This window comes from Brassica napus, chromosome C6, assembly GCF_020379485.1.
Source record: "Brassica napus cultivar Da-Ae chromosome C6, Da-Ae, whole genome shotgun sequence".
NCBI classification, from domain to species: Eukaryota; Viridiplantae; Streptophyta; class Magnoliopsida; order Brassicales; family Brassicaceae; genus Brassica; species Brassica napus.
The window spans coordinates 24817359-24887668 of record NC_063449.1 but is presented as its reverse complement, the minus strand read 5'-3'; the positions used below and the strand labels follow the sequence as shown (position 1 = coordinate 24887668).

At 33.2% G+C, this 70310-nt stretch overlaps 8 protein-coding genes and 1 pseudogene across 15 annotated transcripts; 7 read left to right on the top strand and 2 right to left on the bottom strand.

Moving 5' to 3' along the window:
• Positions 1-4649: 4649 nt before the first annotated feature.
• Positions 4650-6212, top strand: LOC106409213 (uncharacterized acetyltransferase At3g50280-like). Its single transcript, XM_048760641.1, has one exon. It carries the CDS (start codon positions 4777-4779, stop codon positions 6115-6117), a length of 1341 nt encoding a protein of 446 aa, XP_048616598.1. The 5' UTR covers positions 4650-4776; the 3' UTR covers positions 6118-6212.
• Positions 6213-22101: 15889 nt separating this feature from the next.
• LOC106407460 (SAC3 family protein C) lies at positions 22102-24695 on the top strand. 2 transcript variants are annotated; one of them, XM_048760639.1, is made up of 8 exons: positions 22102-22358; positions 22575-22675; positions 23020-23241; positions 23404-23622; positions 23707-23792; positions 23893-23989; positions 24143-24235; positions 24348-24695. In XM_048760639.1, exons 1-8 carry the CDS (start codon positions 22187-22189, stop codon positions 24519-24521), a joined length of 1164 nt encoding a protein of 387 aa, XP_048616596.1. In that variant the 5' UTR covers positions 22102-22186; the 3' UTR covers positions 24522-24695. The 2 variants fall into 2 exon arrangements, with proteins under 2 accessions (XP_048616596.1, XP_048616597.1); XM_048760640.1 differs by having other exon boundaries at positions 24334-24695.
• Positions 24696-25072: 377 nt separating this feature from the next.
• On the top strand, positions 25073-27775 carry LOC106353690 (annotated as a pseudogene).
• A 2167-nt stretch (positions 27776-29942) lies between these two features.
• LOC106410900 lies at positions 29943-34252 on the top strand. 5 transcript variants are annotated; one of them, XM_013851530.3, is made up of 10 exons: positions 29943-30095; positions 30214-30282; positions 30393-30445; positions 30544-30677; positions 31410-32960; positions 33057-33108; positions 33234-33382; positions 33488-33574; positions 33686-33814; positions 33907-34252. In XM_013851530.3, exons 4-10 carry the CDS (start codon positions 30609-30611, stop codon positions 33985-33987), a joined length of 2118 nt encoding a protein of 705 aa, XP_013706984.1. In that variant the 5' UTR covers positions 29943-30095; positions 30214-30282; positions 30393-30445; positions 30544-30608; the 3' UTR covers positions 33988-34252. The 5 variants fall into 5 exon arrangements, with proteins under 5 accessions (XP_013706984.1, XP_022560361.1, XP_048616595.1 ...); XM_022704640.2 differs by having other exon boundaries at positions 29949-30095; positions 30540-30677; XM_048760638.1 differs by having other exon boundaries at positions 29949-30095; positions 30367-30445.
• Positions 34253-37716: 3464 nt separating this feature from the next.
• Positions 37717-41138, top strand: LOC111213349 (glutathione S-transferase T3-like). 2 transcript variants are annotated; one of them, XR_002663324.2, is made up of 3 exons: positions 37717-38268; positions 39814-39888; positions 39970-41138. XR_002663324.2 is itself a non-coding variant. In XM_048760636.1 (2 exons), exon 1 carries the CDS (start codon positions 38649-38651, stop codon positions 39534-39536), a length of 888 nt encoding a protein of 295 aa, XP_048616593.1. In that variant the 5' UTR covers positions 38625-38648; the 3' UTR covers positions 39537-39888; positions 39970-41138. The 2 variants fall into 2 exon arrangements, 1 of the variants encoding a protein (XP_048616593.1); XM_048760636.1 differs by lacking the exon at positions 37717-38268 and having other exon boundaries at positions 38625-39888.
• A 1346-nt stretch (positions 41139-42484) lies between these two features.
• LOC106407626 (ethylene-responsive transcription factor WRI1-like) lies at positions 42485-46600 on the bottom strand. The gene is made up of 7 exons (XM_013848500.2): positions 46310-46600; positions 46142-46224; positions 46005-46013; positions 45820-45908; positions 45620-45744; positions 44959-45035; positions 42485-43267 (listed from the first exon to the last, which is right to left on the bottom strand). The coding sequence occupies exons 1-7, from the start codon at positions 46510-46512 to the stop codon at positions 42624-42626; spliced, it is 1230 nt and encodes a 409-aa protein (XP_013703954.1). The 5' UTR covers positions 46513-46600; the 3' UTR covers positions 42485-42623.
• Positions 46601-51981: 5381 nt separating this feature from the next.
• LOC106353685 (vesicle-associated membrane protein 727-like) lies at positions 51982-54350 on the top strand. 2 transcript variants are annotated; one of them, XM_013793472.3, is made up of 5 exons: positions 51982-52173; positions 52469-52705; positions 52798-52996; positions 53094-53214; positions 53998-54350. In XM_013793472.3, the coding sequence occupies exons 2-5, from the start codon at positions 52516-52518 to the stop codon at positions 54208-54210; spliced, it is 723 nt and encodes a 240-aa protein (XP_013648926.1). In that variant the 5' UTR covers positions 51982-52173; positions 52469-52515; the 3' UTR covers positions 54211-54350. The 2 variants fall into 2 exon arrangements, with proteins under 2 accessions (XP_013648926.1, XP_022570812.1); XM_022715091.2 differs by having other exon boundaries at positions 52133-52379.
• A 5356-nt stretch (positions 54351-59706) lies between these two features.
• On the top strand, positions 59707-60744 carry LOC106353684 (50S ribosomal protein L17, chloroplastic-like). The gene is made up of 2 exons (XM_013793471.3): positions 59707-60160; positions 60237-60744. Exons 1-2 carry the CDS (start codon positions 59941-59943, stop codon positions 60644-60646), a joined length of 630 nt encoding a protein of 209 aa, XP_013648925.2. The 5' UTR covers positions 59707-59940; the 3' UTR covers positions 60647-60744.
• A 1129-nt stretch (positions 60745-61873) lies between these two features.
• Positions 61874-63697, bottom strand: LOC125588806. Its single transcript, XM_048760635.1, has one exon. It carries the CDS (start codon positions 63388-63390, stop codon positions 62710-62712), a length of 681 nt encoding a protein of 226 aa, XP_048616592.1. The 5' UTR covers positions 63391-63697; the 3' UTR covers positions 61874-62709.
• Positions 63698-70310: the final 6613 nt, after the last annotated feature.

Genomic DNA, 70310 nt, shown 5'->3' with positions numbered 1-70310 from the left:
ATCATTACATGGCAATCGTGGCTTTTCAAGCCAGTAAACTTTCCTTCCTTTCTGTCGATACATGCGTAACCGTCTGGAAATTCCACATCGTTTGAAATCCAATCAAAGAACGCATCTTTTCCCTCTGCATCAAGTCGGTATATGGGAAAAGGAGCCCTACCATTCTCATCAACATGAAGTTCTGAACGAGCACATATATCGACTAAATCCAGTCTTGACTTCAAATTATCCTTTGTTTTACCTTGAACATTAAGGATCGTGTTCATGAGATTGTCAAAAAAGTTCTTCTCAATATGCATGACATCTAAATTATGCCTTAGCAGATGATCCTCCCAGTATGGCAGATCCCAGAAAATACTTTTTTGTGCCAGTTATGTAGGTCTCCAACAGCATCTACCGGAAAACGCTTATGTCCATCGACATCTGGTGTCCTTTCTACACCAAAATCTCTTAGTTGTGTCTTCAAATATTTCCCACAAATTTCCGGAGGTGGACTGTCAAACACCCTCTTGTTCTTCGTAAACAAATTCCTACTCCTACGATATGGATGATCAGGTGGTAGGAATCTCCTGTGACAGTCAAACCAACACGTTTTCCTTCCGTGTTTTAGTTGGAAAGCATCAGTGTTATCTTGACAATATGGACATGATAGCCTTCCATGCGCTGTCCATCCAGATAACATACCATATGCTGGAAAATCACTTATTATCCACATTAGTACTGCCCGCATTTGAAAGTTTTCTTTACACGAAACATCGTATGTTTCAGCACCTTGAGCTCATAGTTGTTGCAACTCATATATTAGTGGCTGAAGAAACACATCAAGTGATCTCTTAGGATGCTCTGGTCCGGGAACGAGAATCGAGAGAAACAAAAACTCTCGTCGCAAGCACAAGTTTGGGGGTAGGTTGTATGGTGTAAGAATGACTGGCCATAGAGAATACTGTCTTCCACTCTTGCCAAATGGGCTGAAACCATCAGTACATAATCCAAGGTAGACATTTCTTCTCTCATACGCAAAGTCGGGATACTTTGATTGGAAATGATTCCACGCTTTCGCATCTGAAAGATGTCTGATCTCACCATCTGTTGAGTGCTCCGCATGCCATCTCATTGGTTGCGCTGTGCGTTCAGACAGATACAACCTCTGCAACCTTTCCGTCAAAGGCAAATACCACATCCTTTTATATGGCACTGGAACTCTTCCACTCGTATCTTTATAACGAGGCTTCCCACAAAATTTGCATGTAACCCGCTGTTCATCCGCGCTCCAATAAATCATGCAGTTGTCGCTGCATTCATCTATTACCTGATACGATAAACCAAGACCAGCTACGAGTTTCTGAACCTCGTAGTATGAACCAGGAGCTACATTATCCTCGGGTAGAATACCTTTTACAAAATCAGCAATCGCATCCACACAGTCTTCAGCCAAATTATAATCTGTTTTAATGCCCATCAATCTTGTAGCAGATGATAAAGTTGAATGACCATCTCTGCAACCTTCGTACAATGGTTGCTTTCCAGCATCCAACATATCATAAAATCTCATAGCTTGTGCATTGGGTAAATCTTCCCCTCTAAAATGATCATTTACCATCTGCTCAGTACCTACACCATAATCTACATCCGTTCTAATTGGTTTTTCTAATCTAACCGCTGGTTGAGGTTCGCTAGTACAACCATGTTCATAATCAGTTTCCCCATGATGATACCAAATTTTGTAACTTCGTGTAAACCCACTCAAATATAGATGAGTCCATACATCCCACTCTTTAATAACCTTTCTATTTTTACAATTAGAGCAAGGACATCTTAACATACTTGTTTTTGCTTCCGGTTGTCGGTGAACTAACCCCATGAATTCGGTTATACCTCGTTGGTATTCTTCCGTAAGCAATCTCGTGTTCGGACCCAAATGACGTCGATCGATCCAAGAACGAAAATAATTTGAAGAAGACATGTTTTTTATGAATCAAATTCGTGTGTAAAGAGAGTAAGAGGGAGGATGAAGATATGGAGTGAATGAAGACAAAGAGGGATGCTTGTATTTATAGTTGAAATCTTGCCGACAGACCGAGGAAATTCCGACGGAATTCCGACGCCAACGGCTAGTTTGTCGGAATTTCCTCGGAATTTTTAAAATCCCCCAACGGCTCTCCAACGGCTATAATATATCCTCGGAATTCATCAGTTTTTTTCGAGGAATACATTTCTCCTCGGTATTCCATAAGAATATTCTGACGGATTGATATTTCCTCGGAATTCCGTCGGTATATTCCTAGGAAATTCCGAGGAAGCCAAGTTTTGTGTTTCCTCGGAATATCCTCGGAAATTCCTCGGGATATTCCGAAGATTTTATTTTCCGTCGGAATGTCCGTCAGAATACCGCTGTTTTTTTGTAGTGAGTAGACTTAGGGGGGTGTATTGAACTAATGATTTTAGAATGCTTTGGTGGGTTTTAAAATTATTGGAATTTAAAGTGATTTTAGGTGATAACTCTGTAATTTTGTTTGGATTTTAGAAAGATCGATGTTTAGGTAAAAAAAACTATATTTTAAGTTTCAGAGTGTTTTGGGTGACTTGGGAAAACCACTATATTCTTCTCAAGGTGAAATTCTGGGAGAGCTTCGACCCAAAAAAAAAATTATGGGAAAGCTATTGGAGTTATGCTTCAATGGAAGCTCAATTATACATGAGCTTTAAATGCACGTCTTTCAAATTTTAAACAGATGGTAAAACAAACAAAAAAAGAAAAGAAAAAAGAAATTCGTCAACTAAAAAAATTAGAAACATAGAAAAAGTTCTGGAAATTTGTTTTTCTGGAAAATTAAAAGTGAAATCTTGCAAAATTCCAATACAAATATACAGATTACTCTTACCAACAAAACAAGCATAAATTATCTCTTATAATATAATACACACTTCCTCTACAGATTTATAAACTTAAAACGATAAAAAATCAGATGCAAATGAGAATCATTGGATCCTACCATCGGACGTAAACACGAAACAGACACGAGCATTAATTATTGAACCCCATAGAATATCCGCCAAATTATATCGTAAATTTAAGCAACAATTCGACTGAAGCTCATAGTTTGACCACTTACAGAAGGATTGAAGAAGAATCTGGGAATGAAAACTGCTGATAACGTTAGTCAAAAGAGAAACTATTGATAACAAGAAAAAAGAGAATAATAAAATTTGAATCAAATTTAATCATAAAAAGATCTGGAATATTTTTGTCACCTTTCTGCAACTTTTCTAAACGTACGAGTTTTTATAAAATCTCTTCAAATAACATCTGTGTAGGTGAGATTTCACTATGCATATTTTAATGCAAAAGAATGGTGCAAAATCTTCTGAAATCATTTCTTTTAACAAACTCTTTAAAAGATCATTTGTTTTCAATAACAGTAGATTTGATATAGGTTTTTCGAATTGCTGATTGAATAACAGAAGATTTTAAGTGATTTTAACTACTTTTACATAAATTCTATATTCAATAACAAATGATTTGAACTAATATTATGAAACCATTAGTTGAATAACAGGAGATTTTAAAGAAAAACCAAAATCATTTGAACCTCTTAGTCCAATACATCCCCCTTAATGACTTGTATATAAAGAAGGCCTTTTGGTGAATGAATAACACATAAAATCGATTACATAATTCTCAGAGATTTGAATCAATTAATATTTGCTATTCGCTGCAGTAATGGACTGCACATGATACATCACCTTGAGCCCCATAAAGTTAATTATACTAAAATTGTTGGATCTCTATATAAGGCTTAGGAAAATATTGTTCGGAGATTAACACCTTTACAGTCATACTAACGTATTCAGTATGATTAAATTAAGTCTCAGCTTATCTGGGAAGCGCAAAGCAAGTCCGTGAGAACTTATGAGTATACTCTACTCTACTGTTCGACATAATAAGTACGTTGACAGCGGCATAAAGATGCTGTAATCGTACAAGTTGAGAAGATGTTTATCGGATTTCTCCGGCAGAGTGGTATGACTATTGCTGCCTCTTTTTTTTTTTTTTTTTTTGTATCTGGACAGCCATATTCTCAACTATCCCCCGTAGGGGGTCCAGCGCTTCAACGGAAAGAATGTTAAATCCGTTGTAGCCAAGGCTCGAACCCGGGTGGCGGACAGTACAGCTGTACTTCCTTTACCACCAAGCCACGAGCGCTTGGTTCTATTGCTGCCTCTTTCTCAAGGAACTGAAGATGCATTATATCACAACAACACCATTACGATGATTTAATAAATTAACGAACTGATACTCATGACACTGCAGAAACACATTAAACCATGATTATTGAAAGGTTCGTAAGGTGGGGTTGTTAGCGGAATATAAAAACATGACTCTTAACTTTTAACTAAAAAAAAAGCTAAGAACCGGCTCTTAAATAAGAATTTTATGAGACGGTTCTTAACTTTTTTAGTTAAAAATTAAGAGACTGGTTCTTATATTTCGCTAAAAATCTCACCTTAAGAACATCTCAGTAATCATGTTCTTACGCAACCCTTCATGGACGTTAGTTTTCTCTCTAGGTTGTGGGTTTAGTGGAGTGTGAGCCCTATTCATCTCTAGAAAAAAAAAATGTTTTCTTTTAATGATTGTAACCACTTTTGACACTGTGGAGACGGAGATGACAATAATTACACAAACGGGCCTATATGTGTCACTTAGACCACGTGGTAGTTTTATATCCAAGTGAGACTGAATCATTTTTAATTTAAATGTACATCAAATAACAAATGGCAGATATCGTAATGATCTCTGAGACCATTGTTCGACCCGAGAGCTACGACGAGGATGGATCCAACCGGGTTAAGATCCATCTCACTCCTTGGGATCTCTTTTTCCTTCGAACCGAATACGCTCAAAGAGCTCTAATTTTTCCCCAACCCGACCCGGAAACCCACGTGATCTCTCAACTGAAGTCCTCTCTCTCCGTAGCTTTGAAAATTTTCTATCCACTTGCTGGACGTCTCGTGAAGATCCACAACGAAGATGACGAAACGGGGTCGTTTTTCATAGATTGCGATGGTTCAGGTGTCAAATTCGTGCATGCAACGGCTCCAGCTGTCTCGGTGAGTGATGTTTTAGAACCGGACAATGATCACTGGACTGAGTTTTTCCCGGCAAACGGAGTTAAAAGCTGGCAAGGGGTCTCAGAGTCGTTGCTTGCTTTCCAAATAACGGAGTTAAAAGATGGAGTTTTCATCGGATATGGCGTTAACCATATGGTTGTTGATGGAACTTCCTTCTGGAGTTTTTTCAAAACATGGACAGAGATTTGCTCTGCCCGGAAAATGTTTCCTCCTTTGTCTCTCCGTGGGTGGTTTCTCGATGGGATTATTGATTACCCGATTCGAGTTCCGTTCTCAGAGACGGTATCACCACTTGTTTCTTCATCGTTGCCACCGAATCTTCAAAAGAATATCTTTCACTTCACGAGTAGAAAAATCTCTGAGCTCAAAGCAAAAACTAACGACGAGGTTGGTGGTTCTGATGAGGATCTGAAAATTTCTTCGTTTCAAGTCGTGTTGGCGCATATGTGGCGATCAATAATCAAAAACAGTGGTCTCAGTCCAGAAGAATTGATCCAATGCAAGTTAGCAATGGATTTGAGACGGAGACTAAACCCTCCGCTCGAGAAAGAGTGTTTTGGAAACATGGTTGGACTGGCTACGACCACCACAACCGCCGGAGAAATGCTTAACAATGGATTGGGTTGGGCTGCTTTGCAACTAAACAAAACTGTGAGGTCACAAACGAATGAAGAATTCAAACGTTTTGCTGAAATTTGGGTGAAGAACCCTAAAATACCGAATGGTTTGATGGTGAATAATTCGCTCGTTGTTGCTAGCTCTCCACGGTTCAATGTGTTTGGAAACAATTTTGGTTGGGGTAAACCGATTGCGGTTAGAGCTGGACCGGGAATTGCTGGCCATGGTAAAATCCTTGTTTACCCAGGAACTGATGAAGGAAGCATGGAGATTCATACGTCTTTATGGTCTCACGTTTTGGAGAAATTATTGGCTGATGAAGAGTTTTTACAGCACGTCGTATGTGTTAATCGAAATCAAATGTAATTCGTTTTTCTCTGATTAAACCTCGAATTCAACTCGAAATGCAGTCTCTGTGTGAAAAAGAATAAAGAAAAAATAAACCGTATTTTGTGTGATAATTGTCATGTCTCGAAAGCAACACCACATCAACCCCTAGACAATGATATAACCCTGCTTTTGTTCTAACTTGTATAGTTGATGATATATTAATCGAAAATCCTACCATATATATTAACTGTGAAGTCAATTAAGTGATTTTTGCTTAGGTAAAGTTTCAAAAAATTGTTATAATTTGATTAGTTGATGATTTTGATTAATTACTTATTTTGATCATCAAATCTAAAAATAAAAGGTAATAATACAATTACTATTACAAATAATGATCTATTGTAGCTAATTGTCGAATTATAGAAAGAATATATAATGTTTCATCGATTTGTTTATTTTTATCAATTATTTATTTAAAATTATATAAAATGCTTTAATATACTTTAATTTCAATTATGTATATTCTTATATACAGAATTATATTTCTATGTAAGTCATTATTATAATTTTTTTATGTTTTTAAAGCCCACACATGATTTGTTAATAATTTATAAATATTTTGAAATTATTTAAGAACCTTTTTTTTATTCTAGCTTACAAAATCATTTTATCAGGGTTCATATATCATTTATAAGACTTATATTAAATCATTTATAAAGGTTTATAAATTCATTTGTAAGACTTATAAAATGTTATAAAATCATTTGTAAATACTTCTACATCTATTTTTATTGTATATAAGTATATAGTTATAATGATTTATATAAATAATAAAGAATTATTTCACATTTCTTATTACATATTAAACATAAGTCATTTAAGTGATTTTTGGCTACTATGATTATAGGTGAAATCTTAAACACTGTTATAATTTTGCTGGGATTTTAGATTTGATTTATTTTTATCAAAATTAATTCTACAATTCACTATCTTCAACTTTTGGATTGAAGTACAAAATCTTCTTTAATTATAGATTGTATTACTAAGTCATGTAAGTAAAGAGTTGTAAACAAGGTGAACCACAAAAATTTATAAAATTGATAAATAGTTGTATATAAATAGTTATAAATATATTTATAATTATATAAATGTATATTTATAAGGATATATAAATCATATAAAATTAAATTACATTTTTATTATATATTAAAAATAAGTTATTTAAAGGATTTTTGGTTACATGTACGTTCATAGGTGAAATCTTAAAAATTGTTACAGTTTCAATAGTTAATGATTTTAGATTTTTTTATCAAAACTAAAATGAAAAGTAATTCTAAGATAAATTATCTGCAATTTTTAGATTTGAATACTGTATTCATATATAAAAATAATTTTTTATTATTTTAATCATAACCCAAACTTTTGTTTTTGACCAATATTTTGAAAAACACACATAAAAAAAATTATTTTTTTGATAATTAAAAAATAAATTGAAAATAATCACACGAATAAAAAAACATAACTGAAACAAATCAGTGAATCCAATGTGAGAGCTATATAAGCTTCCGACCAGCATTTTGGAGCTACAAAAAAAAAATTCTTTCTTTTTCTCTCTCAAGCCAGAGTATTTATATTTTCACATATTAGTATAAATAAAAGTTAATTAATAAATTATCTGAAAAAATTATACTATTGCTTTTATGTGAGAGAAATGTTTTTTTTATGACTTAGATTTATTTTCTTGAACTATTTAGTTGGGATATTTTATGGAATTTTTCCATCTATTAATAATATGAATCTCAATTAACGTGAAAGATTGTGTCTTTATATTAAAAACTGAAACTGGTTTTGAAAGGTTGTGAATGATATGTGTATTTATAGTCTTGTGCTTTTTCATTATAATATCAAAAGTTTTGTGTTTTCATTCTTTTCATTTTTTAAAATGTATTAGTTCTTAGAGTTGTGTCTTTTCATAAGAAATAGATACAACTTTTCATCTCAAATATAATAAATGCAACTTTTCATTTAAAAAAACTTAAGAGGTTCAATTTTTTCATATTAATACACTGACTCTTAGATATAAAACAACTGCTAATATTTATGTAAAATATTAGAAATCCCAATTAATATGAAAGATTGTGTCTTTTAATTAAAAACTGAAATTATTTTTGAAAGGTTGTCAAATTATGAAATAATATGGGTATCTATAATTTTGTGTCTTTTCATTATAATATCAAAACCTTTGTGTTTTCATTCTTAAAATGTATTAGTATTTAGAGTTGTATATTTCCATAAGCAATAGATATAAATTTATATCTCAAAAACTAATAAATACAACTTTTCATTTAAAAAATCAAGAGATTTAATTTTGAGGAAATTGCCAAAAATGATTCAAAACTTGATTTTGAATACTAGTGTACCCCAAATTCAATCAAATGCAAAAGTAACCCAAAATGCTAAAGAAATTACAACAACATCCTTATGACCAAACAAAAAACATGTATTGAGTTTTACTATTATAACCCTCCGCGTGAGAAGAGTTACAAAGAAGTTTTCTCAGAGAAGATTTCTTTGTAAGTCTTCTCGTTCAGTAGATTTTTGAAATAATTTAAAATTTTTATAAAAAATATTTTGATGGGAAAAAATGAAATCATGTAATAATAAACATTTCTAAATGATGTCAGTTTATTTTTACTAAAATTAAATTATTTTCAAGTTTCAACATAGATGAGTGAATGTATATTGACTCATTATAGTCATTGGTTTAGGGTATGGTAACATATGTTATAGTATTTTTGGTATTTTTAGGTTTAGATTTTGAAATGTTAGCTTCTTTTATAATTTTGTTTTGACATATCTGTGTTTAATGCCTATCTAATGACTTGATTTAAACACTTTCGAAGTATTTTAAAAGTTTAAGGAAGTGTTTTTGCTTAGTTATTTAATTATAGGGTTTGGAAGACTCACAGAAGACTTCCCAAGAAGTTTACTGACATGTGCCGCCTAAATTTTAATAGAATTTAGGGTTCTCACCTTAATTTTAGAAGAATTTAGGTTTTCCGCCTAAATCGTTGTCTTCCTAGAAGACTTCTAGGAGAAGTCTTTTCATGTAGTAGATCTTAAAAGTAATTAATAAATTTTATAAAAAAATATTTTGAAAGAGAAAAAAATCAAAATCATGTATTAATAAACATTTCTTAATGATAGAAATTTAGTTTTACTATTAAATTATTTTTAACATAGATGAGTGAATGTAGATGAGTCATGATAGCCTTTGGTTTAGGGTTTGGTAACATATGTTATAATATTGTTGGTATTTTAGGGTTAGATTTTGAAATTTTACCTTTTTAATTTTTTTTTAGTTTAACATATGTGTGTTTAGTAACTATCTAATAACTTGATTTAAATACTTTCTAAGAACCTTTTAAGTTTAAAGAAGTTTTTTGCTTAGTTATTTGTTTAGAGGGTCTGGAATACTCTGAGAAGACTTTGGTTTAGGTTTTAATAACATATGTTATAGTATTTTTTGTATTTAGAATTAGGTTTTGGAATCTTAACTATATAAAAAAATTTGACCAACATATGTTTAGTTTTGTGTATATTAAACTTTTACACATTCTATTTCTTTTTCTCAAATGGCTGCAACAAAAATGTAATGTGTCTCACTCTAAAACTCTCAAACCTCTCTCTAATCTCTTTGAACATCAAAACACCAAACTTTAAAATCATTTCTCATTATTTTCTTTTTGCAAGATTTTTATTACATGGTTATCATCTTTCACTCCTTCAAAGGTAGATCTATAAATTTTGGATATGTATTATTGTGTGTTTTATATATTAGATTCTAAAAAGCAATAGATTCAACCTAATGTGACTGTTTTGTTTATTATTTAAGCATAAAATTATATTTTTGAAGTTTTTTTTCTGTTTTTAAGACATTTGAATATTTTTGAATTTTCAGGTTTTTCAGATTTGAGACAGCCTTTGAAAGACTCCTCGGAAGACTTCTAGGCAAGTCTTCTAGTGGTACAAATTTTGGATATGTATTTTGTGTGTTTTATATATTAGATTCTAAGAAGTTATAGATTCAACCTAATGTGACTGTTTTGTTTATTATTAAGCGTACAACAATATTTTTGAAGTTTTCTCTAGTTTGAAATCATTTGAATGCTTTTGAATAGGTAAATTTTTCAGATCTGAGTCAGACTTTGAAAGACTTTTCAGAATACTTTTAGGAGGGCGTATTCAATCTAAAATTTGAGGTGATTTGATTTTTAATAAGGTTTTAGATGATTTTAAGGAATTGCAGAGAATAAAATGATTTTTGTTAAACCACTCTAGAATATAACCTAAAACCATAGGATTTGAGTTTTAATTTTTTTATCTAAGAAACTCTACCCAAACACTCTAAAATCACTTGAAAACTTGAAAACTCCACAACTTAAAATATTTTCAATAACAGTGGATTTCAAAGTACACTATAAAATGTCAAGTTCAATAACACTGGATTTTAAATGAATTTTTAAAATTCATGTTTCAATAACAGTGGATTTGTCATTTTGACACAAATCACCTAAAACTCTCAATTGAATACACCCCCCTTAGAAGACTCTCGGAAGACTTTTTGGGAAGTTTTCTAATGCATTTTATGCTAGAAGACGTCCCACAAAGTCTTCAGGAAGTCTTCCAAAGTTTTCTCTCCAAAGTGGTACAAATTTTAGATATGTATTTTTTGTGTTTTATATATTAGATTTTAAAAAGTTATAATTTCAACCTAATGTAATTGATTTGTTTATTATTTAAGCATAAAACAATTATTTTTGAAGCTTTCTCTGTTTTAAAGTTATTTGAATGCTTTTGAATTTTCATATTTTTTCAAATCCGAGTCAGACTTTGGAAGACTTCTCAAAAGACTTTTGGACTCTCGGAAGACTCGTGGAAGACTTCTTATGAAGTTTTCTAATGTATTTTATGCTTGAAGACTTCCCACGAAGTCTCCAGGAAATCTTCCAAAGTCTTATGCCCAAAGTGGTACAAAAGAATGATGTCAAGTGGAGTTCAAGCTTATTTATGTTGAAAAATGATATCTAGCTCCATGCATAATAGTTTTGTTTATGCTCTGTTTTACGATTTGTATGTGTACTATTTTAGTTGTGAATTCTTTTGTAAACTTGAAGAGATGTTAATCAAAAGAATTTGGTAAATATGTTCATGTTTTGCCAAAAGTACTTGACATTATTGAAGTTATTCAACATACCAAGAAATTTTTTTAACCATCCTATCCACTCATAACAAACCACAACAATACAAAAACTTAGTCAAATTTACTATAACTAAGAGAGAAGACTTCACAAGAAAACTTAGTCAAATTTACAAAAGATCAAACTTGGATTTTAAGTGAAAGTTGAAATTTTAAATCTCATCCTTTTAATATTAAAGTAGAAGCATTTTTAGAAACTAACCTTATGTTCATGTGTTATTAACAAGAATGACATTTCCTACGTGGCAACACCACATTCCTTCTCAGCCTCTTTAAATAAAAACCATCTCTTTACTAGACTTATTACATTCTTTGCTATTACTCATGAATTATATCTTAACATAATGTTTTAGTCATGTTAATTGGTTATGTGCGTTTATATGGGAGATAATTAAGGGGATCCGGTAGTTTTTACCTATACACTACACACGTATAAACCGGTTTATAAAATGGTATAATCGAAAACGATTGTAAATAGTAGTGTTTTATTTTCAAAACAATATCTTTCTATAATAAATGGATATTTATAAACCGGTTTATAAAAGATAAATAAAATGGTATAATCGATATCACAATATATCAAAACGGTTTATTCAAAACCGGTCTATATCTTTATAAAATATATGAAAACAGTTTATTCAAAACCATTCTATATCATTATATTATAAGATGTTATGTCTTGATATCATCAAACGATCCATTTATTTGCAACGTCCACTATGTATTAATTGTAGACGTGCATGGCGCAGAAATGATATATTGACTACCTTATTTATATTTTGTAATTGTTAAAATCTGCAGTAAAGTTGATATATTGACTACCTTATTAATATTCCTACGTTAATTAGTTGCAGTGATTCGTTTAAATTAAGTTTCAAAGATCAAATATGAATTGTCAATCACGTATGTACTATTCCAAATTAGGAATGTATAATATTTGAAGATGACACTAATTTGGTTAACACTAATTTGGTTATATGTGTACTCATTAATAACGGACGATTTTGGTAATGGCATTTATAATTCAAATCGAATCACATATCAGAGTTTAAGTAAATAAGTGCTCTGATTTTAACCGAATCACATTTCATATAGAAACTATATTTCCGCTCGAAACTAAATTTACTTCAGGTCAAATTTCAAATGCATATGTAATCGTCACTGATTGATTTTCAAATTTAATATGATTGACCATATATCCTCAGTTTTTTTCCTATAATATGGCAAAAAAATCGCACCCCTTAATAACAAGGTGACTAATATATTCAGTATTAACTTAGCATTACGAAATATCATAATGGCGATTTATGATATCGAATATACCCTAAACCTAGGCGCATTGCATACACTGATGTTTTTTTCTCAAATTGTCTTTGAGCCCAATGGTTAATTTATATTCACATACTCAATTTCGTTTAAACACTTATTTTATAACATGTAGTATTTCTTTCTATCACTTTACTTTTATAATGTCTATAAATTCAAAGTAATAATCTATTTAAATCTACTCACTCCGCGCATGACGCGGGTTATCACCTAGTGTAAGTTAAAAGTATATCTTATGATAAAAAAAAATACATTAAACCACATGACTTGATATTCTTGAAGTTACTTAACACTTTTGAAAATTAAAAACATACCTTGAAGTTACTTAAAATTCTAGAAAATCTAACATCGAAGACTTCTCCAGAAGTCTTCTCTTAGAAAATTTCTTAAGAATTCTTCTCGGATTAGCTTGAAACATTAGTAAACATAAATATTTTAAATCTCATAATTATCACTAAATAAGTTATGAATTTCATCCAGGAGCCCCAATATTGATTAATACACATGAATTAATAAGAAAATATTAATAAAACATTTTAATTGTAGAGAAAATGAAAATTTATTAAACATTGATGAAGAAAACTTCTTAAGAAGTATTCTCAGAAAAGACTTCCAGAAGTCTTCTCCGAGAAGATATCCATAAGTCTTCTCCGAGAAGACTTTTTAAGAAGTCTTCTATTTAGATCATTTTTGTAATTGCAAATTTACAAAGGAAGACTTCTAAGGAAGTCTACTCTACAGAAGACGTCTTGAGAAGTCTTCTTTTGTAAGTATTGGCTTGCTTTTTAATTTGAAAAATTATCAAAAATGTCAGAGTCTTCTCGGATAAACATGTTAGTTTTGCAACTGACCGAAGTTTGTCAGAAATTTGACTTTTTTATAGAAGACTTCTCGGGAATTCTTCTCAAAGTTTTCTCAATGTCGTAAGAAGTCTACTTGGGATACTTTTACAATTGACTATATTTGACTTTTTCAGAGCGGAAGACTTCTATAGAAGTCTTCTCTCGTAACCAAAGGTTTGACCAAAACCCATAATAAAATTTGAGAAGACTTTACTATTAAATGTTTTACTATTATTTTTCAATTGGAAAAGTAACTCACGCAGACTTCTTGCGACAGTGAGAAAACTTCGGGAAAACTTTCAGAAGACTTCTTTAGAAGTTTTCTATGAGAAGACTTCCCGAGAAGTCTTCGATAAGAAGTTAAATTTCTGACAAACTTCGGTCAATTGCAAAACTAACATGTTTATCCAAGAAGACTTCTCGAGAAGTCTTCTTTGAGATTTTTTAGTTTTTTTTGTTAATAAGGGAAAGTTAGAAGACTTCTAGTGGAGTCTTTTTGATGGAGAACACATCTAGCGAAGTCTTCTGAAAGTCTTCGCGAACAAGATCTAAGAAAAAAAAACGATTTCATACCTTGAACATGTGAGATGACTTGTTTAGCTTCTCCAAGTACCCATAACTTCATTACAAAAGCAACCAAGTCGTTAATGACCACGAATCATGAGCTTTAATGTCTCTGAACCTTACAAAGTTTGGAATTAAAATCTTGGTTTTTTGGATGAATTTGAAGAGAGAGTGAAAGAGATGTGATTTGTGTGCATAAGTAATGAAATATGAAGAGTAAAAATTGAAATTTTGATGCATTAAGAGCTTCAAATTGGTTGTTAATGGTGGTTAGCGTATTGATGGCAATGACAATATTGTAAATACTTGGGGAATATGAGGATGATAAGGTAAAATATTTATTTTCGAAAGAAAAAAAGAAAAAAAGTAATGACATTTTCGTGAATAACTCGAAATTTTACGGTGAATAGAAAAAAAGAAAGTTTCAAAAAAAACATGGGTTATTTTTGTGTTTGATTTGAAATTTTAGGTCATATTTGAAAAAACCTTTTAATTTTTGCGTATTTATACACTGACTTTTGGATATACAATAATTATTAATATTTATATAAAATAATATATATTTTCATTAAAAAACAGACATTAGTTTTGAAAGGTTGTCAAAATATGAAATGATATGTGTATCTATAATTTTGTGTATTTTCATTATAATATCAAGGGCTATGTGTTTTCATTCTTTTCATTTTTAAAATTTATTAGTTTTAAGAATTGTGTCTTTTCATAAGCAACAAATGAAAATTTCATCTCAAAAACTAAATGCAACTTTTCATATAAACCACTTAAGAGTATCAATTTTTCATATTAATACACTGACTTTTAGATATAAAGAATTATTAATATTTATGTAAAAAATTAATAAATAGATTTGAACAAAGTAAAAGTGAAAAGATACATTTTCATCTCAAAAACTAATAAATTAAAAGTTTCATATATAAAATTAAGTGATTAAAAATTTTATATTAATACACTGAATTTTAATTAGATATAAAACAATTGCAAATATTAGTGAAGTACTATTAAATAGATATAAACAAAGTAAAACAAAAAGACACAAATTTTCATCGAAAACTGATAAATGCAACTTTTCATGTAAAAAATTAAGAGATGCAGTTTTTCATATTAACATTGACTAAATAATTCTAAATATTTATGTGAAATATTAATAAATAGATATGAGGAAATTAAAAGTGAAAGACACAACTTTTCATCTCAAAAACTAATAAATGCAATTTTTCATGTACGAAAATTCTTGAAAGATGCAACTTTTCATGTAAAAAATTAAGAGATTTAAATTTTCATATAAATACACTGATTTTTATATAAAAAAAAAATTCAATACTTATTTGAAGTTTTAATAAATTGATACGAGAAAAGTAAACGAAAAGACACAACTTTTTATTTCAAAAACTAAAAAATCCAACTTTTCATGTAAAACAAATTAAGAAATGGAAATTTTCATGTGAGAAAAACTTAAGAGATTCAAATTATCATATTAATGCACTGACTTTTAACTATAAAATAATTTTAAATATATATGTGAAACATTAATAAAAAGATATAAGAAAAGTAAAAATGAAAAAAAAACACAAGTTTTCATGTTAAATGATGTGTCTTTAAAAAATGCTAAATGATGTGTTTTTCATCTTAAAGTTTTATTAGTTTTAGAAGAAATATATCTAAAGATGCATTTTTCATAATAATGTATCTTTTTAACATAAAACTACATAGATTTTAAAGAGTTATCTTTTGTCTGAATATGTGTATTTTAATTCTAAAATTTACATAGATTTTAAGAGACAATAAAATGTCTAAAATGGTTATATTCATTCTAAGAACTGCGTAGGTTTATGAGTTTTTTAATTTTATTTTCATATATATTTATATATTTATATAAATTTTAAAATAGTCTTAAATGTCTTTAAAATATTTGGATAATTCGATTTGTTGTATATTTAATTATTCTATAATATTATAAATTAATAAAAATTAATATATGGTTTTCAATTATATTTTATGGTCTAAACATGTTTTGGTGCGTTTTTGGCTGATTTGTTTTTTATTTAGGTTTCAGATAAAATGTTGGGGTTTTTGCCAAAACTAACCCACAACTTGATTTTAACCCCAAACCTATACCCAAACTTGAATCAAATGCAAAACTAACCTAAAAGCCTAGTGAAATTACAGCTCAGCCCCTTGTGACCAAACAAAAAAACAGAAGCCATTTTTACGAATATATCCCTAGTAAATCGTCTGAGTCGTCTGAGTCGTCTGAGATGTTGGAAGTCGTCTGGACGACTGAAGTGTAAGTCGTCTGGTACCGGTTTATTTTAAAAATAATTTATAAATCTTGTAAAAAAATATTTTGATGTGTGAAAAATAAAAATCAAGTAATTATAAACAGTTTTAAGTGATATAAATTAAGATATGATAAAATTGATTTGTTTTGAAGATAGATGAGTGGAAGTAGTGAATCATGAAATACTTTGGTTTAGGAGTTTGGCAAACATATGTTGTAGTATTGTATGTATTGTTAGGGTTAGATTTTGGAAAACTAAAATGTTTTTTTCAAAAATTAGTTTTCACTATATGTGTTTATTTATGTGTATAGTAAACAATTTTCAAGTTTGATTTGATTTTATGAAGTCTTTAATTAGATAATTAAGTTTAGGGGTTATGTTTAGGGTGTGGATGACTTATATTTCAGTCGTCTGTTGAATAATTTACTCGGACGACGTATATTTCAGTCGTCTGTTGAATAATTTACTCGGACGACTTACATTTCAGTCATCTGGTGAAGAAATTAAAACAGACGACTTACATGTAAGTCGTCCAAATATTCCCGCCTAAATTTTTTTAAAAAAATTATTTTCCCGCTTAAATAATTTAAACCAGACGACTTACTTGTAAGTCGTCTGGAAAGTCTTCTATTTTAGTTTCCCGCTAAAAATATTTAATTTCCCGCTAAAAATATTAAACTCTTCTGGACGACTTACATGTAAGTCGTCTGTTTTAATTTCTTCACCAGACGACTGAAATGTAAGTCGTCCAGGAAGTCGTCTGAGTCAAAAATATTTAACCTAATTGGATTTTTTGTCTCCCTATATAAAGAAAAATTTACACATTCTCTCTCCTCCTCTCAAATGGCTGCAACAAAAATGTAATGTTCATCATTCTAAAACTCTCCAACCTCTCTCTAATCTCTTTGACTTGAAAACACCAAACTTTATATGAATTTTTCAGTTTTGTCTCATGTATTTCTTACTAATCTATCTCTTTTGCAGGTTTTTAATCAAATGGTACTCATCTTTCACAAATTTAAAGGTAAATCTATTAATTTTATATATGTATTTTTGTGTGTTTTATAAATGTAGATTTATCTAATCTTCCACTCATTTTCTCTATTTTTAAGTCATTTGAACGTTTCTGGATATGCAAGTTTTTCAGATCTGGATTTGATATGCAGGTTTTTCAGATCTGGAAGACTTCTTGGACGACTTACCTGTTAGTCGTCTGGAAGTCGTCTGGACTTCTTGGAAGTCTTCTGACAAAGTCGTCTGAACTTCCAGGAAGTCGTCTGGACTTCCAGGAAGTCGTCTGGACTTCCAGGAAGTCGTCTGGACTTCCAGGAAGTCGTCTGGACTTCATGAAAGTCTTCTGACGAAGTCTCCCTTTCATAATAGATCTGAGCGTTTTGGTAAGTTCTTATGTCTGATTTTTCTTATTTGGTAACTTCTTGTTGTATAAAGTTCTTACTTTTTTCCCAAACTAAAACTCTCCAAACCCACTCTAATCTCTTTGACTTGAAAACACCAAACTTTATATGAATTTTCCAGTTTTGTCTCATGTCTTTCTTACTAATCTATCTTTTTTGCAGGTTTTTAATTAGATGGTACTCATCTTCCACTAATTTAAAGGTAGATCTATTATTTTTAGATATGTATTTTTGTGTGTTCTGTAAAGGTAGATTTATCTAATCTTTCACTCATTTTTTCTGTTTTTAAGCCATTTGAACGTTTTTGGATATGCAGGTTTTTCAGATCTGGATTTAATATGCAGGTTTTTCAGATCTGGAAGACTTCTAGGACGACTTACCTGTTAGTCGTCTGGAAGTCGTCTGGACTTCTTGGAAGTCTTCTGACAAAGTCGTCTGGACTTCCTGTAAAGTCGTCTGGACTTCCTGTAAAGTCGTCTGGACTTCCTGTAAAGTCGTCTGGAAGTCGTCTGAACTTCCTAAAAGTCTTCTGACAAAGTCGTCTGAACTTCCTGGAAGTCATCTGGACTTCTTAAAAGTCGTCTGGACTTCTTAAAAGTCGTGTGGTCTTGTCTACTCAAGTGGAATCCAAGCTTGTCTTTGTAGAGAAATGATCTATAATAGTTTTGTTTGTGGTCTGTTTTGTGAATTGCATGTCTACTCTTTTAGTTGTGAATTTTTTGTAAAATCAGTAATAATGTTTTCCAAGATGTATTAAATGTGCTAACAATGTGTTTACACATTTACAAATCAATGAAATAATAGACTTCAGTAGCCTTTTTCTTATCTTTGGATCTCTCATATGCAATAATAAACTCCAATGGCCTTTTTCTCATCTTAATAAACAAGAATGTTGGTAGCTTTATATTGATACAACATTTTAAGAAGCATTTTAACCCTTCTTCCAACTCATAACAATAGTCATCATTATTGTCTATAACAATAATACTTAAGAGATGGAAACAAACAATAGTAACTAGTCAAAGCATATCATATTTTATTATAAGTTTGCGTTGAAAAACTTAGTCAAATTTAGTAAAACTAAGGGAGAGAACATATTTTGTAAATATGAGTTTTACATATCTTGAAGTTACTTATCACTCTTAAAAATACAAGTTATTCAAAAACTAACGTAGAAGACTTAAAAACTAGCGGAGAAGACGCGGACGACTTCAATCTAAGTTGTCCAGACGACTAATATATACGTCGTCTGGTCAACGCAGAGGTTATTTTTGCAATTGACTTTGAAATCTGTTATTTCGGACGACTGAAAAATAAGTCGTCTACTATTGTTTGGCTAAAAAAAAACTCCAAAAAAGCTAGACGACTTACATTTCAGTCGTCATAGGTTAGTTTTGCATTTGACTGGATAATTTCAGAAGTTTGACTTCCCCAGACGACTTACATTTCAGTCGTCTGGCGAAAATTAAAATAATAATATTTTTTTAAAAGTAGACGACTTACAGTTAAGTCGTCATAGGTTAGTTTTGCAATTGAAAAAAAAACTTCAAAATTTAATTATACACAGACGACTTATAATTCAGTCGTCCACGAGACGACTTACTTGTAAGTCGTCCAGGATTTTTTTCCGAGATTCTGGTCAAACCTCGTAAATCCTGGACGACTTACATTTCAGTCGTCTCGTGGACGACTGAATTATAAGTCGTCTGTATATAATTAAATCTTGAAGTTTTTTTTTTCAATTGCAAAACTAACCTATGACGACTTAACTGTAAGTCGTCTACTTTTAAAAAAATATTATTATTTTAATTTTCGCCAGACGACTGAAATGTAAGTCGTCTGGGGAAGTCAAACTTCTGAAATTATCCAGTCAAATGCAAAACTAACCTATGACGACTGAAATGTAAGTCGTCTAGGTTCTTTGGAATTTTTTTTGAAACCAAACAAAAACAGACGACTTAACTTTCAGTCGTCTCAGGTTACAGATTTCAAAGTCAATTGCAAAAATAACCTCTGCGTTGACCAGACGACTTCCAGGTAAGTTGTCTACAGCCAGACGACTTCCCAAGTAAGTCGTCTGACGAACAGATCTGGAAAAAAAATCGATGTCATACCTTAAATTAGTGAGATAAGTTCCTTAGCATACATAAGGCTTCTCCAAGCACACAGAATCACAAACGAAAGTAACCCACCCAGAATCGTTAGCTTCTATGACTCTATGAACCATAAAAATTGTAGAATCAAAATCTTGGGTTTTTTTAGCTCATTGTGGAGAGAAAGTGAGAGATATGTTGTGTTTAGTTCACAAGAATGGAAAAAGAAGAAGAATAAATCGATTTTGGGAGCATTAAGAGCTTCAAATTGGTTGTTCATGGTGGTTGTGGTATTGATGACAATGGCAATCTTGTAATTACTTGAAGATGATGAGGGTGAGAGAGTAAAAATGTCATTTTCGAAGAAAAAAAGAAAAAAAAAATTGATGGCATTTTCGTAAATTATATGAACTTGTGGGGTGAATAGGGCAAAACCAATTTTCAAAAAAAAAGGAGGTTAGTTTTGTGTTTGACTTTAAGTTATAGGTCAATTCTGCAAAAAGCCCTAAAATGTTTGCACCTATTTAAATAATTTTATTTATTAATAGATAAGTATTAAAAATAGAAAACAAAGCAATTATATTTATTTATGCACAATTAAATTTATGCTTGAGTTTTATATATGTGTTTTTTATTAATTGAATCTTTAATTACACTTAAATGAGTAAAGATTTTCAGAGATTTTAAGTGAATCTTTGGAATTAGTTAAGTGCACTATTAAGTTTATATAAATGAAAAATGCAACTGATTAAATAAAACAATGCAACTGTTGGTGATCGCATCTTGTGTTAATGGGTTATTGCAATTATTGGTCATGAACCATTATAATTTTTTGGTAATTGTAGCATTTAGTGATGAGTCCTTGCAACTTTTGGTTTTAGTCATTGCAACCATTAGCTAACAATTACAATGTTTGGTTGTCAATTATTGCAACCCTTAATCATAACAAATTGTGACAAATCACAACTAAAATAACGACATATGAATAAATAAAAATCACAAGTAGATTAGGAAATTTAGAGTTTCGTTGCTCAAGTTAATCAAAGATAAATTCTTTTGAATACATAAAATTCAAATAATTCTAAAAAGAAGAAGAATGTGTGTGTGATTTACCAATAGAAATATGTAGTGTACATGATCTATTAAAGTTACCATATAATCATGTATACTTGTCATTATAAGTTACCTTATAGAATTAGTAAATGATTAAATTTAAATGTGTTTGCTTAAAATACATAAAATATTATGTAGTATTAAAAATTTCAGAATAACTTACCTAAACTAATAGGAGAAGTATGTTTTAATTGGTATTGATGTATTAATATTTTAGTTGTAGTTTAAAACTAAATATATATATATATATATGTATATGTATATATATATATATATAATATTATCTATAAATGAATATAAATACATACATTCTACGTTTTGACATGAGAAATTGTTCGAAAGTAAAATTAATAAGTTAATCTTTTAAAAAGGTAAAATTAAGAAGTTTTATATAAAAATACTTATAAGTTATGAAGTGGTATATTTACTTATATAAAATGTGTTCCCGCGCAAATTTATGAAATCTACAATAAGATTTTTTTTTTTCTAAATCTGTGCATCTTGAATGACGAATTTATGAAATAATATATTGTCATAAATGTAAGTTTGCAATTTATTATGGTTTCTTCTTATTATCTTTTTTATAAAAAAATATATACTGATTTGTAAAAAAAATTTTATGAAATATAACATTTTTATTTTTATAAAATGAGCTCCCGTGTGATATTGCATAGTTTTTTACCTAGTGTTCATAATGGAAAGTTGGAGAAATGTTTATAGTGTTATGTGTTGAGTTGGCAATTTAGCACGAACAAGAATAGCTTTCATAACTCTTGTTGATGACAGGCAATTAGGAACGCACCCATGGTGGATAGATACATTGTTCTTTGATGGTGCAGAGAGTGGCTAGCATAACTATTGCTTAGGGTAATAACAAATTAGTGGTAAACGAAAAAAAAAACGACCGAAATAGTTGGTTATAGTGTTACCGTACCAAACAAACTGTTGAATCATGAATGCCACGTTCTAGAGTGAATACCAGTTGGATTCGAAGGGGTGGGGTATTAGAGTTATTGAACCAAACCAATTATGAATGTTCTGTCACCGGTTTACTGAAACTAATGAACCGGACTAGTTAACTAATAGTAATTTTATTCGGTTTACTCAGCAAACAGTTCACTGGTTCGATGCTCCAGAGACTCTCTCGTTCGGGAAACTACATGTGCCGCTCCTTCGTCGGTGATCTCAAACTCCCATGAATCGTCGTAGTCGCGGCTCTTCTTCTTCTTCCGGATCCGTCGGCGGAGCTAGTGATTCGTGTCGGAGAAGATCCGATGTACCTCGCAACCGAAACAATGACAATAATAAGGGTGGAGATTCTGCTGACGTGTCCTTCATCGTCGGAACTTGCTCATCTATGTGTCCTGGTAAAATCAATTTCTATTTGACCTTAGATTCCGCTAAAATTGAACCTATCCTGCGCCTGAATTGCATAGAATCAAGAGATAAATGTCAGTTTAGTTTGTACAAATTCAGTTAAATCTATGTGTAAAAGGATTAGTAATACTAGGCTATATTGGCCAGCAGCAATAAGGATGTAAACAGCTTCAGTTAATAAAGTTTATTGCTTTCCTTATTAACAGAGCGGGAAAGAGTCACAAGAGAACGCTTGCGTGATCTCTCAGTGTTTGAGAGGCTTCATGGAAACCCCACTAAATCATCCTCAGATCTAGCTGTCAAAAAGGTGAGCTTTGAGATATATAAAAGTTTTGATTTTCGTGTATATAATATTACTGATTAATTAGCTTGTAGTAGACAGTGATTGTATCTCTTTGTGAAAATTTCACATTAAGCTGAGGCGCTGAGGCTTTCGCTTTCTATATTTTGGCACAACAATATATGTGCATTTATGCGAGTTAGCAGCCACTGCTTGATTCAACAAAAAATAAAACAGGAGGCTTAAGTTTGTTTTGTAAAATGATCAGGATTAGTAGTTTGTATTGGGAGATACCCAACTGCCCTGTATAACATCACTCTTTTTTGTCCTTGCTGAAATTAGTTATTATACTCTCTCTGTGTTCTTGCTAGTTTTGCAGAACCCTTTCAGCAGCGGATGTTCAGGCATCTGATGTAAGGCCGCTCCCTGTTTTAGAAGAAACTCTGAGATACCTTCTAAGCTTGATGGACTCAAGGGAGCACCCCTTTGAAGTGGTTCATGATTTTATTTTCGACAGGACAAGGTCCGTTAGACAAGATCTTAGCATCCAGAATCTTGCCAGTGAGAGAGTGATCCACCTTTACGAGGAAATCGTATGTTTTTTATTACATGTTTCTTTTTCTCTACTCTTTTCTAACATATTTATTATTTTTCGTTAGAATTACTTCTTTCTGGTTCATGATTGAAACTCATTTGTGTGTGTTTACTCCATTGATGTTATTATTCTGACTCTCAAATGGGCTTATATCATACAGGTTAAATTCCATGTCATATCTCGCCAGAGGCTTCAGAGTTGTAGTGGTGCAAGTATTAGCTCAATGCATCACTTGAACATGGAGCAGCTAGCAAAAACTCTCACCACTTTGTATAATATCTATGATGTAAATAGGAAACCAGATTACATCTACGAAAATGAAGCGGAGTTCCGTTCACTCTATGTGCTGCTTCACCTCAATACCAGTAGTGGAGTGATGGTTGTTTCTCTGCTTCCTTTATCCTTTTATTCGTTAGCATGTCACATTTTTCATTTACATAAACATTATGATTTTGATCTGCAGGGGGAGCCACTGTCTTTATGGTTTCGCAAGCTGACTTCTAATTTAATAAAATCCAAGGAAATGTGTTTTGTTCGAAAACTTTTACGGTAGGTTATGCTGTTCAATCCTTTGCGGTTGAGTTATTTAAATTAACTACATCAACACAAGATGAACTAAAGTATGGTGCTTCTTCCTCATTTCTTGCAGATCATATCGGAATGGTAACTACAGGAGTTTCCTAAGAACAACGGCTTCTGAAGCGACATACTTGCAGTATTGCATAAGTGAGCCCCATATTAGAGAGGTGAGCTTGTATGGACTTGAATATGTTGTTGTGTCCTAGTTTTCATGCATGGTTCTTGTGGCACTTTAAGTGGTATAAATTTACATGTTATAAAATTTTGAATAGACTGTTAAATTATATTTGATCATTTTCTGAATGTTTTAATGGTAAAAGATGCGATCGTTCGCTGTGGAATGCATTAACAATGTTTGCTACAAGCTTCAACCTTATCCTCTCCTGCGGCTATCGCAGAACCTGATGATGAAGGTGATAATATATACATGCAGATTGGACTAAGTTTCCCTTGTTTTTTATATATTCTTAAACTCTTGGTAAAACATGAAATGTCATAAGCTGACTTTTTTTATATAATTTTCAGGAGTTGGATGTTGAATCTTTATGCCATGAGTGTGGTCTTGAGATACGTACTGATTCCGATGGCTGCATTGTGTTGCCAACGAAGCAGACAAGCTTCTGCCGTCCAAAGGAAGGTTTTAAAAACTATGATTTGATTGGGATTGAAGTTGAGAGCTTGTTGTGTGAAGACACATAAGGCATAACAATTCGATTGTATCCTTCGCTTGTGCCAATCTAACTGTAATCTTTTGTATCTCTTAGCCCAAAAATGTATACATTCATGCCTATTCATGTCTCATGTTTGAACAGGGAGAGCAAAGACATGCTGAGCAAAAAGAAATTCACTGAGATCTGTTTGATCTTTTTGATTCGAGTCTTCAAGTACAGTGATAGTTGTGTGTTCGTTGGAAAATACTACTAAATAGTAAATCATCAATTCTACTACACGTACCTGGACCAACTAGTTCATGTAATATACGGTTTACTGATGAGTCTCTCTTACCAATTATCTTTTCAAGAATACAACCTTTTTTCAAACCGATGAATCCCGCATTAAAATCAACTACAGTCACATGACCCTTCCACAACCACGACTCCCTTGGTTTGTTTGAAGTCGAACCACTAATGCCCGACCGGATAATGATTGAAGTAATCAATGAGGTAAAAGTCTCCTTTAGGCTATTTCTGGTTTGTAAAAAAAAATTAAAAATTCAAAGCTTGATTCAAACTACACAGATCCTTCCTTCAATAATAATAATAATATCTTCTCCCGACTGAGACAGAGAGAGAGAGAGAGACACCAAAACTCAGAGAACACGAAAGCTAATAATAATATCCACATCGATCATTGGTTCCACAGCTAAAGGACACCGGCATCAAATCTCAATCCACTCCAGGTTTATCCATCTACTCTCTCTCTCTCTCTCTCTCTCTGAACCGCTGTCTGAAATTTATATCTCCAGTAATGCTCAATTCTTTTCAGTTATTGTCAGGGCGAGAAGCTGTTTTCAGCTAAAAGTATCTATTTTTGTTTCCATAATCTTCATTGTGGAGAAATAAACAGTTTTATCGATTTTGGATTTTAAATTTTCCTGTTTTGAGGTGTAGGGCTTTGTTCGGTATCTACCAACAATGACGACTTCTGTTTGCCCTTTCTCCAAAGCTGCTCGTCCCGACAATGCTCCTAAACAAGCCGACACGACACCTTCTGCTTGTCCTTTCTCTAAATCTACTCGTCCTGACGACGCAAAACAAGGCGAGACGACTGCTTCTGCAGCTTGACCTTTCTCTAAATCCGCTGATGCCTCTGCTCCAAGCAAAGGATGTCCTGAAAAGGAAGGAAGAGTGAGTAAGGAGGACTCTGCAACGGTGCCTGCCAAGTGCCCCTTTGGTTATGACTCCCAGACCTTCAAGCTTGGGCCTTTTAGTTGTATGCTATGTCAATCACTTCTGTTTGATAGCACTAGATGTGTGCCTTGTACTCATGTCTTCTGCAAGTAAGCACTGATTTGCTTTTTTATTTGGGTCTTGCTTTTGTTAAAACTTTAGTGTTTTCTTGAGTGCAGAGTGTGCTTAGCACGGTTTAAGGACTGCCCTCTATGCGGTGCTGACATCGAAAGTATGGAAGCTGATGAAAACCTTCAGAAGATGGTTGATCAGTTTATTGAAGGCCATGCTAGAATCAAGAGATCGCTTGTGAATAGCGCAGATAAAGAAGATGATAACAAGAAGGTGATTTACGCTTATGTTTCCATGGAAAGAGGTTCTTTCTTGGTGCAACAAGCTATGAGAGTGAGTTCTACCTCTAGAACTTGTTAACCTAGTTACGTTTAATATTGGGAGTTTTTGTTAATTGACTTTGTTCTTATTCGACTTGTATGCTTAGGCATTTCAAGCTCAGAATTATGAAAGTGCTAAATCAAGGTTGGCGATGTGTACTGAGGACATTCGAGATCAGCTAGGGAGGGAAGGTAATACACCAGAGTTGTGTTCACAGCTTGGTGCAGTCCTTGGTATGCTTGGCGACTGCAGGTATGCTCATTCTCTCTCTCTCTCTCTCTCTCTCTCTTTGTTCATCCCAACTTTTCTGTGGACAAGTAAGATTCAGCAAACGAGGGTACTTAACTTAGTTTGTCTGGTTACTGCAGCCGAGCAATGGGAGACTCAAGTTCTGCAGTCAATCATTTCGAAGAGAGTATTGAGTTCCTTATGAAACTGCCTATGGATGATTTGGAGGTTTCTTATCACATTGCTTTTTGTTATATTTTGCTTTTGCAAATTTGTTACCACTTTCTTAAAAGTTGTTGCTAAACTTTTGCAGATTACACATACACTTTCTGTCTCGCTCAATAAAATAGGAGATGTTAAATATAATGTTGGAGATCTACATGCTGCAAGGTCGTACTACATCCGTGCTTTAAATGTTAGACGTGATGCAATGAAGCATCACCCAAATGCTCCTTCACAAGTAAGCATATGTCTCCATGCTTACTTCTTCAGTTTTGGCCCCCAGTGTTTTGTTAATCCTAGCATGTGTGAAGCCTTATTTGTAGATCATAAGATTTTGTTTCTGGAGGCTTTTATAGATTATTGTTTTGTGTCCATTATAACTAACTATAGCTCATAAGCTCTGTTTCTTGAGGCATTTGTTGTTTTGTTGAAAATATTCTCTTGAATTTTGTTATTCTTACTTGATTTCTTGCGTAGAGAAGTTGGAAACTGAGGCAAGGTCTGTCCTGAAGTTGCAATATGCTTTATGTGTGTTAGGTCATAGTCCATAGAGTCATAGTTTTGTCTGTAAACCAAATCTGCTATCATAGAGTCATAGTTGCCATTAAAATCTCTCGTATTTTTGGATGTTCTGATGAATCTTTAGGCAGTCAAAGTATGATTTAGTGGATAGATAAGTGCTTAATGATTGTCTCGTTGGTGAATAAAGGAACCTTTACTAAGTTTGGTTGTTATTTCTTCAAATCTTTTTTGTAGATTCTAGATGTGGCAGTTTCGTTAGCCAAAGTTGCAGATATAGACAGAAGTCTAACAAACGAAGATGCAGCCATAGATGGTTTCAAGGAAGGCATGAAACTGCTGGAATCTTTGAAACTGGACTCTGAAAATTCTGTTCCTCTCGAGCAACGAGTGAGATTTTCTTGCACTACTCACTTCCTCTCTTCTGCTTCTCTAAAATTAACTTTATCTGAAGATGTAATTTTTAACATGAACGCAGCGTCTCTCTGTGATGGAGTTTCTGAAGAAGCAAGTAGAGAGGCCTGAACAGTCTGCAGAAACTGCACTCTAAACTGATGCATGCTTACTTACCTAAGTATATATATATATATATAAAGACTGTATACCTAATCATTCTGTCGCATTTTGTCTGAAATAAAGGAACAAGAAAGCAAAAATGTTGCGTTTGCGCTTAAGGATTAAATAAAACAGAGTGCTCTGTTTCTTGTGATGGTTTCAAAACTGTACACACTCTATGTGAACTTATGAAGCAGGCATAATGATTTGTACACACTTATGATTAGACATGTCAATTAGGGCCGAAGCCCGTAGTCCGAGCCCGCCCAGCCCTAAAAATTACCGGCTTGGGCTTAGCTTTATAAGCCCAAAAAAAATTGGGCCTTTCGGGCTAAGCCCATTTGGGCTTTGGGTATTTTGGGCTTAAGTCCGTTTGGGCTAGGGCCGGCCCGAAAACCCGAAATTTATATTTTAGCGTAAATATTATCCTTCTTTCTTGTAATCGAAACTATTATTAGTATTGATATATTATTTTAATATTTTTATCTAAACTCTGATAAAGCAAATATAAAAGTTTTTAATGCACTTTATTGTTTCATCATTACAAGTGTTACATTTTAAATTTTACAAAAGTACATTCTTCTTTCATGTACAACATGTTTTTATTTTCAAAATATAAAGTATAAAACGCTTGACCATGTTTATCATAAATTTTGTTCTCTTATATTTTTTTGTTTTAATTGATATTTGATTATTTAAATCTTATTAAATTTGGTTTGTGTATAAAATGTTTTTAAAACATACGAAAAAATAAAAAATTTGTGATAGACAAGAAAATTTTAAACTCACTTTATACTTTTTTTATTTTTTAAAAATGAAACTCTTTTTTTAATGAAAATTCACATGTATTAAAACGATGGAAATGACAATGACAAATTATTTTTCGAAAAGCCCGAAAAGCCCTGTAGCCCTATAAGGGCCGGACCGGGCTTTGAATTCTAGGCCCAAATTATTTTCGGGCCAGACCGGGTCAGGCTCAAATATTTACGGGCTTAGCGGGTTTAGACCGGACCGGGCCGGGCCAGCCCGAATTGACACCCCTACTTATGATATGAAGGGTATGTTTAACATAATCACCTCGATTTATTTGCGATCGAACCGAAAGTCCGAAATCATACCGAAATAACTAATTGAATTAGTCAGATTTAACTGAAGTTAATTAAGCTAACAGAAATATCATAAGATTACATTAAACATATTTTTATTTCACAAACAGCAAAGAAAAAAATAAAATAAAATAATATTTATTAAAATGTAAAAATTTATTTTATATTTAGGTTTAGTGATTAGAATCTACGGTTTGATTTTTGTGGGGTGGAGACTGAGAGTAATTTAATCATTTATATTGTAAAAAATACTATTTTAGAAAAAAAAATATGTGAATTTTTGTGATATCTAAACAATTTGTCATTAGATTTAATGAAAACTATAGATTGACCTGTGCATATGCGTGGATATTGGTTATTACATGTTCTTACATTGATATTTGTGATGACAAAAAAATATATACATTGATATTTGTTTTTCATAATTAGTATTATATATTTTCATGGATCGTGTTATTACTAATTGTATTCAAAAGATATAGAGCGAATCGGGTAATATGGTTATTTTTGGTACAAATATCTGAACCCGTTTCAGATACATTTGTTATTTAGATATTTTTAGGTTCCTATACACCAGAACCGAACTAATCCAGATCCAGAAAAACTCAACTCAAAACTCACACATAAATTTATAATATTCAAGCGGGTCTAATTTCAAAACAAAAAATACTATACTCGAAAAAACAATTCGCACCTAAATGGATAGTTGTTCGTGCCTAACTGATTTTATAAACTAATAAAAATGACTTTTTCTATGTTTTGGCTAAATTAAATAAAATATAAAAAGTTTTTATTTAGTAAAATAATTATATGGAGTAAAGATTAAGTGACAATAAATATAATACATTTTTATTATTTTGATTTAAGTTATTATTTTATTTACAAAAACCTGTCTTCGAATTAATGTAATTATATTGATGAAATTACTAAAAATACACTATATTTTTGTATATTGTTGTTCGTGTTTTCAAATAATTTTCATTTATACTGATATTTATGTTTTCAAAAAGTATACTATTATGTTAATTTTTAACTCAACTAAATTGAAATCTAGCCAAAAATAGAAAACTTCGGTTCAACCTAGTAAAAGTTTTGAAAACCGAATTAACCGAACCAATCTAACAGTTTTAACCGAAATTGCAGCTACCATTCAAATCTATTTAGAATGCAAAGGGATAATTAATACTGTTAATAATGATCGAAACGCTGTCGTTTTAGCGGCTCCATAAAAGTGTTAGTATCTTTTTGTTGATGACTGACGGAGACGAAACACAAATTAGGGTTTCACAATTGCCCCTCAAGTCGCCGAGCCAGTTGATCACCGCCGCCGTCTCTTCATCCTCCTCCTCCTCCTCCCCAAAGTTAGCTCCTTTCCTGTTGGGTTTCTACGACTAGGGCTCTGTTTGATCTCCTCTGTACATTGAGAATCGAGCTGTTGGTTCTTTAGAGTTTGACGAGATTCTTTCTTTCTCCTTTCAGTATATGATAAAATCAATCGGATTCTATTTGTATCCTGTAATGGCGCACTGAATCAAACCCCCAACGCTGGTTCGTCACTAATTGCTGCTCTTTCGATCTTTCCCAAAAAAAAGGATTCAAAAATTTTCGAAATCGTGACGCTTGTTGTTTCATGTTTGTGACATGCTTACTGTTGCTAGGCTGTTCTTGTTCCCGAGCTTGACAAATCATCCTTCTGGGCTCATCGTCCAAGGTATTGTTGTAATCATGCTTATAATTTACATCGTTTCATTTTGTCTTGTTTCTGCTTAGAATTCCCCATTTTGATGATTTTTTTTTTGTTTTAGTTAGATCTTGTGAGCTGCCACCAATTCCCCTCTTACATGAACCTTATCTGAGAGAAGAGAAGGTCAAACATGGGAGCTCTTGCTCAGGTTGTTTCCTGGATACCCGAAGACGACCTCCTTCTAAAGAACGCCATAGAGGTTAACTCTCCTTTCCTTGACTTTTTGTTTCCATTCTTTCCTCAACAGAGTGTTAGATAGAGTTGGTCTGAAGCATGTTAGTTGGAATTACTCTATTGGTTGTTATCAGTTTTGACTCTCAAGTCGTTTCTTCATTTGATTTTTATCTTACTGCTTCATTTGTTTTGTGTCTTGAGAGTTGAGATAATATGAATTTTGGGGATATCACGAAATAGTAGAATTTTCATGGCACTTCTTTGTTGGATCCAGTTAATATCGTGTCCCAGTGTTATATACCGTCTTGTGTTAGCAAGCTAGAATTGTTGCTCTAGACAAAGTTGTACCACTAAGTTAGCATCATAATTACTTGTTTGTTGTTAAGGGATTTGCAAAAGATATATTCTTATCTCTGCACCACAAAAAATATTAAATCTTTTGTCATGAAGTTATTTGGTTTTCTGTTGAGAGCTACTTTATGAGCACATAAAAAATGATTGGACATTAAATTTACGGTCTTGAAATTTGTGTTGAGAGATGCATTTTACGAATGGTTCACGAATCATTGCATTACAGACAATTATGTTCTGTCTCTTACATAGCATTTTGTAAATCAAGCTACTAAGCTGCTAGGCTAGCTAAAAAGTTTGTCTAATGGTGTGGTGCTTCTGGAGATATTTCGTTTTTTTTTCTCCATTTAGCTTGTTTTGTCTTCTCGCAATGAAGCGAATCAATCTCCTTAAACTGATTTTGCAGGCTGGTGCATCTCTGGAATCGCTTGCTAAAGGCGCTGTGCAGTTTTCTAGAAGATTCTCTATCAGAGAACTGCAAGATCGATGGCATGCACTCCTATACGATCCAGTAGTTTCTGCAGAGGCAGCTCTTCGGATGGCTGAGCTTGAACGTACTAACCCTAATTTTCCTACAAAGTTTACTAGAACTGGATCAAAAGAAAACAAAAGTTCATCCAAGAAGAGGAGGGCTGAACAGCTCAGAAGCACTTATCATTCCTTACGGAAGAAGTTTCGCACCGAGTCGTTCAATTCCTTGGATCTAGGCTTTCTCGTTCCATCAAATGATAGCCATTTCATGGATAATGGTGATGGAACACATCTTGGTCTTGAAGACTCTCACATGGACATTATCCACAACGCGTTCCCTGATATCTTGGCTGACGGCGGTTGCGTGACAAATCATGTCGTGTCAGATGATAACTTACAGGGAAACATCTCCTACGTAGGAGGAGAGAATCTCACATTCACTGAACAGACAGGTCCTTCCGGATGTGATTCGGTTCATCAAGGCTCCAAACAGAAAGTAGAGATTTCTGCTCATGAGCCGAAAACAACAATGGCTAGCACTGATTGCTTCCTGGCACAGCTTTCAACTTCTCTCTTTGAAGACGAGGAGCCGTTCATAGAAGTAGATGGCAAAGAAGTTGACAAGTCGTATTATGATGGCCTTAGCTCACTGTTGGTGAGCCCGGCAAATGTGAAAAGTAGCGGGGCTTTGCCTATTAACAACACTGAACAAGCTCTTCCCGCAGGTGCGGTTCCGAATGGCCATCATGCGATGATCCCTGAGCTATATGGTACAAGTGCAGTGAGTTCAATGGAGTGCAAACCTGTGTCTGACTTATCTGCGTTTGATCCTCATCCTGAGGTTGTTAATGGTGTTATCTGCTGTCTATTAAACCAAGAGGATCCTGATATCCCGTGTAATGACGACATTCTTCTGTCCAACACCTCCCACCCAATGTCGGTTTCTTCGTTAGCCCGGCGGAACTTTAAAGATATAAGCAGTCCAATGACTTCATCTGTCAGAGATCTCTCTGCCGCTAGGGAAAGAAGTGAGGGACATACACAAAAGAAGGCACCAGGACGTTTGCAAGGGTCTTCTTCTCAAGGAAAGCCAGAGATAGGTCAACCAAGTCAATCTACCAAGTTCAGGGCATTGACAAGTCCTCCTGAGACACATAATAAGGCTGGTCCTGCACAGGCATCATGCTCAAACACTCTTCTTTCTGATGGTTCAAAAGATGGAAACAAAGAGATGGTCAGTGGAAAACGTATCGTCGGATTTGATGAACATGGAAGCTATTCCGAGAAGGAGATTGGAAACTGTAAAGAGGACGAAGGTGTAGTACTACCGGTAAATGAAGTGCCACAAGCAAAAGATGATGATGATGATGTTGACTTGATTGAGATTTTAGAACGTGAGCTGGAGATCACAACTCATACAGAAGCAGACGAGGAGGTTTTTGAGAGTGACGAGGACTTGCCCAATTATTCTGACATTGAGGCTATGGTAAACTCTCGACTTTCACCCTTAATTCTTGAGCCTTTATGGCTACTCTATGATACATTTACGACGCCTAAACAATAACCGCTCTTTTGATTGCAGATACTTGACATGGATTTGGATCCCGATGACCAAGATAATTTTGATCTTGAAGGTAATTAATTGAGCATCCCTTCTCATTCAGAAGAAGTCTTGTTACTTTTGTCTTTTCCTACAAGAGACCTTACAATAGGTTAAAGGCTTATTTTGTAATTCTTTAAACATTTGTTTCACATGCAGTCTCCAAGTATCAAAGCCAAGAAATGAAAAGAACAATTATGAGGCTTGAACAAGCTGCGTATTCATATATGCAAAGAGCCATTGCTTCCCGTGGTGCATTCGCTGTTTTATATGGTAGATATTCAAAACACTACATCAAGAAGCCTGAGGTATTATTATGATCCCTATTCATTTGGTTGTCGTTTAAGTATGTATGATTTAAGCTTCTTAATAGTTATTGTATCACTTGTTAACATCACGTCTTCTTGGCACAGGTCTTGGTGGGTAGATCAACAGAAGATCTCTCGGTGGACATTGACTTGGGTAGAGAAAAGCGTGGCAGCAAAATATCTCGACGCCAGGTTGGTTAAATAAAGTAGATGCTTCTGTTTGATGTTTGGCGAGATTGTATGATAAAGGACAAAACACTGAAACTTAACAACCATGTGTTTTTGTGCGTGTGTGTGGGACAGGCGATCATCCGGTTGGGTGATGACGGATCGTTTCATATGAAGAACCTGGGGAAGTATGCAATCTCAGTGAATGAGAAAGAAGTAGATCCTGGACAGAGTTTAATCCTCAAATCTGATTGTCTGCTTGAGGTTTGATCCTCTATTTTACCTTTTGATCATATTACACTAAATAATAACCGCACTCCCATGTCCTTTATTAATGAACTTGAATGTTGTGCTAGATACGGGGAATGCCTTTCATATTCGAGACAAACCAAAGTCGCATGAAAGAGTACTTGAAGAGAACAGGGAAAGGGAATTGAGACCAGAAACGAGAGCGAGTGTTCTTTGTGTATTGGCTTGTGAAGAAGTTGAATGATAGTCTCTCTCTTGTAGTCTTGTGTAATGTTACCTTAACCTCACAGGAGCATGTTTTGTAGATCTTTTATTACATGTTTAGTTCTGCAACATGCATAGTTGACCCAGTTTTTTTTTTTCTTACTCGTTAGCCATAAGATGAAAATAGAACTCTGATTGCAACTGAGCTTGTTGTGTTTCACCGAAGAATGAGTGTTCTTGTTTTTGACTTGTGAAGTTGTTACAGAAAAGAAAAAACAACGTAGAGACTAACGGAGCTCCGGTAATAGATTAACTCAAAGCAAACTAATCATGTTTATAGCTTGGGTCCCCTCTTCTACCCATAGACAGTTGGTTTAAAGTTATGTCTTGTAATTAACCAACTTATATGTCCATTCCACTTTTCCACTTTACCAAAATAGAAAAGTTCATTACTTAGTTTGTTTTCATCAAATCTTGCCTTTCATGGAATCGGCAATACCTTAGTATCTCAAGTGGGTCCTTCACTTCTTCAACTCTCTCTTTTCTCTTTCACTACTTTCTTCTTATTATTATATCTCTTTGTCCTCTCTCCCAAATCTCTACAACAAAAAAAAAAAAAAACGAATAATGGCCAGAGGGAAGGTCCGAATTCGTATCAAGAGGATAGAGAACCAGACCAACCGACAAGCGACGTATTCGAAAAGAAGAAATTGTTTGTTCAAGAAAGCTCACGGTTTTGTGTAATGCTATAGGGTTTCTATTATCATGTTCACTGGGGCATTAGTCGATTGTCCTCTAACAACTGATGGTAAAGTAGACTACATAGAAAAACATAAACAATATATCAATGGTGTCGAGCAAAACACAAGACAATACTGTTATAGAGTTATACGTTATAAAACACTAAATTATAAACAAAATATTTAATATGTTTTTTTAACGGCTTTCGCATTAAATTTTTTGTTTTTTTTAAAAAAAAAAGGATACAACAGCCGAAAATTTAAATAAAGAAACTTAAAAAATAAAAAAAAACCAAACCAATCGCAAACTACCGGTTTATCAAACCGGGACCGAAAGCCAAAACCCTAAAAGGCCCGGAAGGCAAAAGAAGTGACGGCCGCCGCCGCATGAAAACGCGCCGGAACCTTCCTCACATGGAGGCGCCACGTCGACTGCGGTTTAGCGCCTAAGCCGAAGCACCGAATCTGTACAAACCGGATGGTGGAGCAACTTCCGATAGAAAAGATTCCGTAGAAGCAAAGGAGGCGAGACCACCGGACGCAACAGAACGTCTCCATCGGAGAAGAAAACCTGAAAAGAAAAGGGGGAAAGCGCAGAGGGTATAGAGAGACCATCAGAACCAGTCGGCTTCGCCGGTACGGAGCAGGAGCCTTGAGGAGATCTAGATCTCTCTCCCCCCGAAAACCACTCGTCTCCACCGCCTCCAAAGCCCACGGTCTCGAGCTCAGTCCACCGTCCTCGTAGCGAACCTGCAAGCTGATAAAGGGGCCACTCCAGATCTGTAGAAACCACCACCTCTACGCCAAGCCACCGCCCCTATAGAAACCAGAACCACCACGCCGCTTCGCCGGAAAAGACTCTACCACCGTGGATCTAGAGCACACAACCGAGGAGAGCTTGGGGTCCACGCGCCAGATCTGACACGTGAAGCTAGAGCCGCGGCCAAAGCTACCAAATCACCGTAACAGCCACCACCGCCTTGCAAAACCCACCCTCCACAGCCAGTTTCGGGTCGAGAAACTCGGGAAGGATACTCAGCGAAAGGAGGAGGAGAGACACAGAACGGGGGTCCTCTCACGACGTGAAACGGCTGAAGCCGACCGCTGGAGAGGCAAGGAGGCTCGCCGGAAATCGCTCTAAGAGAAAAAAAAATTGTTGTCACAATGACCCAATTTTTTAAACAATATTTAATATGTTTCTCATATAAACCAAATCCTAGGATAAGACTTCGATACGGCATGATGAATTTATTTGTATATACTTGTTTTTATATATTTGATCATTTTATTTAAATATATATAATATTTTTTATTGTTATTATATAATTTATTTCCGATTGATCGGATTAATTTTTATTAAAAATTGTGGAATTAAACTATAATTAATATATCATGGATTGATCGAATTTGACACTAAACAAATCATGACACAAAAACCTTAATTTTTTCCACCGAACACATTTTTGAAAAAAATAAACGCTATTGTTTCCACAGTTGAATTATTTTGACAATTATCTTCCATATATTTTTGAAAGGTTTCAGATCAACCATCGAATTGATAGATGTCATTTTAATGCTTTTAGTCGTATGCTTAAGGAGAATTTACATTTTTGTAATTTAAAGTCGTTTAAAAACAAATCAAATATAACATACAAGAAAAAATCTAACATATAAAAAATATAACATATAAGATTTCCTCATTTTTGTAATATAAAGTCATTTTAAAAAGTTTTTTTTTTTTTTTTTTTTTGTCATCAAAATGTCAAGTCTGTGATTCGAACCCGGGTTATTGAGATCTAAACAACAACTTTTATACCACTGAGATAAAAGATTCTTTTTAAAAAGATTAAAATATAACATATAAGGTTTGCTCATTTTTGTAATTTAAAGTCATTTAAAAAAAATCTAATTTTTTATTATATGGTTAATGTGATTGTTTAATTATTTTTAATAATATAAAATTAAACAAAAATGAAGAATGATGCAAAAATTGTTATCAAATCTTTATTATTCATAGTCATTAATTGCTATATATATGTTAATCATATTAGGTAATTCCGTAGCTTTTATTAAAGGAAATAATACACGTTTCTTATATTTTGGGTTAATATAATGTTTCCTAATAATTGAATTTGGACCAACATTTTTTTCAATTGATTTTTAAACTGCCACGTAAAGGTAAATTGACATCATAATTAAGTTATGTTTAAGCATGATCTCTTTTTAATTAGTAAAAACTTAAGGTTACTACTTTTTTAAATGATTCTCAATTAATATAGAAAGGATACGAACAATTAATCAAATGAAAGAACATCTGCTGAGGTGCATGGATCAAATTCTAATTATTTTTTAAGATTTCAAATTTAGTTAGTTAATAAAAACAACATTAAAATAATGACAACTTACGGTTTAGATGCTCAATTTCAGATTCTGAGTGGTGGGTTACTCTTAGACCATGTTTAACGCTGGTCCTTAAGGGGGGGGGATTTTAACATTAACTGCATTAAAAAAAAAGGAAAAACATGATATTAATCAAGGGCCGGCTCTTAATTAAGGGAAAGAAGAAGCGGGTCTTGATAGACACGCGTCAAAAGAACAAGAGCCGTGCGTGTTTTGTCCTCTCTGTCTCGTCTTCGACGTTTCACTTTTTGCTCAAACTCTCTCTCTCTCTCTCTGGCTCTCTTTACCGGCGACTCTTGTCGTCTCCGTCTCTCTCTTTCACTCTGCATCTCTCTTTCCGTCGATGTGATTGACGACGAACCGCTCTCTCTCTCTCTCTCTCTCTCTCTCTCTCTCTCTCTCTCTCTCTCTCTCTCTCTCTCTCTCTCTCTCTCTCTCTCTCTCTCTCTCTCTCTCTCTCTCTCTCTCTCTCTCTCTCTCTCTCTCTCTCTCTCTCTCTCTCTCTCTCTCTCTCTCTCTCTCTCTCTCTCTGGCTCGGCTCGGTGGCTCTCATCGAGAAGGGGAAACGGCGACGTCTCTGTCGGTGGCTCGCTTCGAGGTCGAATCACTCCGCCTCTCTCTCTCCGTCGATCTGATTGACGAAGAAAGCTTTCTCTCTCTCTATCTCTCTTGGCGGATCTCATTGTCTCTGTCTCGGTGGGTCTCTTGGAGTTGTGATAACGGCGACCTCTCTCAATCTGGCTCTCGTCGACGGCGGGTCACTCCTCTCTCTCTCTCTGCAGCTCTGATGGATGAAGAATCACTCCGACGCTAAAGCTAAGTTGCTTTGTTTGTATGGTCTGAATCATTCAATTCATGCATGGCTTAGATTGTTTGTTCTGTTGCATGTTGTGTGGTGTTGGTTTTTGTCTCAAAGAAGTAACCAATCGTTGTTGTTTGGATCACGTGTTTTCTCAACTTTCTTGTTGTTTGTTGTGTTGATTTATGTCTCATGATCCACGGTGATTAATCTTTTGATTCATTTTAATTTGTCTCAGTGTGTCTCTTTGAAGATGGATGGATCAAGCGAGTGGGAGGAGAGATGGGCAAGGTTCTTCCATGACCGGGACTCCAATAACTGAGCAGGTATGACATGTCTCTTTGATGTCATTGAAACAGGAATTAAATTAGTTGATAGGATTGATGGTAGATTATGGTTGAGCTTGGTGATTAATGGATGTGATCGTGTTTGATAGTAAATGATGTTAGAGAATGGTTGTTTTGGTAATAAATATGGTTTAATGACTTAGATATGTGTCCACTCAATGTAGTTGGTTGTGTTCAATGTTAATTGATCTTTGCTTGTGAGATGTTGATTGATCTTTGCTTGTCTCGCTTCTATAAAACACATATCTTCTCCTCTCCTATCTCCATCTCTTCTTATCTTCTTTCTCTCTTCTGAATTCATTCTCTTCTTTCTCTCTTCTGAATTCATTCTCTTCTGTCTCTCTTCTCCATTTTCCGAGATGGATTCTAATCCATGTAGCCAAAACTCCAAGTTTGTTGAACTGCTTAACAGTCAACAAGAAATGGTATTTGGTTTTTCTCAAGATAGTGTCTCACTATCTTCATCACAAGCCCCGGTGTTTGCATTTCAAGCGACTACAGAGGCTCCAGCAGAGCGTAGGGAAAGGAGGGTGTGGACGCCAGTCGATGATGTTGTTTTAATCAGCTCTTGGTTGAACACAAGCAAAGACCCGGTGGTGGGGAACGAGCAAAGATGCGGTACATTCTGGAAAAGGATTGCAGCTTACTTTGCTGCAAGTCCTAAGGTCTCAGGCCGTGAAGGCAGAGAGCCAACCCATTGCAAACAGCGCTGGCAGAAGATCAACGATGGTGTGAACAAGTTTTGTGGGGCTTACGAGGCCGCAAGCAGAGAGAAAAGCTCAGGACAAAATGAGAATGATGTTCTGAAGTTAGCTCATGAAATCTACTTCAACGACCACAACAAAAAGTTTACTCTCGAACACGCTTGGAAAGAGCTACGCAATGACCAAAAATGGTGTGAGCTCTCTTGTTCTAAAGCCCATGGAAACGCTAAAAGGAGGAAGTGTGATGACAGTGCTCAGTCATCAAGCTCTCGCGCTAATGAAACCACCACTGCTGAGGATGATCAAGGAAGTAACCGACCACCGGGTGTGAAGGCTTCTAAGGGCCAGGGCAAGAAGAAGATGGCAGAGGGGAAGCCATTGTCTGAGTTTCAGACACTCTGGAGCATCAAGAAGGAGGACCTGGCTATGAAAGAAAAGATTTCGAAGATGAAGCTACTTGACAGTTTGATTGCTAAACAAGAGCCCCTAGCTGAGTATGAAGAATCTCTGAAGAAGAAGCTCATCAATGACTTGTTGTCTTAAGTCTTTTAGTTTATGTTGTCTAATTTCCCAGCTCTTTGTCATATTTTATGTTCTGTTGTTTGTCTTTCATGTTCTGTAGTTTCTTGTTCTTGTAATGCGGATGTTTGATATGTTTTATATAAATATGCTTATGCCTGATACGTTTGATTTGTGGCTATGTCTTTGTTTGAAGACTGTCTCTGTTTGATATGTTTGATTTGTGTCTATGTCTCTGTTTGAAGTCTGTCTCTGTTTGATATAAATATGCTCATCTCTTGTTGCCTCTCCTAACTTGCAGGTTAACAATGGTGTGGAAGAAGAAGTCTATCTCGGCTCTATGTCTCATGTTTGATATGTCGTTTCGGCTTGTGAGGTAATGAAGTCTATCTTGGGTCTCTCTCTCATGTTTGATATGTATTATGTCTCTGTCTCAGTTACTTGTCATTATTTGCAGGTCAAGCTGGTGATATTGCAGTCTTTTGGTGTCACGGGCAAGGTCTGTGTGATGTTGATATAAAGCTTGGCGTGTCTTGCAGTATGGTGGTGTCATGGGCAAGGTCTCAAAGTGTCTTCTAGTGTCACAGGCAAGGTCTCAAAGTGTCTTGTAGTGTGTCAAAGTGTCACGAACATGGTCTTTTGTTGTCTTGTAGTGTCACGCACAAGTTGTCGTCTTTGTTGTCTATTATAAAGATGTGTATCTTCCTCATTATTAAACTTGTGTTGTCGTCTTTTTTTATCACTATCTTTATAAAACCATCTCGTTCTTATAGCACCATCTCACCATCTTACCATCTCTTTCTTATAGCACCATTTCACCATCAAACCATCTCTTTCTTATATCACCATTTCACCATCTCGTTCTTATATCACCATCAAACCATCTTTATAAAACCTTCTCAAACTTGTTTATAAAACCTTCTCAAACTCGTTCTTATATCACCATCTCACCATTTCAAATTCCTCTCGTTCTCAAATTCTCATTCTCTCGTAAACAAGTCTCCTCTGATGGCCTCGTCTTCTCAAAACACTTTTGATGAATCACTTGATGATGATTTTGATGAAATTTTTGATCAACATTTTGATCAAGCTTTCGATAATTTGGTAATTCATTATGGTGATCAAGAAGAACAAAGGAGAAGAAGGAAAAAACGAGTTCATATCGAAAGAAATCGTGAAGAAGGCGATGTACGTCTATGGAATGATTATTTCAGTGATACTCCAACATATCCTGATAATCTATTCCGATGACTATTTAGAATGAACAAGCCATTGTTCATGCATATTGTTGCTCGACTCTCCAATGAAGTTGAATTCTTTCGACAAAAGAAAGATGCTATTGGAAGGCTTAGTCTTTCTCCACTTCAGAAGTGTACAGCAGCCATTCGTGTCTTGGCATATGGAACTGCGGCTGATGCTGTAGACGAATACCTCAGACTCGGTTCAACTACTACTCGGTCATGTGTGGAACATTTTGTCGAAGGAATTATATCTTTATTCGGTGATGAGTACCTAAGAAGACCAACCCCGTATGATCTTCAACGTCTACTTGATATTGGTCAGCATCGGAGATTTCCCGGGATGATCGGAAGCATCGATTGTATGCATTGGGAGTGGAAGAATTGTCCCACCGCTTGGAAAGGTCAATATTCACGTGGTTCGGGAAAACCCACCATCGTTTTAGAGGCGGTTGCTTCGTATGATCTATGGATATGACATGCATTTTTTGGACCTCCAGGTACCTTAAATGATATCAATGTTCTTGATCGCTCACCTGTTTTTGATGACATCATAAAAGGTCAAGCTCCGCAAGTCAATTTCTCTGTCAATGGAAGAGAGTATCATTTGGCTTACTATCTCACCGATGGTATTTATCCAAAATGGTCAACTTTTATCCAATCTATTCCAATACCACAAGGTCCGAAAGCGGGTTTATTTGCTCAACATCAAGAAGCTGCCCGAAAAGATGTCGAGCGTGCTTTTGGAGTCTTGCAAGCTCGCTTTGCCATTGTTAAAAATCCCGCACTTTTTTGGGATAAAGTCAAAATTGGAAAGATTATGAGAGCATGTATCATACTCCATAATATGATAGTAGAAGACGAACGAGATGGATACACTCAATTTGATGTTTCAGATTTCCAACCAGGAGAAGACACCGGAAGTTCACATGTGGATTTCACGTATTCTACAGATATCCCGACAAATATCGCCAATATGATGGGCGTTCGAACTAGAATTCATGATAGACAAATGCATCAACAACTCAAAGATGATTTGGTTGAACATATATGGCGTAAATTTGGAGGTGATGAAGACAACTACTAAGCTCAGACGTTTTTTCAAATAATTCGGTCTTATTGTACTAATCTTTGTTTTTATGTTTTTTTATAAATCTATGTTTTAAATGTTATCTCTTAATATGTTTTTTTTAATAAATAAATTTTATCTTTCAAAAAAAAATTTTATTTTTTTTTAAGAATCCTTGGTTAAGAAACTTTCATTGGACCTTTCAAAATGAGAATTTCTTACCAAAGGTTCTTAAACTTCATTTATTACTAAAAAAATCATTAAGAACCCTCTTAAAGGGTTTTGGGTTGAACATGCTCTTAGAGTCTTAAGTGGACTATGCAATAGGTGGTGGGGCATAGTCGATTGTGCTCATATTTTATCACAAAATCAACTATTTTTACATGAATTCAAGAGAGGACTCAATACATTTTATGGAGACACAGTCTGTCTTCATGTTGATTCTTCAAGTTGAATTATTGTCTCCATTGTGGCTTATCCCAAGTCTATAATTTATATACTTTAAAATGAGCAAACTCTATGAAACACACAAGGCCTTAACAATACCATTTTGTAGTTTGGTTATGCAATCTGTGAGCACTTTTAGCTCTGTTTCCGTTGTATGGTTCATTTAGTTTAAATTTTTTGATCTAAACTTAAAAATATAAGAAAAGAAGAGGGGAAAAGAGGCGAAGACATTGATTGTTCAGAACCAACGAGTAAGCCCTGAAACGAAAAACAAAAACCCTAGCGGAACTCAACAAGGACAAGATCAAGAAGCAAAAGAAATAGAAAACTCAACCCTATAATGCAAAGCTCTCTCCCTCAGACAGAATAGTTACAAGAAACAGAGTTTGTTGTTGTTGTTGTTGATGAAGCAGAGTCAGTAGAAAGGCAAGACAACGGAGAAGACGATAAAGAAGTTGGGCTTTCTCTTCCCACCACAACGACATCACAACAATCCAGATTCTCCAAGCTCAAGCATTCGTTCTTGCCTTCCTCAAACATGAAGTCTATGTCGTTATCCTCAAAACCCATCATCTCGTTGAAAAGCTCAGGATACTCTATGGGATTCTCATTCGAGAGGTTTTGATCTGTCAAGAACGGAGCAAACCCTGAATCCATCATACAGAAGTTCCAAGCCAACTCATTGCTGTCCGAAGAACGTTCCATCTCCATAATGCCTGAAGCATCTATGCCGCAAGTGACCGCCTCCACTTCTTGATGCTGCTCTGTTTTCTCTTCTTGATGTTCTTCTTCCACGTGCTCTTTCACTTCTTTCTTAGCTTCTTGTTTGGCTTCAGCAAGAACAGCCTCTTGATGGTTAGCTTGGTCCACACGGAACGGGAAAACGCCTTTTTTCTTTAGCCGGTCGATGTAATTACTAATGTCGAAATTGGTAACAGCGTTTGCACCTCTATATTCAATCGCAGCCATGTCATATGCTTCTGCAGCTTCCTCCTGCGTATCTGCAACCAATATCAAGTTTATTAGCTAGCACATACACGCAACATAGTTATATTTTCACCTTTAGTTAGACCATACGACTAAAAAGATCCTAGGAACAGTTTTGGACACTGTAGACGCAACACAGTTACATTTTCATGTTACTTATTAGGCCATATTACTAAAGATGATAGGGACAGTTTCTCGCAACTTGTTATTGCACATGCTTGCTAACTACTAACCAGATAAAGCCCCGACATGTGTTAAAGAAATGTTTTTTTTTTTATTTTCTTTTTGTCTGTTTCTTGTAATGATACCCTAATAAAGACAACAAAAATCTAGAGAATTGAGTGACGTGTTTGTGGGGACAACTAGGGTTAGACTATTTGTGTAATGCATAGGCGTGTACGAGACCATTTCTCACGCTCTAAACACTAAATATAGTCCACATTTCTTGCTAATTAGTTTTTTTTTGCTTCTTGCTAATTAATTGTTTTATTAATAATACACGAACGTACGATTACTAATTATTTAATAATTAGAAAACACCTACCCTAGTGTCAACTCTAAGCTCTAATAACTATCACTATTAAGTACCACTTTAGTGTAACTCCCATAATAATCTAGACAATTTAAAGTAGAAGTTAGAAGAAAATAGTATTCTTATCTTTTAAAAATACAAAATAATGAAGGCCAGATTTTGTTTCCAGGACAAGATGAAAGATATGGTAGAGACTAGAGAGAGAGAGAGGAGAGAGAAAAGAAAAAAAGAGAGAGAGAGAGGGAGGGAGGAAAGATCAAAAACGCACGTGAGGGCTCGTGACTCCTACTCAGAACAGTCTCAGCACTTACTAAACCATGTTAATAAACCACCAAACAGAAAATGAAAAAGTAGACCAGATCTACCTCGGGTTTGATCCTAGCCTACTGAACTATTTTGTCCCTTTTATGGAGTGAGGTGTTAGCACGTGACTGCGCCTTTACACTTGTAACATTACATTTATTCTATACATTACTGATTTCATTTTTTTTGTAATTATGCTCCTGGCTCCCCTCTCCTTTTTTTTCTATTTTAAATAAAATAAGAAATAATATATACCCCTTTGTTATAGAATAATGCCTATATTTTTGGAAAACAGAATCCAAATTACTCCAAAAAAACTCTTGAATTTGAAAAAAATAAAAAAAAATTCTTATATTTTTCAAAAATATGTAGTTAGAGATTAGTTTGAAGAAGTTTAGATCCCTTGATAATCAAAGGACACCGATCTAAACAATTAAGAAAACGGCATTACTACTTTTTAGTAAAGAATTGTAAATATTCATTGTGCAGTGTTCTGTATTTTGTATTCAGAGTATTGGATCCACAACAAAATGCAGAATTAAAAAGGTTATTATGCAGGGATCAGATAATTAAAGATAGCTGGGAAAGAAGAAAAGGTTGATTTGATTAAAGATAAAATCAATTAGAGTCAAGTGAGGGGACATGATGTCAAAACTCTCGTCTCACGTGAGTGTGTGTATCATTATCACACTCTATTATTGAATGAAAGACCATACTAATTTTTACTCTTTACGCCCAGTAGGCCAGTAGTGTGAAAATATCCGATTGTGTTTGTAATTTTTACAAAAAAAATTATTAATCTAAAAATATATTATCAAGAGTAACTATTTATAAAAGAAAAATAAAGAGTAAAAGAGGTACTGTACGTACTATAGGTGCCGAGGTATAAGTACTTGTTTCCGAAAACTCTTCCAATCCGAGCCTCCCATCTTCCGTTATGGTGATGCCTGTTTTTATTTTTTATTTTTTATTTTTTTTTTTTTGCATTTTTATAAGTTTATTGTTTTCAAAATTTTCTTATTAAATGTTGAATGCATAAAACAAGCATATTGTGAAAAAAGAAGAAGTTATAACTATCTCTTTCTATACTAAACATATTGCATAAAAAGTTTAATTACAATTAATCATTATTAGTATTATGTTTCAAAAAGATACATTTTTGTATTTTCAAATACATATTTTATCAACTAATAATGATTAATTGCAAATTTCAAAAATTTAATTGTATTTACTGAATTTTTATTGGTTTAAAATTATTGCAAAAATATAATTACAAAAAACTATGCATTTATTACATGTTTTATTAATATGTGTGAAAATTTTAAAATATGTATATCTAGAAAGAAAGAGAGATAATATTCTAAAAGCAAATCTTCAGGAAAATAAAGTCCAGCTTTTAAAAAAAAAATCCCAAGAAATCATATTTCCTATTATTTTATTTTTCTTAATCACCGATTAATTACTGTTTTAAAAAGAATGAGGAAAAGAAAAACTAGTTTCTGAATTTAGTGTAAGAAAAAAAAAAGAGAACCTGGCGACGCCGCGATATTTAGAGACGCCTCTGGAGAAACCACTGCTCTGGCGGCGGAGAGAAGCCAAATACTCTTCTTTTGTGCCTCTCTGCATTTCATCCAACTCCTTTGTGTACGTCTCAACCTGTTCCATCATTTTTTTTAATTAACACAAGAAAACACAAACACATGCATCAACCAATCAAATTATTTTTATCACCGGAAAATTCAAGATGGTGTCGGGACCCCAGTACTTGAGAGCAGCTAGATCGTACGTATGTGCAGCTGCTTCCTCGCTGTCATATGCTCCTGCAATCACGCGTCAGAGCAGTTGAGATTCATTAGTTCATCCTCTTGACCAAATCCACTCTCTTTTATTTAAAAAATAAATTATTCGAAATTTACCCAGATAAACTGATGAATCCAAGAGTGAAGTAGTTGAGATCAAACAGACAGAACAAAAATCAAATCAATCAGTTGACAGAAAAGGCCAGATCTTTATTACAAAATCAAGATGGGTTTTGTTTTGTAAGATTAAGAACCTTGTTTGCCTTTCTTGTTCTGAATCGAATTCCAAGAGCTTTTATCCCATAGATGAGCCTCAAATCTCCCAGTCCATCTATGTCTGTATATAAAACATGCAATCCAAATGCAGTTTAGAAAATAAAATAAAAAAAATCCAATCATTTAGTTTTTTTTTTCAAACAAACCTGGTGACTCCTCTGTAGATAGAGCTGCGTCTGGCAGAGGCAGGACTGGTCGGGTTCTGTGGTTTTACATCACAAGGGGGAGATGATTTCTTAGCCCTTTTGGCTCGTTTAGGCCTTGGAGTCTCTGGTTGGTTCCGAAGGATACAAGATGAAGAAGTAGAAGATGATGTAGAAGATGTACAAGTGGTTAAGGGTCTCTTCATTAAATTCTGAGAAAAAAAGCTATTGTTTGAAGAGTATAGAGTTTGGGGAAGTGGTTTAGCAAAAAGAGGAGAGGAGAAAGGGGAAGTTTAAATAATAAAACCCTCGAGAGTTAAAAGGGCTTTTAGTTTTAATTAACAAAGAGTTCAAACACAAATAGTTGTAAGACCGAACACTTGGCCTTCTGTTGCAGCCATGCTACCAATAGCTGCACTCTCCACCCTGTCCTTATTTTGTATTTTTGATTTTTGTACGTTTTTCTGTTTCCATAGATTAATTTCTTTGTACGTTTTATGTTTGACAATTATTGAATATATATTTTTTATTCAGTTTTGGGTGAAAGAATCTGGAATGCAAAATATCTTAATTTGGTTTTGTTGAGATTCTATTTTTGAATTTGAAGAATCTAAGAGAGGTAGACTTTTTTTTGTTTCATAAAAGAAAAATTGTAAGAAATAAACATAATTTTTATTTATTAATATGAAATCTGAATAGTTTTACCTTTTCGCATTCTAGATCATTTCCAACCATTTCTATTTTCAAAATTTCTATTATATAGAAAAAAGAAATAGAAATGATGTTTTTGCACTAATATATTACTCTATAATAGATAAATGCTATATTTTCTTCTATACATAAAATAATGCTATATTTTTTTTATATTTGTAGCGACGAATATGACATTTTTTACTTGTAGAAAATAATATAGCATTCTTCTATTATAGAATAACACAATGAAACAAAAACATATCTCTATTTTTTCTTCTATAATAGAAAACTGAAGTGGTCGGAGATCTTAGATTTAAAATTCTGTTTTCAAAAATATAATTTGCCTGTTTAAGCTATACATTATGTTCTTACCATTTTCATCTATATATTCTTTTAACATTCAAAATTTTCATCTATACGTTGTTTTAACATTCAAGAAGTTTAGTATCTTAAGTAAGTTGTAAAAAAATACAAAATGGTGGTGTCCATTGTTTCAAAAATTACTAAATGTTTAATGCGTGGCAATTCAAACATTTAAATAGAACGAATGTAAATTTACTTGTTTAAATGCCTACCATCTATAAAATTTTACACAATCATTTGTAAGTTTAATTGATACATTGTTTTATAACACAACAAAATAGAATATATATATATATATATATATATATATACTAAGTATATAATCAAGTAAATATGATAATATACAATGGTTTCCAAAAGCTAAAGTTGAATTTTAAATAGTTTAATAAATTAGTATGAATTACAATAAACTATTAATCATATTAAATCTCAGAGTGAAGATAGTTTTCAAATCACATTCAATCTAAAGAACAATATATGATTATTTTGGCAGCATATATATTTCTGAAATTAGTATTTATAAATGTAATTATAATTAAAAACTTATAAAAGTACAAAATAATTAAGTTTGTCATTTAATAATCTAGCATATGTCTTATAAAACTTTAGGTTTTTATAAAATTGTCTACATTCACTCAATTAAAAACCATATAATTTTAAATTTTACTAAATAATTGATGCTGTCTACAGATTTGTTTTTTAAAAAAAAATGTCTACATATTTCTACGGTTTATTGTTGTCTAAAGAAGCACTTAACATATTTTATAGAACATTGTTTCTATTTTTGGGAGTGGTTGGTTGGGTTGTTACTGTAAAAATTAGCTGAATTGGTATTGTAAGTGTATTAGTTGTAATTCTACAGCCGATATTTTAGCAATAAATTTAGCGGATTTTATAGAACATTAGTTCTATTTTTCCGAAATTTTAGTTGTAGTTACGATAACTGTAGCTATAAATTATTGGATGTACTTTAAAAAAACCAGGATTGGATAAAATGTGTTGAAACTGTAAGAAACTTTTATGTTATTAAAAATAACAATTTATAAAATTTATCCAAAATAAAATAAAAACCATCTAAAATATAAAATAAAAGAAAAACCACTATCTAACTAATAATAGTTTTTTTCTACGAAAATTCCAAAAATTCATTGCAATCTCATCTCAAAAGCCTTCCATATATTGTCGAGAATTGACCATTGAACATCTTCATGGTCTCCAATCTCCTCATCTAATGTTGTTTGATGGCTGCCACCTTGCTCCCAATTTGTTTCAAAATCAGGATCTGGTATACTTGATTTCCGTACAAAGTTATGCAGTTTCATTGTTGTTGCCACAAGTTTTCTTGTCGTTTGAATGTTATATCTTACTCGATCTTTCATTATCCTCTATTTTTCTTTCAACACTCCAAAAGTTCTTTCAATAACACATCAAATCGAAGAGTGATACGATTAAACTTTTCTTTGTACTTGATGGGTAGTGCTTATGGTACCAAGATTATCTATATGGTGCTAGATATCCACGACGTAGAGCATATTCCGAATCAACAAGATAGTATTTATCTAAGTGGATGCAGAAAAAATAAGATCACTTTTTACAACTAATGAAAGAACCTATGCATCATGAATTCATGATCAGACCCAAGCACGCCAACATATACATACAGTGAACAACATATCTAAGTTGCATATTCCCATAATGTTCATGCTGCATTGGTTTTGATCTGTTGAAATTGTGGTTTTATGTTTTTTTTTGCTATAAGATATAGGGTTTGATGGGTTGAACTTTGTAACTGATTAACTTTCGTGTAGTGATTTTCGTTTAATGCATTAAGTGTGGTTGGGAAAAAAACACTTGATTAAAATACTTATAAACTTTATACAAAACTGAAAATAAATGAAAACTTAACTGTTTTCTTCTCTGCCCACGTATATCTTTATTCATTTTGTTAATAAAACCACAATTTTAATTGCTTCAGAAATTACATGGACCTTTGTAAAATAATAGAGATTCTTCTGAAAGGTATTAAGAATCATCCAAACGACCTGGGGAGACAAAATGCCAAGAATTCCTCTGATCGAAATGGTTGAGACAATTGTCATATTCTTAGAACACAAGAAGTACACCTGTACATGAATTATGTGGATACTTGATTATATGATCACATGTAAGTATGTGAACTAGGCTTCAAAGACCGCAGGTTGCACATAAAATGGTTTTGGAATCTATTTCAAATACTTTAGCTTACAAATGAGATACATTAGAGATCAATATATACGTTCCAAAAAAGATTAACCATGCATGTATTGTTATCATATAAGCTCAAATGAAAACTTGCAGTCACATTTCAGGAAGAAACATGGCTAGTGTTTCGACACATCTTGAGATAGACAAAAGAGCTTTATTAAATATCAGAAGACAGGTGACATTGTTTACTCAAGACAAAGGCGCTGCCAAACATGGCTGGTCGACATGTCAAAATATATGAAACCAGAGAACAAAACTTAGGTTTACCTTGTATAGTGAATCTTTAAATTTACCTCTTTTTTTGGACCAATTAAAGTACCACGTAGATTATTAAATAAAAATATTAATTTTTTAAAAATAGTTGAAAAAATAATGACGTTAATTTTAGCGATGCTAACACCGCCGGCTAAACCCTAAATCTTAAATCTTCAACCATAGACCCTAAATCATAAATCCAAACCTAATTTAAACCATAACCCAAATCTTAGACTTTAAACTCAAACTGTATAATCCTAAACCCAAATACTACATGGAAAAATTGTATTCAGTGACTTTTCCTCAAAATTTCTTACCACACACATACACACTGTATTGTATGGTCATATTATTTAGTAATAAGCCTTTGGGGGGGGGGGGGTTGAGTATAGGTGATTTGGCAGTGGACTGTAGCTGTGTTGGCAGTTTGGAACTATAGTTGTGTCGGCTAGCAACAGAAAACTAAGAGCATGTTTATCAGTTTGTTTCTCAGCCTAGGTTTTTTAAATTTTTTTTATCTTTTATTTTTATTTTTTGGCCGATTAAATAAAATAAAAAAAATGACCAATCGCGGACCGTCACGTGTCGTGGAGCCCGCAAAACAGTCTAAGCAACGGAACGAAAACGTCCCTTCTTTTGCATACACAACCAACGTCTTTTGTGTCTTCTGTGGGGCCAACAAATTTTCAATTAATTTTTTGGTTATGATACTAAAAGTAAGCAACCCCTATAAACATGCTCTAAGTAGTCAAAATGAAGTTTATTAGGCAGAAGCAGCTAAGGAGCTAGTGATTCTGGACTGGTCTATTATCTTGGTTTGAGCACTTCTAGTTAACAAAGTCTCTTTTATGGTGTATTTCTATATAGAACACATAACTTTCAGGATAACATTCAAACACTGTATTATATGGTGCAGATCAGCTATTCTATCCGAAACTTTAAGAAATGGTACTTAAACTAAAAGGGCACTGGGAAAACTGAAAAAAAATCATTTGTTACAAATGTCCCAAATTCTTATGTTGAAAACATTGGGTCCAGTGTTGTACCTAAGATAGGATTTGCCGTTGAAGAGACCAAGGAGCTGTATTACGTGAAGGTAGTGTTTTTTTGTTTTTTTTTGTAAGATTTATAAACTTGTCTCCAGCTTCATTTGATAACATTGTGATAAGAACACATACACTTTATCAATGAAACCAACCTACACAATGTCAAATCCAATCCTGTCTTGAATGTCTACAGAGAAACAAGCCGAAACAACAAGATTGCAGAATTATCATGAGGAAACTATGAAAGACTCTCCAACCCTTTTATATTAGGCTCATCTTCACCAAACTTCCTTTGCTTCCTCTCCACGTATTTATGGTTCACCAGCAGCAAAAAATCGACTCAAATTCTACAAGGCAAGTATTTTTACTCTTCTCTCCTTCCACATTTTCAAGCATGGTATTATAATTTGCGTCGTGTTTCTTCTTCAGACTTAGCTTAATGCTTTGAGGCACTTAATTCTCGACGTATAATGCCTGATCAAAATCTTGAATTGTATAGTGATGGTTAGTTAAGTGACAACAGCTTTGTTTACAATATCAGGCGGAAAATGTGTGTTTAGACATGCTAAAAGATTGTCTGAAAGCAATGTGGGATCACTTTTTGAAGACATAAGTTTTAGTCACTGTGTTTTTGGTGTGTGTTTTGCCTGATCGTGTCACTGTTTTCCAAACTTTGCTGCTTTTACATATATATCGTTTGATTGCAAAAAATTATTTGAGTTTCAACTTTGTTTGCGTGTACGTTTTTATCAGTTCATACGCAATATGGTATTGATGACTTTACCCACAAGGCATCCAAAAAGAAATGAATTATCTTTCTTCACTTTACAGTTTACCAAGGTTATTAAACCAAGGAATAAAAAGATCATTTTTATCAATAATCTACACAAAATTTTCATTCTACTTTGGTTCGATTAATTTGTTTATTAGTTATTAAAAATTTAAATTTTACAAGATTGATGACAAAAAAAAAAAATTACGGTTTGATTTGATCTAAACTGAAAAATAGAAATGGTATAACGTGAAAGCAAACCGAACATAGTTACGGTTTAATCAGCCTGGAATTTATCTAAACCGAAAAGAGGCAGAATAAAATAGATACGCTTTGATCCAGCAAACCAAGAACCGAAATCGATTAACCGAGAAACAATAAAAACCAAACGGTCATTTCGTCTCCGGCCAAAAAAGATGATAGAGCTCATCTCTTTGTATTGATTCCAGAGACTTTGAGCCTAACCCTCCTTCATCATCAAGCCAAGTCTCAAGGTAGTCTCTCTCTCTCTCTCTCTCTCTCTCTCTCTCACTGTCTTTCTCAATCAATTTTCATCTCTGCTGCTACAACGGCTAAGCGTGGTTTGATTCTCGCTTAATTTCGTCTTCTCCTTTCATCGATTACTTCCTCCTGTAACTAAATTAGCGCCGATCGTTGAATTTCGTCGTTTCTTTTATATAATCAAAGCATCCGATCGTTGGTATCCTTTTCGATTATCTATATGATCAGCGAGAGCCGATTCTGAGATTATGATTAATGTTTGCGTATCTATTTGGTGTTGTATTCCAGATCTGTGGTGTAGATCGGTTGACTTCTTCTCTAAAGGGCTTCAGAGAATGAGTCAGAAGGGATTGATATACAGCTTTGTTGCCAAAGGAACAGTCGTACTAGCCGAGCATACTCCTTATTCTGGAAACTTTAGCACCATTGCTGTTCAATGTCTTCAGAAGCTTCCCACTAATTCCAGCAAGTATACTTACTCTTGCGATGGCCATACCTTCAATTTCCTCGTTGACAATGGTTTTGGTGAGTTTTTGTTTTCGATTCTTGTTTGTTCGTTGAAGCTTTCTTTCTTTATTTGATGATGATGATGCCTTTTGATTGTGTGTATATGTTAGTGTTTCTTGTGGTTGCTGATGAGTCCACCGGAAGAAGTGTTCCTTATGTGTTTCTTGAGCGTGTTAAGGAAGATTTCAAGAAACGGTATGGGGCGAGTATAAAGATTGATGAGCCACACCCTCTTGCCGATGATGACGAAGACGATGATTTGTTTGGTGATCGGTTTAGCATTGCGTACAATCTTGACAGAGAATTTGGGTCTGTCTGTACTCTGTAGCCATAGCTATCTGATATCAGTCCTTGTTTTTGCATTGCAATTGTATGCTTAGTCTTTTATTTTTTACCTGTCTAACAGGCCAATACTCAAGGAGCAGATGCAGTATTGCATGAGCCATCCTGAAGAGATGAGCAAACTTTCAAAGTTGAAGGCCCAAATAACTGATGTCAAGGGCATTATGATGGACAACATAGAGAAGGTATGCTTTTGGGTGTTACAGGAAAATGCCAACTAGATGAGCGCGCTACTCTATAACTCAAGGTTTTGTAGAAAACACAGTAGAGAAGGATGCTTAAAAACTCATAACGTCGGCAAGAGATATTTGATCCCGAATAACTAGATCATTTTTTCATGGTAGTTCTGCTGATAGAGTTATCAAGTGTTCCTATTGCAACCATCCTTTCATTATTCTATGTCTGATAAGTTATATTGTGTTGTGTGCTCCAGACGCCTGTTAACGTCGTAAATCTGTGACATATAGGGCTGGAGTATCTAAGGCTGTTAGATAATAAGAAGTTGCATGCATTTAGTAAGCCTTGGACTGCTATTATGTCTTTAGACCAGCCTGGTTTTGATACTAGGACAAATGGTATTGTTTGGTGTTCTCTTTTGAATGCATGTCTTTTTAGTCCATCAATATTAGCAATGAGTCATATCATTTGGGTAAGAAGTTACTAGGGAAGCCTAAAAGATATACTAAATGGGTTTATTATAGCATGAACTCAATTATGCTAGTGATAATTCAAGTCATGATATTATCATCTGTCAGCTTTTGCACTATGGATTATGTTTGTATTTGCTTTCGGTGTGAGGTTCAATACGTTGTATAGCTACAATTTTGTTGGTGTTTGATGAGGTTAGGCAAAGTTGAAATAGGACCAGTTAGTGTAAACAATGCTGAGATTTATCGTAGCGTCTCCCGCAATAAATTGGTTTGTTCCTTTTCTGATTATTTTTGTGGTAAAATTATTGATGTTTACAGGTTCTGGATAGAGGAGAGAAGATAGAGCTTCTGGTTGACAAAAGCGAGAACCTACAGTTCCAAGCAGATAGCTTCCAGAGACAAGGGAGGCAGCTAAGAAGGAAGATGTGGATACAGAGCCTGCAGATGAAGCTGATGGTGGGAGGTGCTATTCTCTCCTTTATTCTCATCGTTTGGGTTGTTGCTTGTGGGGGTTTCAAATGTTCGTCATGATGTTTGGTTTCGTTTGTATCTGTTTGATCATCATTCATCACCTTATTTACGCACGTAATACACATGCTCATGTTTGTAAATGTTGGAACTTGTAATAACATATCATCATCATTATTGCCACAAGCTATCTTTAATGTTAAGTAGGGCAAAGATCACATGGGTGGAAAAAGAGACACAAAGTCATTCTCCATGTTTCTCGTTTATAAATCGGATATATGGAATCGATTTCATATATAGGTTTTTTTTTCGTCATCATCGTATCAAACAATACTAAAAGCCGAATACTAAGTGTTTTTAGCCTGTCCACGTAGGATGAGAAATTCTAGCCAATCAGATTGCAGGTTTGGTCCACGTCATTACGAATTGATATAGTTTGGGCTTTTGTTGTTTATTTTTTAAATCGCAGAGTAAAAAATGGGTCTAAACCCTGAATCCCACCGTTTGTTAGAGACCACGAACATAACGACTGGCCGCGACACGAAACGATTGTAATTAAGTTTTTCTATTAATTTCTATACCAATCCCTTCCTCTACGTTACATTTAATTTCCTCTTTTTCTACCTAAAAAAAACTTCAGAGATATCTACACTATAAATAATGAGGATGCTGTGATCAAATCTCTTCCATTCAATTAACCTGCAACAACGTTGACCTCTCATCTCCTCTCTTGCTGTCAGATTTGAAGTCCGGTTGTTCTCCGCAGACGGTGGTCATGCTCTTGATTAATGAAAAGTTTGTCCTCCTTATCTTATATTTTGTTTTATTAATCAGTGGGTTTGATGTTACGAGAACCAACCGCTTCAAATTTTCAGATTCATCAATAGCTATTCGCTTCACCTAATCGACATTACATACGGAGCTCTTTAGGTTTTGTTGATATGAATAATTGATGGCACTGACAAATACAGAAAACAGAATTGTCTTTTCATTCTTGATCCATAATTCATCTCTATCAAGGGTAAATTTACAAAAACAGAACTTTTTTCTCCTTCTTTTGTGAATCTCCAAGAAAGAAAGGAATCTGTGTGTTATACAATCATGATTGATCTTCGGCGGACTCTAGAGTCAAGGTTGAGCTAAATATAAACAATTTGTTTCGTCGTTTCTACTCTCTAATATCATCAATACTTTCAATGATTTGATCTCTCTGGCAGAGAAAAACGAGTACGGTTTACAAAGGGGAGGAAATATAAACCTGACCAACTCTTATAGAAAGAGGCTGTAGCTCTCCGCCAAGCATGTGCTGCTGTTTTGGAATGTTCATATATTCGAAATCAGAATACTGCTGAGCTCTTTATGGTCATAGTGACAACATTGATGACGCTGAGGCTTAGAACACTTACAAGGTTAGATTTTTGCAATCCTTTTGTCTATTTTCTTTTGTTACTGTTCCTTGACGAAGTAATCTCTCTTTCAACAACTCGATTTTGTTTTGTCTAGGAAATTTTTGTATACATATCATCTTTGTAAGAGACTGATTTGAAGATCTTTTAAATGTATAGTACATAAAGGTCTCAGTGTTGTGGAACCCTTGATCATCGTTGAAAAAGTGAAGGTATACACATTGATAACGAGAAGATTTTTCATTGATATATTGAATTATATCTTTGCTATATAAATGTTTATAGTGTACCTGCAGGGTCCAAAGTACCAGCAGATTGTTAATATTGCTTAGGTGATGGATCTACGAGACGTGGTCAGGTCGTGGAGGTTGATGGCGAGAAACTGTTCAGGTATTCTAGATTGAATTTGACACTACACCAATGCAATTGGCTGTACAGGTTTGATGTCCTCAATAACTTATTTTCTCTTGGTTTCATGTTTTTGAAGGAACATCTGAAATTGGCACCGTTCAATTCCCTGAAGAGGTATTTACTATGAAAGTCTCTTCTTTTAAGCTTTCTTAGAACTAATGATTGCTTATAATGTTTTGTTTAATCTTTTCTGTTCATTGTACGATTTTAGGTACTGAAAACACATCTATGACAAGACATGCTTAGGCGCATTTTTAACTGCTCAAGAAAGCCAATTGATAACGGCCCTCCTATTTTGCCTGAGGCATACCTTGATATTTTCTGGTGAGTGTTGATTGTGCTTCATTGTCTGACCTCTGAAACAAAAAAAATTGTTGTTGTTTTAAGTTGTGTCGGTAATACTTATAGGAAGCTCAATAAACCCCAGTGAAAGCACTTACCCTGAAGAAATGATACAAACGGGTATTTTTACAATTGATGTCATGAACTTATACTCTTCCTTGAAGATGTGCATGAGACCATTCATGAAGGAATCAACCTTGGTGAAAACATCAATGTCTCGGATACCAGCTGTGCTAAATCCTCATTTCTAAGGTACTGGTTCTCACTGGATATTAATTGCTTATGTTTTATATTTTCTAAAACATGTCCGCCCCTCAGTGTAGCATTGTTGATGCATGCACACCGCAGGCTTAGTGCCAAGTTATGTGTATACATCTAGGAAGTGGCTACGCGCGGTGACATATGTTGACCGTCAGTGATATGTTGTTTTAGCTTTTTCTTAACTCACGTCTAATCTGTGGCTGAGTTTTACAGTTTAGGTATACGGTATTCTGTGCCTATATGATGGTAATTGTGGGTATGGAGGGATGAATTTAAGATAATTGGCGTGTAACTTATGTGAACGGAAAACAGGACATTCTTTTTTTTTCAAACTGGCATAGACTAAAATATTTGTATAAATATGCCAATCTTTGTTGTTGGTGAAAGAAGTGTTCATATGAATGAGTTCTTTTTGTATGATTTATTTTTAACTGTGACTATAGATTGTTGCAATTTAAAAACTTCATCGGCTCAGCTTTAATTGGAATGTTCACTGATATTCATGTATTTTTCTTTTATAATTGTTTCTTGCAAGATCCAACTCAGTCACACTGATATTTTTTTCTTATTATTTTTCTATTACTTGAACTTTAAAGAAGATGTGGAACGTACTGCATTAGGAAGATATAAACTTTTTTTAAAGAAAAAAACATATCAAAATTATGTCACAACAAGAAACTATGAAGTTACAAAACTAAAGGGATAAACTGACACAACATAAGCTAAACACGTATCTAACAAAACATAAGTAAAGACCAAAGAAAAGAAAACACATAAATAGAAAAAAATACAACAATAACAAAAAGTTGAGTATTATTAACCATATAAAAAACGATTGAAAACATATAAAAAGCAAAACACACATCATGTAAGGAATAAACCTCAAAAATAGAAATGTATAAATGAAGATAGAGATAGGCTTATACAGTAAAAATTCTACAAATTAATGATGTTGAGATTATGGTATTTTATTAATTTATAGAGTTACTAATTTTGTATAAATTTCATTTTAGATTTTCTGTTTTACAAGATGTGTTTTGTATAAATTAAAAAACATTGATTTTACCATATATGCATTAATTAAATTTCTTTGATGTATATAAAATATGTTTTAAAAGTGGTATAAGTAAAATTTCTCCTTTATAGAATTTAAATGTAGTTTAGATTAAATTTTATTAACTATTATCAAAATATATTGAAGTGTTAAGAAATGTAAAGATGAATTACATTGTGAATATAAAACAAAGAATACAATGTTTTATTATACTTATATAAATATTATGTATATAAATAATTAATTCATGATTTTAATGAACTATATATTTACAAAAAAAAATTCAAAACTTTTGTTATTTATTATTTTATCAGTTTATGTCTATTTTAAATCGATTCAATTTGAGAACAAAAAATATTATAGTATTTATTAATTTATTGATTATTAATTTATAGATTTTCTACTGTATTTAAATATACAATAGAAAAATATGCAACCGAAAATGAAATTTAATAAATATATTTTATTGTAGGTCCATATTTGTGCGGCAGACTATATAGGATGAGAAACAAATACTTTCATAAAATTATTTGCCATTAAAAAGTGGAAAGAAAATTATGTTGGTAACAAATATTAGTCCTAAAATATATAATGACTAGGAAAAAACATTACTTAACCATATCTAATATAGTTCAATAACCAATTAAAAACAATGTAGAAAATTAGTTATAGCCTAAACACTAATAATAAGATTTTACTTTAATAAATCCATCAATATTACTCAAAATTTTAAATAAGAATTACGAAAAAATAAAAAAATAATGTAAAATGCAGTCAATGAAAATTAACGACTTGGATGAGAAAAACACGTCAGAGTAATTTTTGCATTTGGAATGTTAGTAATGCTACTCATTTTCTGTTTTGAGAATTGTATAGCTATTGTATAACTCCCTAAACCTAGAAAAAGATAAAAATCATTTAATAAAAATTTATAAAAATAATCTCAAACAAAAGAATACACATAATAATAAAAATAAAAAGTAACAAATTTAAAAATATAAATCTATTGTATAACTTTAAACCTTGAAATAAAACAAAAATGATGAAAGTTATTTAATAAAAAATTATAAAAATAATCTCTAACAAAGATAAAAAATAATAAATTTAAAATATATAAACCGCATCGTGTCCGGTTTTCGAACCCTGGTTCAAGAACATATACGAGGGCTATTCTACCACTAGAGTAAAAACACATTTTGAAAAATTTATGGTTGACATATTACATATTAATCGACAGCCGGAAGCCACTGCTTCTACTGCTTGTGCCCATGACCGGCTTGCAGCAGACCTAAACATAATAAATGTATTTTTAATTAAAATTAAAAATTTTCACTTCCACAATTTTTCAAAGGTCTTTTGATAAATTATTCTATTCAGATATTTACAATTCCCAACATATCAACCAAACGATGACACAATCAAATAAGGACTTACACAGAGTCTCTACCCAACTATGCCAATATGTATCTTTTTTATATAAATAACCATAGTTTGGTATATACTATAATTTAAGTTAACTAATTTAATTTTTACCAATTTCAGGCTATTTCTTTCCTATGGTCCACATCGCAGCTTATGTTCTTCAAAAGACTTGATCTCATTTTTACATTACTTATGATTACTTAAACTACTCTTTTAGTTTTTAAACAATTGCATAACTTGATATTCACCAATTTTTCCATCATTTTGGAAAATACAATGCTCCCATTCCAAACAAAAACATTGAAACTTATAATTGGGAAATTAACTATCAACACACTGCTGCCAGAAATAATATAATATCATTGAACATGAAATAAATTAAGTTAATCTTAATAAAATATATTTAATGTAGATAAATATTTTTAAAATGTTTTCTTTTTATACTTTTAACCCTAAAATTTTAATTCTAAAATCTAAATTCGGAGAGTACTACTAGTTTTTTTTCTCTTTAAAATATAGAAATTATATTTTTATCTATTATGCCCAAAAAAATATCTTTATCTATAAATTAATATTTGATAAATTTAAAAATTGAACTGGTAAAAATAAAGCATAATTAGATAAAATAATAAGATAATAATTTTTAAAATATCATATGTAAATATTATAGCTCAATCAAATTAAAAATTAAAATTATAAAGTTTATACAAAATAAAAAATATTGTAAACATTACATTACACAGCCCAAACAAGTTATAATCTCAAATGCAAATATTATCGGTTTCGGGCCCATTGAGGCCCATGAGAATGTCTTTGATAAAACACAGTCCTCCTCCTGTATCTTATCCTTTCTAGTTTCAACTCCTCCATTCTCTGTAGAGAATCACACTGCCTGTAATGGCGATTCCAATGGCAATGGCCACACCTACAGACTCCGTCACTAGAGTTTGGAGCATGTCTTCTCTCAGATCAGCTCTCCCCACGTGCCGTTTGCCTTCCTCGAATTCTCGCCGTGCAGTCACTCTTCGCCTCCCCGTCTCAACTCCTTCACCGCTCCTTCTCCCATCTTTCTCGGGCCTCTCTCCGGTCAATCCTCTCATCTCAACCGGACTCCCAGGTAACCTCCCCCTCTCAACAGAGATAAAACCGCTTCAATCGTTTGAATCTCCAAAACGTTTTTTTTCTAAACGCAGATTGGAAAAGCTTCGAGAGTGGATTCAAAATCATCGACGGTGGTGGTCGCGTATACGCCATGAGACACGGGAGGAGAGTCCCGAAGCTGAACAGACCACCTGACCAGCGGAAAGCCCTTCTCCGTGGACTCACGACGCAGCTCTTGAAGCACGGGAGAATCAAGACGACCCGAGCTAGAGCAAGTGCGATGAGGAAGTTTGTGGATAAGATGATTACTCTCGCTAAAGATGGGTCTCTGCACAAGCGAAGGCAAGCTCTGGGGTACATCTACGAGAAGCAGATCGTTCACGCATTGTTCGCTGAGGTTCCTGATAGGTACGGGGAGAGGAATGGAGGGTATACGAGGATCATTAGAACTCTTCCAAGGAGAGGTGATAATGCTCCTATGGCGTATATTGAGCTTGTTTAAGAGAGGTTGTTGTCCCTTTTCATTATTGCGTAATTGCTTGACTTTTGGCTTTGTAATCGACAGACTTCTTTGGTCAATGTGGTTCCTTTCTCTTTCTATGATTAAAGAGTGTGAAGTGAGGAGATGGGTTCCTCTGAGTTTTCTGGTTAAAAATTGATAGGAGAGGGTCTACAACTCCATATTATAGGTTTTGGGTTTGTTCTTTACTTCTTTGTTACGAGTTTTCGAGTGAGATGTAATGAAAAATCAGTTTTAAAAAGAACTAGACTCGCACGTATGTATGCTGTTTGTTTTTTATGTCACCGTTTAGGGTGGATAAAAAAAATCAAACTCGAAGAATAAAACCGATCTCAATCCGAATAAGTAGTACTCAATCCGAATCGAAATTGATTAAATATCCTAATTATTCAAAATTTTGGTATTTGAAGAAGTGAAACATAATCCGATCTGAACCGAAGTATTTTGGGTATCCAAAATAGATTTATATACTTATATATATTAATTATTTTTAGATTTAATATATATAAACATCCACAATATATATGATATTTTAAGTTCGTTTAAATACTTGAAAATATATACAAATAATCAAACGTAAATATCTAAAATAGTTAAAATATACTCAAAACTCCAAAATTACTTAAATAATTATTAATTCCCTATCCAAATAGTCAAACCAAACCAATTTAAATTGGTTATCCAAATCCGAACCGAATCCTCAAAGATCTGAACCGAACACGAAATCCCAAACAGACCCGAAAACGAACTCGAACGTCCACCCCTAATCACTATTATATATCCTATATGTGTCATCATAGGTTACAAAAATATGTGTTATCATATAATTAATCGTATTTTATATGTACCATCAAATAAGTTTTCTTATAATTAATAATATTTTATACGTACATTCATATAAATAATCACATATATTATATTTTAAAATTTCAATATGAAATATAAAAACCATAATTTAAGTTGGTGTTTGAAATTGAGCTTTGTATTGTATTTTCTTATATATATTAAAAATATTTTTATAATGGTTATTGGAAAATATGTTAGTAAAAATCAAAATTTTAATATATGTATATTTTTGAATGAATTTTTGATATAAATCAGTTTTAAATTATTATTTTGATTTGAATATGTATATCAAGTAACATAAATCTATTACTTTTTAATATAATGTAATGGATTTTCAATTTTTTTAATAGTATAAACTTTTACTCTTTTTTTTCTAATTTACTGCTATCTATGTTTCCAAACAGCTTTAACTGCTATATATGTTGCCAAACAAAAGTTTAAAATATTTATACTTTAATAAGATAGATTTCAAAGTGGAGTTGAAAGAAGGATAAATAGTAAGCTAAGGGCCAACAATGGAGAATAGAGTTTAGGTTAATTCACAGCTTGGTGCTCATTTCACACTCTTTGTTCTGAACTTTCATGGAAGAAAAGTCGAGGGAGATCTCACAATCTGAAATAGCTTCTTGAAGATTCCTTTTCTCCGGAAAGCACCCGAAGGTAGATGGACATCACCCACTTGCTTCTCCCCGGTATGCGACTTGCGATTCTTCACAAGAACCTGGCCGACTTAAGTGTGAAACTGAGCTGAACCTATACTCGAGGCCATGCCTTGTAAAGCTGCACATTGGATCCGAATTCTCGAGTTTCTTGCTTTGTAAACCGGCAATGCCAAGGTCAAGGCAATGATAAAGATAAGGATTAGAAGAACGGTGCTGATACAAGAAAACATGCAGCAAAGGCACCGTTTGGGGTAACGTTTAAGCTTGGTCATGACAAATTTATTATGTATTATTATGACTTTAATTATAATCTGATTTGCTGTTCTTTGACTTTTTCTCACATGAAAAAAGTTAACAACATAGACATATGTTACGTTGACACATTGATTGTTAATGACTATCTGATTATCTGAACATGGATTATATGAAAACGAGAAAAAGGCAAATGCTTTTGTTTTTATTTGTTCTTATAGCAAATACACAAGAGATAAAAGATTTCAAGAACAAGAAAAGTATAGATCTATAGATTAAAGGAAACTACAGCTTGGTTGAATACTTACAATGTTGACTCGTAACGTTGCGACTCGAAACAGAGATGGTCACATCGCAGGAAGCAGACGACTTCACTTTAATCTTGAACATGTTGAAAACGCTTACTTTCCCGGCGACCTTGACAAAAGCGTTGACCGGGATGGAACCAGACATAACGTCACTGAAAACTTGCGACTCGGATAGTAGTCTATCCGCCATTAACGTCAGCGTTATGTTCATACGCAGCGTTTTCTGCGGCCCGACTTTGTTCGCCGGGAGCGGCGCTTCGCCTACCAACTGGCCATTGTAGTTAAGCAACGCAGACGTGGAGCCGAAGCTGAATCCGACCCGGTTTGGGTTCTTCAAGGCGAGATGGGCTTGGAGCGTTAGGTTTAGGTTGGCCTTGAAGTCGAGGACGTCGACGGAAGTTCGAAGCCGTTCCACGGCGACGGAGTCGACGGTAGCGGTTGGGTTTTTGGGTTTGAAAAGAGTAAGGCCTAAGACGAGGAGAACTATAAAGATGAGGAGGAGGATGAGGATGAGGAGACTGACGCAGATACAGATTTTGCGGTTGCGTTTTCCACCGCCCCCGTTTGGAGGCTGCGTTTCCATGTCAGCGTTTGACTTTGGTGCTTCTGCTGCTAACATGGGTGCTCCTGCCTTCTCCTTTTTATCATCCGTGTTCATCGTGAAGCCGCTCTCTCTACCTACGCCTATGTAGTTCTCTGAGCTGTTATTTTTTTCTGTGTTTTTTATTTTCTTAATTATTTGTTCTTCCAAAAGAAGACTACTTGTTACACGTGTTTATACCAATTTTTGGAATAAAATATTTCTACATTTGCCACGGCCTTTATATTTTAATCATTTGCTTAATTACGGCAATAAATTAATAAATGGTCTGAAGGTTTTCGATAGACTTTCTAGGATTCTCGTCTATCTTATTAAAATAAAAGTACCCATTTGAAAATATTCTTACTTCATTAATTAAACTCCCAATTTTTTTCCTTGTTTTTTTCGGTTGCATTTATGAAATATCCTAAAATGAATAAAACTGCCTAATTTATTACTTGTCTTTTCAGTTACATTAATGAAATATGCTTAAATGAATTTAAACTTTCTATTTTATTGTTTGTCTTTTTCAGTTACCTTAATGAAATCTATATTATTAAAAGAGAAGTACCCATTTGAAAATGTTCTTACTTCATTAATTAAACTCCCTATTTTTTTCCTTGTCTTTTTCAGTTGCATTTATGCAATATCCTAAAACGAATAAAACTGCCTAATTTATTACTTGTCTTTTCAGTTACATAAATGAAATATGCTTAAATGAATTTAAACTTCATATTTTATTGTTTGTCTTTTTCAGTTACCTTAATGAAATATCCTTAAATAAATTTGGACATAATGTCATTTAATCAACAAAAAAAATTTCATGAGTTATCCTTACGTGTATAATTTTAATAATGGAGATTTAAAAAAACGTGCATCATTAAAATGTTACCTAAAACATACATCACTAATATATAACATGCATCAATAAAACTAGAATTTGACTCACACAATTGTACGGATATTATTTTCAGTTGATTAAATTAAAAAATATTTATTTATTCAAAAAATATTTAAGAATAGCTATTTTTTTAAAAATTATATGGTATTATTTGCTCATAACTCATTTGTCATTTGCTAAATTGTTAGAAATAAAATTTTAGCATAATATAACTCAGTTGTCATTTGCTAAATTTATTGTTTTTATTTATATTTTTTATTATTTAATTATAGTATTTTCATTTTATATTTGAAAGAGAAATGAATTTTCTTTCAAACAATATTTTTGTAAATGTATTTTTTTAAAAATAATCAATTTAAATTGTTATTATCATTGAATATAATTATTTTTGACATAATTTGAGTTTTCGTTTACATCAAAACTTATCATATTTTAGAATAATTTTAATTTAAAATGTAATTTTCTTATTTTTCAAACAAATTCTAAAAATATTTTTTAAATATTTTGTTATAAGTTTAAAAAAAATATTGAGTTGCATTTCAAATAAAAAGGTAAAGATATTAAAAATATTCTAATTAAAATATGTAAAATTTAATATAGTTTTAAGGAAATTGTCAAAATAAAAAAAAATTACACATAAAAAAAATCATGATTTTTGTTAGCTGGGCGGATTATTATTTATACGATATCGCAAACGAAAGAAAAATTTATGTTTTTACAATTATTTAATTAACCATGTATACTCATTTTTTATATTTTTTATATGATATCACACATTCGTAAAAAAATAAATAGTTTAAAATGCAAAAAAAAATATTTACTTAATGAATATAATATGAATGAATTTTGCAAATACATCATTTAATAGAATAAATAATTAAAAACTGAAAATTCATATCCGCGCCGGATCAGGATCTAGTTGATACTTATAAAACTAATCGATTAATAGAGTTCTAGTGACGGTAATGGTAATACATGTGGTCAATGCCAGAATGCCAAGGTTGGTTCTACGTTGAGAAAACGTGTATCATTCTGATTATTAGTATTACTATTTTTTGTTTTCCAACGAGTGCATTAATTGAATTCTTACAAACTATAGTTGGAGGAAGAATGGAGATGATAAAATCTTACGATACTAGAAAGAGAATATGGTGAGTGTTCAAGCTGTCGACATCAGAACGAAAAATCAAACCTATTAGAAATCAGTTTCCTGCCACGTCACATTAAAATAACTCAACACAGTTTACATACGGGCTATTTATGTGGGCTATCAATACATTTCTAGTTGGCCCATATAAAGCCCATGTCGCCTAAACCTATTTTCGCTGGAAGCGTTGATTTTTGATCATCTACGACTCTTCCATTTCGTCGTCACCGTTTCACCGTTTCACCGTTTCAGTTCTCTGTAATTACCCCGATCCACTCTTGACCAATTAATTATGTTATTTACTCCTTTCTTCGTACTTGCGTTCCACCTCCCTCTGGTTCTCCTCCTATATAAATTGCTATGTCTAATCTTAAATCCAACCAAAAATCCAGAATATCCACTGATAAGCAAAGTCTATGAAATCATGTATATTCTTCTTCCTCACCCTCTTCTCAACGAAACATTTTCTGAAATTTTTCAAGTTCTGGATGTTATACGGAGAGAAAAGCAAGACGGTCATGTAGTCATGGTAAGATTCTATTTCATTTTTCTTCGCCTCACTCTGTGTAAAGTTCACAGCTTTTTATTTTGAGATTCACTTAGTCGTTGCTGTGTAAATACGAACTTGAAGTGCGGCAATTTCTAGGGATGGAGGCACTGGAGCAAACGATCATGTATCCATCGATCCAAATCATCTAGCACCCATCGACCCATTTTGTTCGGACGCTCTACTTCCCTCTCTAGAGAGAGTATCAAAGAGACAATCTAAGATTTTTCATTTCTTTTTTTAATTTTCGATTTTGAAATATTACAAAAAAAATATGAATCGTATATTCTATTTCCTTTCATCATTTATATTAAGGGAGGATACAAATTGTCTCTGCTGGTGGAGAGACAGAGAGAATACGATTCCGGAAACATAGGCGGCTAAACTTGGCAAGCTTTCTACGTCTTCTTCTTCAAGCTCTTGCCTTGCTTCAGTGAACATCGAAGAGATTGTGGAGGGAGTGGCGTCGTCAATAGCTTTACAGAAGTGGAGAGCAAACCAGAGTCTGTTGTTGCCGACAGTGCTGTGGCAGAATCTTCAGGTGTCGTTTTTATCTTAGCTTCTCCCTGTGATTGAGCCCAAGGTAAAATTGGATAGGCTAAAAGTCGATTCATATGTTTTGTATGCTGATCTTTTATCGGGTTTGGATCCAATCCCTTTTGGATGATTTTGAACTCCCGGCATGGTTTGATAATTTGGGGTTTGTGGGTTTTCTAGGTGACGGCAATAAAAGCTTTTCACGAGTATGAACAATGCATGTGGAGGGGTCTTAGTGTTATGACAGAGCTGAATCATAATCATCATCAAAGCCTAGGCTATGTAAATCGAAGACTGGGAGACAAAAGAAAGTTGCTCGCATTCTTGCCGAGGATGCTGCTAAGTTTCTTCTCTTGCTTCTATTTTTAGTTATTTAACCGCTGTGCTATTTTTATGATTCCTATTTTTCTGCGCACTACACTATTACTCTCACACTTGCATAAGCAGTGAAAGCTACTTTTTAGCGTCGATCGCCACAGTGATCATCACTAGGTAATGTTTTTATTAAGTACTTTTGATTATCAATAAAGATTAGAAAAATATACATTCTTGTTATAAATTAAGCATTGAAATGATCATCCACTTCTTTACCAAACTCAAGCACTATGATCATCCACTTCTTTACCAACTCAAGCACTATGATCATCTACTCATCAAACACTATGATCACCCACTCATTTACCAAATTAAGCACTATCTTTGTTATTTTATGTATTGTTGTTCACTATAAATACCATCACTCATCTCACTCTTTTGTACACCAAAAACAAGAACAAGAGTTTATAATCAAAGAATCATTACATTTTCTTCTTCCTTCTTATAATAAACTCTCTCCCTTATACTAGTGTTATTTGCTTCCTACGGGTATTAAATTCTACTCTTATTTAAATTTCTCGATACTATAAATTATAAGTTATTTCATAACACGTTATCAGCACGATCACTCTGCGATTCGGTAAAATTTATTTGTATCATTTATACCCTGTTATAATGGTCGGTATACTGCATCTACTATTATTTATATCATGTTATAATGGCCGGAATACCGCATATATTATTTACTAGTAATTTAATTTATTTATTGGTCGGCCGAGCCGCCTTATATCCTGTTTATTATTTATTGGTCGGCCGAGCCGCCTTATATCCTGTTTATTATTTATTGGTCGGCTGCGCCGCCTTATATTCTGTTTATTATTAATTGGTCGGCCGAGCCGCCGTATAATTTATTTATTATTCTGCATTGATCGGCTGAGCCGTCGCATGATTTGTTGTCATATAACATAAATATTTCATTGTCATAATTTTTCACTTTTATGAAATTTTATAGATTTGATTGATCGTTTAATACGATATTTTCAGACTGATTTTCGGTGCACTCGATTTAACCCCAACGGTCACAAAGAAAATTTTTCAAAAATTTCCCCTTTCTCCAACGGTCATGAACAGTAATTTTCATCTATAAATACAACTCATTTTCACTCCATTTCATCATCCAAAACATTTCATCTTCTCTCAAAAATTTCAAATCGCTCTCCTCTGATTTTTCATTTCAAGAAAGATGATTCGCGCACTTTTGTTTTTATGTGCCATTTTTATTTGTGTTTCTATTTATGGTTTATTCGTTGGAGAATTTACTCCGAGTGAATTTAAGATGAATATCGGTTTAATTTTCTTTACATCGCTTCTCCTTGTAATTGCTTGCATGATTAATATAAATGGTTCATTTTAAAATTGCATAATACTATAGTCATATGACATATAATATATTAACCATGACTAATGGTTGTCCATATGCTAAAACGCATCGATCGATGGGTTTATGGGCTATAACGCATCGATCGATGGATCTACTAAAACGACTTTGTTTAATTTAATTCTACACACTGTAATGTGTATCGCTTATTGTTAATTGGTTTGGTTCGGTTAACACTCCAAACAGAAAACACCTTTATAACGTGTAGTTGCGTTACCGATTTGCTCGTCTATTCATTGAACCATGCACATGCACACATGTGTCACCAATATGCTTGTTTGATAATAATACGTTTGGTCAGAGTTATAATACTAAATTGGTTTGTTCAAAAAATAATATGTTTGAATTGGTTTGGATAACCATTGGTTTATATGGTTCATGCTATAAATAATTGAGAATCATTAATTAATATTTGCAATATAATCTTTGATTGGTTTGATTGTTTGGTTTTAAAATCTTTGAGCACTATAGAACTTGATATCATTAATAATCATCAACGCTTGTCTATATGTAAGAATAATAGTTATTTGATGAATTAAATTTTGCTTATTATACTTTAATATGCTTCATGGTTTAATGGTATTAAGGAAACATACTTTATGATTCATGGTCTAACATCATAAAAGAAATTATTTGTAATCGGTTAGTTTTGTAGTCGATTAGTCTTTGGTCTAATATCATAAAATAATTTGGATTATATGTTGATATTTACTAATGTAATGGCCATGTTTATATGAGCAAAATTTAAAGTTTTCAGGATTGTGTATTCTCTCGGAAAGATATGTACAAGTTATCAGCCAATTCAGAAACGTGAACAGCTGAAACTTTCATCGCCGATATACTTCTGTTTATAAGATAAGTATTTTTATGCTTTATATACAAGTTTAACAAACTTGATTAGATAAATCAATTTACATGAAGTTGGCAGTGATATAAATTTGTTCATTAAATTGATTGATAGGTTAAACTTTGTTAAATAGCATGAGAGTAATAATATAGTCTATATAATAATTACTATGAAAGTTTTATTTATTTTCTGATATAATAAGACACCTTTGTTAATACATATTTATATATATTTGAAATATTTTGATTTTATTACCATTTATATTGTGGATTTTAAGTTTAAAGCTTGACTCTAAAAGATCCATAAGTTTTGGAAGATAATATATATAAAAATGTATTATCACCTGAAGTGATTACCTAAAGCTCATTTTGTATTTTGCATTTAAAGATTACAAGACCTGAAGTCTGTAAATAAAGCCAACTATGTTGGATGTTAAGTTTAAAAGTAAAATTTCTTCAAGAAATTTTTTTATGATGCATATATATTGAAAAATATCTATTGATAAATCACGTCTAGTTGATTATGATTCATTCTCCTGGAGAGAATAAGATATTTAAAAAAAAACTCATAAATAGTTGTTTTAGACGTGAGCATAAATGAGGTCAAGGTCCAAAGAGTTTCTTTATAGAACTCATACTCTCACTTAAAGTTGAGAAAATAAACATGGTAATAAAGAAAAGAAATTATGAATTCATCTGAAGATGAAAGAAAATTTATTGTGTGTACAATACAAGGTAGTAAAAACTTATAGAATGCTTAAAAAGAGGATCTATATGATGCTCCAGAAGTGTACATAGTATTACTGCACATAAAAATTCAATTTAAAGTTTTTAAGAATGCAATTTAAAGTTCTTAAGGTATTGTATTTTTATAAGTATCAAAAGTTAAAAGGATCTACGAAAAATACATAACCCATGTAGGATATAGTGTTGATTAAGAAAATGAGATACATTCGAGATTGATAAACCTGTAGTATTATCATCTCGAGGGGAAGAGTTAAAGAATCTCACTTTTTATGATAAGTCAAACATCCAGAAGATTATGTTTACACTAAAACTAAGATTGATGAATTTTTCTCAAAGTAAATCCGTAAGATTTTGAGACACTTATGTTGAGACAATAAGCAAACGAAATGATATATACATTTCAATCAAAATAATTCTCAAAGCAGTATAAGTATTTTAGAGAAAATATCTACAGCCTCTTATATATTGTACTACATAAAGATTAGTATAATGAAGATAAATGTATAGTAAACTAGAAGTT

Bases quoted from the DNA above. Each gene is read 5' to 3' on its own strand.
- LOC106409213 (XM_048760641.1), top strand. From the start codon at position 4,777: ATGGCAGATATCGTAATGATCTCTGAGACCATTGTTCGACCCGAGAGC.
- LOC106407460 (XM_048760639.1), top strand. From the start codon at position 22,187: ATGAATCGTCGTAGTCGCGGCTCTTCTTCTTCTTCCGGATCCGTCGGC. The intron at 22,359-22,574 runs GTAAAATCAATT...CCTTATTAACAG, and splicing joins TTGCTCATCTATGTGTCCTG to AGCGGGAAAGAGTCACAAGA. The intron at 24,236-24,347 runs GTGATAATATAT...TATAATTTTCAG, and splicing joins CGCAGAACCTGATGATGAAG to GAGTTGGATGTTGAATCTTT.
- LOC106410900 (XM_013851530.3), top strand. From the start codon at position 30,609: ATGGGAGCTCTTGCTCAGGTTGTTTCCTGGATACCCGAAGACGACCTC. The intron at 33,575-33,685 runs GTTGGTTAAATA...TGTGTGGGACAG, and splicing joins GCAAAATATCTCGACGCCAG to GCGATCATCCGGTTGGGTGA. The intron at 33,815-33,906 runs GTTTGATCCTCT...ATGTTGTGCTAG, and splicing joins AATCTGATTGTCTGCTTGAG to ATACGGGGAATGCCTTTCAT.
- LOC111213349 (XM_048760636.1), top strand. From the start codon at position 38,649: ATGGATTCTAATCCATGTAGCCAAAACTCCAAGTTTGTTGAACTGCTT.
- LOC106407626 (XM_013848500.2), bottom strand. From the start codon at position 46,512: ATGAAGAGACCCTTAACCACTTGTACATCTTCTACATCATCTTCTACT. The intron at 46,225-46,309 runs GTTTGTTTGAAA...TTTTATATACAG, and splicing joins ATCTACAGAGGAGTCACCAG to ACATAGATGGACTGGGAGAT. The intron at 45,745-45,819 runs GTGATAAAAATA...ATGATGGAACAG, and splicing joins ACACCATCTTGAATTTTCCG to GTTGAGACGTACACAAAGGA.
- LOC106353685 (XM_013793472.3), top strand. From the start codon at position 52,516: ATGAGTCAGAAGGGATTGATATACAGCTTTGTTGCCAAAGGAACAGTC. The intron at 52,997-53,093 runs GTCTGTCTGTAC...CCTGTCTAACAG, and splicing joins AATCTTGACAGAGAATTTGG to GCCAATACTCAAGGAGCAGA. The intron at 53,215-53,997 runs GTATGCTTTTGG...TGATGTTTACAG, and splicing joins TGATGGACAACATAGAGAAG to GTTCTGGATAGAGGAGAGAA.
- LOC106353684 (XM_013793471.3), top strand. From the start codon at position 59,941: ATGGCGATTCCAATGGCAATGGCCACACCTACAGACTCCGTCACTAGA. The intron at 60,161-60,236 runs GTAACCTCCCCC...TTCTAAACGCAG, and splicing joins CATCTCAACCGGACTCCCAG to ATTGGAAAAGCTTCGAGAGT.
- LOC125588806 (XM_048760635.1), bottom strand. From the start codon at position 63,390: ATGAACACGGATGATAAAAAGGAGAAGGCAGGAGCACCCATGTTAGCA.